Genomic DNA, 58,203 nt, shown 5'->3' with positions numbered 1-58,203 from the left:
TGCTAGGATTAAAGACAAAGGCTTGTGACACCACAACCCATTGGTGATTTTTTTTTTTTTTTTTTTTTTTGAGACAGGGATTCATTATGTAGTTTAGGCTGGCCTCAGACTATAGAGATCCACCCCTACTTCCTGATGGGTGTGTTACCACTTTACCTCAAGGTCATCCAACAACAGCTGTAGGTTACATAAAAAAACTGCCCCCAAAATGAAAATCTTTTTTCTCAAGATTTATTATTTTATGTATATGAGTACACTGTCACTGTCTTCAGACACACCAGAAGAGAGGGCATCAGATCCCATTATAGATAGTCGTGAGTCACCATGTGGTTGCTGGAAAATGAACTGGGGACCTCTGGAAGAACAGTCAGTTCTCTTGAGATCTGAGCCATCTCTCCAGCCCAAAATGAAAATCTTAAGGATAATATAGATTCAGAAAGCTTGTGACCACATCCTGACTTAAGTTCTGATAAACTGTCATCTTAAGTAAATGACTTCTTATGCCTCAGTTACTGCGTTCCCTTGGCTAAGTAACTTAACCTCTCTGTGACTTCCTTTTCTCATCTCTAAGATTTCATATAGATATATATGAATCTTTCTAACACTAGAAAAGGGCACAACCATTTCTGACAGAAATGGCAATTTAGAGCTGGGTATGGTGGTGTGTGCCTTAATTCCAGCATTCAGGAGACAGAGGCAGGTCATCCTGGTTTTTAGTGTGAGTTCTATGACAGCCAGGGATTTGCATAGAAACCCTGACTTGATCTTTCTGCACCTGCATCTGAGCGCTGGGGATAAAGACCCACTATGTCTAGTTATGAGTTACATTCTCATTCCTGTCTCAGGTACTACACAAAATACTACAACTAATGACTCAAGACATGAATAGCTTTTTGTTTAAAAATGTTTTTATTTTTAATTATATTTATTTAGGTTTTTACTTGAGACAGGATTTATGTAATCCTGGAACTTTTGATATAGACCAGGCTGGCCTCAAACTTGGGAGATCTATTGCCTTCGCCTACCGAGTGCTGCAATTAAAGGCAAGTGTCAGCATGCCCAGCTATTATGTGTATGCGTATTTTGTCTGTGTGTATGTGTATCACAAGCATGCCTGGTGCCTGAGGTCAGAAGAGGGCAATAGATATCCTGAGATTTAGAGTTACAGAGGGTGTGAGCCACCATATGGGTGCTGGGTATCTAACACGGGTACTCTGGAAAAACAGCCAGTGCTCTTAACCAGTGAGCCACCTCTCCGAGTGCAGTAGTTGTTTTTGAAACAAGGTCTCACTCTGTAACCTTAGCTGTCTTGGAATTCACATGTAGACCAGGCTGGCCTTGAATTTTACAGAGACTGGCTACCCTTGTTGGGATTACAGGACAATTCTGGGAGTGCCACCATGCCTAGCCTAGGAATAGGTTTGATGTCTATCCAAGCTATCTTGCTCCAAAGCACTGGCCTGGAGCTGACCACCTTAGAAGGGTTTCCATAGACAAGTTCAAGTAGGTGTCGAAGGTCACAGTGTGGGTTCCTGACCCAAGAGGCAGATACTCAAAGACACAAAGGCAGCAGAGTTACGGGAGTAGGGAGTAAGCTTTTTATTGACGCTTGTTCCCTTTCATTGGTCACTGCTCTTGACTCGAAGGACAACAGGCACAGAACTGCAAGGGATCATGCCCAACTCTGTGATCACCAGATCCACAAGCTCAGGGGGAGTCACGTCATAGACCAGATTCAACAACCGGAGTGATGGGTGGTTCTGCCAGTTAGCCAGGGCCACCTGGTCTCCCCGCTTACACTGGAGATCATCAGGGTCATCTGCAATGAGACGTGGGAGTCAACATCCTTTTAGAAAAGAAGACATGGTTAATCTCTCCTCCCTGCCTCAAGTTTCCTCAGGTCCCCAACGCCTCCGTCTGGTCTGCTTACCTAGCTCATTGGAGACAAAGGCATCAGTCTGCACACGTTCACAGAACTTGTATGTTTCACAGCAGACCAGTACTGGAACGTTATGAGCTCGAGCCACCAGGGCCAACTGTGCTGTCCCTACCCGTGACATCACAGATCCATTGGCCAGGAGTGCATGAGCTCCCAATAGCACCTTAGAAACCTGTTTGTTTTAGACAATTTGGAAATGGAAAAAAAAAAAAAAAAAAAGGTCATGTTATTCAATATATAATAAAGGTCCCCACTTTTGTCCAGAACAGCAACAGTAAGCGACAAACCACATTGGCTGCTCTTAGAAAATAGCATGCACACTTAGAAAATAGTGGTGGCACACGCCTTTAATCCCAGCACTTGGGAGGCAGAGGCAGGCGGATTTGAGTTCAAGGCCAGCCTGGTCTACAGAGTGAGTTCCAGGACAGCCAGGACTACACAGAGAAACCCTGTCTGGGGGTGGGGGGTGGGGGGAGAAAAGAAAATAGCATGCCATCTTTTATCATCCCAGAACAGTGAAACTGCCTATTCCTGTTAATGGCTGCTACTTTAATATAATCTTCTTGTAATAGCTAAACTGTACTACTGCATGTAGCAGTGCCTTTTCTTTTTCTCTGTTTTTAAACATTTTATTTATTATGAGTGCTCTGCTGCATGTACACCCAAATGCCAGAAGAGGGCATCAGATCACCTTATAGATGGTCATGAGCCACCATGTGGTTGCTGGGAATTGAACTCAGGACCTCTGGAAGAATAGCCAGTGCTCTTAACTACATGAGCCATCTCACCAACCATTTCTGTTGGTTTTTTAAGACAAGGCTTTTCTGGGTAGCCCTGGCTGCCTGGAACTCACTCTGTAGGCCAGGCTGTCCTTGAACTCAGAGATCCACCTGCCTCTGCCTCCTGAATGCCACACCCAGAAGTTAGTTGCTTTTTTCTATTAAGGATCAAAGTGTGGGGTGTGGTGGCACACAGCTTTGATCCTAGTACTTGGGAAACAAAGACAAGCAGATCTCTTGTGGGTTCCAGGACAGCTAGGACTACACTACCTTGACTCCCCTCTTCCCCTCCAAAAAAGGTTACACAGAGAACCCTATCTTCCCCAAACAAACAAACACATAAACAAATAAGAGATAAGGGTCATTAAGATGGCTCACTGGGTAAAGTCACTGTGCAGGCTGGCATTCTGAGTTTCTATCCTCAGGACATAAATGGTGGAAAGAAAGAACTGATTCAGTCCAGTATTGTGGCAGATGACCTCTGTGAGTTAGATAGACAGCCTGGTCTACAAATCAAGCTCCAGAACAGCCAGGACTATAGGACTTGTACACAGAGAAATCTTGTCTCAACAAAACAAAACAAAAAACAACAATAGCCCGGCAGTGGTGGTGCACACCTTTAATCCCAGCACTTGGGAGGCAGAGGCAGGTGGATTTCTGAGTTTGAGGCCAGCCTGGTCTACAGAGTAAGTTCCAGGACTGACTCTTCTCAATGGTCTCCGACTTCCACGTGGAACTGGGGCATACTGCCTTTGCCTACCCACCACTATTCTCTTATTCCCTGTCACAATAAATAAATATTTAAAAAAAAAAAGGTAAAACTATTATGCCAGTGTTACTATATCTTTCTCTTTTATCTCTGGAGTTCCTTTCCTGTGAGAACCCTCACCTCTGGGAGCACATAGGAGGCTGCAGGAATCAGCAGATAGGAGGTAGGGACCCCAGCACGGACAAGAGAGTGGAGCATGTGCCTTCCTTCCAGCCGAGGCCGGCTGTCCACCACCACCACCCGAAACCGCCTGCCCTCCACCCGGGCCTCTTGGAGAATTCTTGACACCAGAGATGAGCTGGATATGGATGGAGAAGAGATGTTATTAAAGCTGGTCACCAGCCTGTTCACAAAGGCAAAGGCAGCCTTTTCTTCTGACATTCCCCTCCCCAGTTTTCTCAGTCAGGTGTTGACCATACCATCCATATACCAGGATCACATCCCCGTCACTGATCTTCTTAGAAGCAAATCGTGAAATTGCCTGAGCTGCAAGCACAATCTTCTCTTGCACATACCGATCAATGGCTTCTCTAAGTTCTGACTTGGCCTAAATGTTGAGAGAACATAGATTCAGTTCACCCTCTGGTTGACATGCCACACGTGCCAAGCATGGTGGCAGATACCTTTGATCCCAGCACTCAGGAAGCAGGAGGGCCTCTGAATTTGAGACCAACCTGGCCTATCTATTGAGCTCTAGGTTAGCCAGGATTACACAGACTGTCTTAAAACAAAAATCCCCATGCCATTTGCTTGCATAAGTATCTATATACTTATAGGTCTGAGTGCAAGCGCCTAAGTGTTCCCCTAAGCTGTGACTAGGGCCCTGTGGCATGTCTATACACATCTTCTAGGAGTTCAGAACATGCTCTTTATCCTAACCACAGGTGCATGCCTTTCCCACTCCCAGAATCCTTCCTTCATCACCTCCTCTTCCCGCTTGGAGCTGCTCATCCCAGTGACTTCCTTGTTAAGGAATTTGATGGCATTGCACATACTTGCCGACATGGGGCGGCACTGGGTCAGGAAGCTGCAACAATAATACCTCAGGTTAGGACTTAAAGAGAGAGAAGAGCAAGATGAAAGTCAAGTCAGAAAGGACCGGGTAAGGTGCAAATGGACCCACACGGCTGTCCTTACCTGATGTAGGGTTTTAGTTTATTTACAAGATCCCTGGAGAGTTCCTCACTGGGAGGTGTTGTGTAATCCTGAATCACCTATAGAATAGAAAATACTCCTTAAGGAAGGTCTCTACCTCGTCTACTGAGTGAGTTCCAGGACAGCCAGGGCTACACAGAGAAACCCTGTCTCGAAAAACCAAAAAAAAAAAAAAAAAAAAAAAAAAAAAAAAAGGAAGGTCTCTAATATGGGACAGGAGCAAGCTTCACTCAGGAAGTGTTCACATTGTAAGAGTCATTGCTTCTTTGTCCCCGAGAGGACCATCATGCTGGGGCCATCTTAGGGAATGGGGGAGATGGGACAGGGTATAGAAGATAGAACTGGATCTACCTGCTGTAGAGCGTGAAGCAGCGCGATGCACCGGGCATTGGAGCCACTGATAAGGCCCTGTGAGTACTGCAGACCGAGTCGCACCATGGCTGGGTGGATCACAGAGGATGGGATGCTGATGGGACGGTGGTGTCACATACTTTTTAAAGGAACTTGAGTACCTCTTGGCCCCTGCCCCTCATGAGAAGGATCTGCCTTCACTAGCAGGGGCTCCCCCATTCCTGCAGTTTTGTCTTGAGTTTGTACCCCACCCACCCACACATCCCATCTCAAATTTCCAGTTACTTTAAACACTGAGTTCCTCAATCTCCTCAGACATAAAAGTTACAACACCAAGCACCAAAATCCTACCTCATGTACTGGGTCAAGGAGCTTTGTCTGCTGTACTGGGGTAGATGGGAGAAGAGACTGACTTTGGATCCGTAATCCTTTCGTGTAGGAACCTTGACGAAACAAAGGGATGTAATCAAATGAGGTGAACTGGGAAATAAAGTAGAAATAAAGTAAGCTATTTCTTTGACTCCAATACTCTGTCCAGGTGCCAAACCAACTTCCTACCTGTTGTCGGTCTGGCTTTCTAAGGAGCCTCCTCAGAAGTGTGGGGTCATCAGCCTGGATGTGCTCAGGGACACGCTTCACTCCTGGAAAGTGAAGGATATGCTTTCAAGACTCTAAACATCTTGAGACGGGTGACATGATCAGTGTGTGTGGGACAGCACAGCACACAGGGAGTTGGGAAGGCGGAGCTGGTGAGTTACAACGGGGGCAGGGATGGAGTTCACAGAAAAACTTTAAACTCTTGTCTCCCAAGGTAAGACCGGGAGCCCGTGTTGGAAGGAGAATTGGAGTAACTGAGTGTGAGCACAAGAGGAAATAGATACCTGAGGTGGCTTCTCCAGCTGTGCTGGGGCAGGCCTGAGGAGGGGGCCCTCCTTGTTCCCCTTTTCTTGCCTGTTTCAGGGCCCGCTCTGCCTCTTGCTTGGCTCTCCTTTCGGCTCGAAGTTCTGCCTTACTCCGCCCAGCTGGAAGTTTCTCCCCAGCAGTGCCTCCCAACTGACTACCAGGTCCTGGGAGTTCTCTGATTGGGTCTATTAAAGACAGAGAAGGTGCTCAAGTCCTAGGATGGTGATCTCTTTGCTCTTTGCTCCTACCAAAGTTTCTCTTTTACCTTATCTAATTTTTTTTTTCTTTTTTGACTGAGGCTGGAATTCACCAGAGATCCACCTGCCTCTGCCTCCTTAGTGCTGGGATTAAAGGTGTGCTCTGTGGACCACCAGCCACCACCACCTGGCTCTACCTTCCAAGCAACCTCTTTTGTACTTGCTCGGATCAACTTTGTTCTATCTCCCTTTGCAAATCCCTACCCCAGCCTACCAGCATCCTACCCCAGCCTTTTAAAGAAAGAGTTGCCGCACCTTGACGCTGAGCTGCAGATACAGCAGAGCCAATTTCTTGGTCTGCCCCCTTTTCCTCCTTCCGTTTCTTCTTCTGCTGTTTCTTTTCTTTCCGAAGCTGAAGCTTCTCTTCTTGAGTCAACTCCCGGCCCGCTGCCTGAGACACAGACACGGGAACTGCTCTACCTCACGCAATTCCAAAAGTTTACCAACAATACTGATGCTAACTAGATTCCCACAAGGTTAAGTCCCTAACACTCTCTGACTTCTGTTACAAGACTATATAAATAAGGAGAGAAACTTATTCAGAGTCATAGTCACACACCGTTAAGCTCTGTAAAATCTTCTAGTTCTACTAAGAAATGAACTGAAAAGGATGGGAGATGGGACCGAACGAAGGTGACACAGCTTTCTGTGTAGCTCTTGACAGGCGACTTGGGAGGTCTCTCCCTCACTTACCCCGGGCCGAGGAGAAAGTTCAGTCTTCATCTCGGATCTCGATTCTGCATCAGAAAACAGGGCACAGAGTGAGCCAGAGAGGCTCCGGGAGGACTTGGGGAGACTCGTCGGCGCAGCTGGCTGCTGGGTTGGCATGACCACAGCTCGGCTGCCGGGCGCGAGGCGCTCCGGGATCCGCGTGGGGACGCACTGCGCGGCAGGATCAAAGGACAGGCGGGGGAGGAAAAGGGTCAGTCACCCTTCTGGGAACAGCCCGCAAGCAGCACCCGGCTGCGCCCTATCTCTTGTAAACCAGAGTCCCGCGATGAGCAGGAAACCGGAGGCAAGGCCCAAACGCGCTCGGTACCCCGCATGAGAGAACCAGTGCTCATCTGTTCTTCTACCACTTGGTGCATCTAGCCCTTCACTCACCTTCGCGAACAGCCACCGCCACCGCAGCCATGACTGTCGGTCCTAGGCTCCTCCCGCCGAGGTCACTCACACTACAGCGCCACCTGGGCTGCAGGCTCCCCAGACGTCTCCCGCGGAGTCAGTCCCCAGCGGACTACAACTTCCGGCGTGCACTGGGTCCCGCCCCGGACTACGGGTCGCAGTGAAGACCAAGGGATGTTGGGTTCCCAATTAGGATAGTCTCCGGCCCTCGACTACAGCTCCCAGCATGCCGAGGTTGCAACTCGCAGAGCCGACGTCCAACAGCCTTCCCACCTCGGAGTTCAGGCCCCCCAAAATGGCGAGCTGGGCTGCGGAGACGCGCTGAGTGGCGGAGGCAAGCGAGCAGAGCCGCCGCGGCCCTGGTAGTTCGGAGCTCTGCCTTAGGGAACATGCACTTTTCCATTCCTGAAACCGAGTCCCGCAGCGGGGACAGCGGCGGCTCCGCCTATGTGGTGAGGAGCTGCTAGAGCTGGGCCGGGGCGGGGATAACGGGCCGGAGCTCTCGGATCGGCCTCCAGCCTTCGGACCTCACTGGAAGCCATCTCATGTCTCAGCTTCGTACTGAAGTCACCCCAAGCTCCAATAGGTTTTTTGGGCGATTGCTGCCCCGGCCAGGCCGCGACTGCTCTGGTGGTGGGCATTACTGTCATCTCCGGGAGGGAGACTGCCGCACAAGCGCCTGAATTGCCTCTGGACTGGGCCTTCTCTTTGGAACCCAACCCTGGGGGATAAAACAGGCTAAATCCCGGGAAGTCCCTGGAGTGTTACGCAGACGGATCTGCCAGGCAACTTCCGGCCAGGTTTCTGGGGGCAAGAGGTGGTTTGGACTTCGACCCTGAGATGTTTGCCTGCTTTTGTGTCCTCAGGCCTATAACATTCACGTGAATGGAGTCTTGCACTGTCGGGTGCGCTACAGCCAGCTCCTGGGGCTGCACGAACAGGTGGGACTAGCACCCGTCTAGATGCAGCTTCAAGCCCTTCCATACCCATGGACGTTAATGCCCTTTCATTACTCCCCTTATAATCACTGCTACAGTGGAAGGGGACTTTGTTAGTGTGACATTTCCGGAAACTCTCTGAGTGGCTTGTCTCTCAATTCCTGCTCTTCCCTATATTCACATCCTTCCTTCTCTGAGCTGTGCGCTCTTTCATCCTTTGCCCTGCATGGAAAACCTGAACCCTGTTAGTCAAAGCACATTCCTTCTGTCACCTAAGCTATAACTTGAAATTCATTCCCCTGCTTAATACAAACCATTCACTAATTTTCCTTGTGTGTTCTTGGTCCCTTTCAGTGGCCAGGAACTACTGGTGCAATGTTTCCCTTCCTCACAGATTGTGAGCACTGTATTTAAGTCTGTAGAGAGTCCCATTCCTACTAGCTGTCAGTCCTGAGCAAGTTACCTCATTTCTTCGGGCCTCAATTTCTCCAGATGAAAAATAGATTCTTTGATCAGCAAAGTCCCTTCAACACATTGAGCATACTATGACTTTATTATTTGTGTACATAAGTGTTCCCTATAAATATTCTCTACTGAATAGTCTTGCTAGGTAAATCAAGAGGCTCCTGGACCCCATGAAAACCTACCTTATAATATGAAGGTGCTCATACACATTAATACATACAAGAATTTATACCTAAGATCCTTGGGGTCCTGACTCTGCCAAAGTCATCTTTTAAGAGTTGTTACAGGAACCCAGGAGGACTTGGGTGAATCCTAGGTGTTACCTCTCAGTTCCTGTGTCAATGTGAAGAATTGTATCTCTTTCTCTACATAGCTTCGGAAGGAGTATGGGGCCAATGTGCTTCCTGCATTCCCCCCAAAGAAGCTTTTCTCTTTGACGCCTGCAGAGGTAGAACAGAGGAGAGAGCAGTTGGAGAAGTACATGCAAGCTGGTGAGTGCATAGATGAGCTCTAGGCAGTTTTGAGGACCAAGGAAAGAGGTTTCAATCAGGTGGCTCTGTCAGGTGCCCCATCTTAATGGTTATATTTAGGAAGTCTCTTGTCTAATGTTAATCAGCAAAGCGAATAGCCATCATGGATTTTAAACTTTCCATATTAGTAAAGCAACGTGGAAAGTGATCTCTGTGAGAAATACTAGTATAATACTGGAATTAAGAGGCATTTATGGGGAGAACTTTTTTTGTTTGTTTGTTTTTGTTTTGTTTTGTTTTTTGTTTTTCGAGACAGGGTTTCTCTGTGTAGCCCTGGCTGTCCTGGAACTCACTCTGTAGACCAGGCTGGCCTCAAACTCAGAAATCTGCCTGCCTCTGCCTCCCAAGTGCTGGGATTAAAGGCGTGCGCCACCACCGCCCGGCTGGGGAGAACTTTGTATCTGATATGCTTTAGATTAACATTATTTTCCTAGTTCTGTAGACTGGACTCAACTAGATGGCAGCCATGGGTGGGGCAGGTGAAGAATTTATGCAAACAGTATGTAAGGTGAGGCCAGCTGGGGGATGTGGCAGGCCACCATCAGCCCAGGAAATGGGGTTGGGGGACCTAGTAAGGACTCAGGGAAGCCAAGAATGAGTCTTCAGTTACTAGAATATTCTCTTGACCCCACAGTCCGACAGGACCCATTGCTTGGAAGCAGTGAGACCTTTAATAGCTTTCTACGTCGGGCCCAGCAGGTAAGGCTTTGGGGAGAACCCATATTTAAGAGAAAGACTGGATGGGGGACCATGTCATTTTAATTACATGGTTACTTCCTGGCACCTTTTCCTTTAAAAAAAAAAAAAAGAACAAAGTTTTTACTGTACCACTGAAGTCAAGAGAAGGCCAGCCTTTATTTAAGGATGATACCAGAGTGAGTTAGGAAAGTGGGGTACATCTGGGCTGGACCCTAGACCTACATTAACAAGGCAGTGCCCTCCAATCTTGTTTGTTCATGCAGGAGACACAACAGGTCCCCACAGAGGAGGTCTCCCTAGAAGTGCTGCTCAGCAGTGGACAGAAAGTTCTGGTCAATGTGCTGACTTCTGACCAGACCGAAGATGTCCTGGAGGTGAGGTATTTGTTGAAGATGGCCCAAGTGCCCAGGGCACACTAGGTTCTGCACTAAAATAGCTGGTTGGGTAAGTTGTACTTCCTGTTCCCAGGCTGTGGCTGCAAAGCTGGATCTTCCAGATGATTTGATCGGGTATTTTAGTCTCTTCCTTGTTCGAGAAAAAGAAGATGGAGCCTTTTCTTGTGAGTGTCGTTGGCCTTTACTGCTTGCACTTCAGGTAGTGAGTTCCTGATGTCTGAATGGGATGCTTCCTCCAAGCGTGCCCGTGGCTTTCCCTTCCTCTTTAGTCTGATCACACTTTCTTTTAATCTGTAGTTGTACGGAAGCTGCAGGAATTTGAGCTGCCTTACGTATCTGTCACCAGTCTTCGGAGTCAGGAGTATAAGATTGTGCTCAGAAAGAGGTCAGGGCTGAGCCTTAAAGCACTTAAAGCAGGAGTTGGGGTGGGTTGGATGGCTGGGACAACACTGAAGTAGCTTTATCTTGCCGAGGGAGGGAACAGCAGTGCAGGTTGCACCCGGACCTCCCACCTGTCTCCCACTGGGCCACCATTAATCACGCCATAGTTGCAACTGTTTGCTTGTTCATTTTCCATTCTGCCTTTACTTACCCCATTACCCATGTCCACCTCTTGGCCTCACAGTTACTGGGACTCTGCCTATGACGACGATGTCATGGAGAACCGGGTTGGCCTGAACCTACTTTATGCTCAGGTGAGTTTGGAGCTGCCTCAGAACCCTTGCCTTGAAGTGACTCTGGTATTCCACTGTCCCAAGAAATCTCCATGACTGGTTCCCAGGTCTTGGAGAAAGTTCCTAGAATATGGTCAAAGCTCCTGACACTGACTCTGTAAACAGATATGATCAAGGTCTCACTGCAAGTAGCTCTCAGCTCATTCTGACAGAGCTCACTTTGGTCACTTCACCGCAGGTACTAACTGGGAGCTCTAACTTTCCATTCATTGTCTCCACTGTCTGTAGACCGTGTCAGACATTGAGCATGGCTGGATCCTGGTCACCAAAGAGCAGCACCGGCAGCTCAAATCTCTGCAAGAGAAGGTCTCCAAAAAGGAGGTGAGCTGTTTTTGCCTTGTCTCCCTGCAAGGATTACTAGCTCTGAGCTACTTCCCTGCCTTGTAACTAACCAAACCTGGTGACTATTTTTCAGTTCTTGCGGCTGGCCCAAACTCTGCGGCATTATGGCTATCTGCGCTTTGATGCCTGTGTGGCTGACTTTCCAGAGAAGGATTGCCCTGTTGTGGTCAGTGCAGGCAACAGTGAGCTCAGTCTCCAGCTACGACTACCAGGCCAGCAGCTTCGTGAAGGCTCTTTCCGGGTTACTCGAATGCGATGCTGGCGGGTCACCTCCTCTGTGAGTTTGTTTCTTTTTTTCTTTTTTCTTTCTTTTTTTTTTTTTTTTGAGACAACTTCTAGTTATGTTCCTGTTACTGACCTGGAACTGTGTAGGCCAGCTATCCTTGAACTCATGACCCTCTCCTGCCTCAGCTTTCCAATGGCTGGGATTAGCACACCTGGCTTTCTTCTGTGAATGGGGATGGAAATGGGAGGCATTCTGAGATGGATCTGACAAGCCTTAAGCTTCCAGACTGCAGAGGTCTACAGCTTGACTGAGATGGATTCAGCCCAAGCCCTATCCCTCTTCTAGGTGCCACTCCCCAGTGGGGGCACGAGCAGTCCAAGCAGGGCTCGGGGTGAGGTGCGTCTAGAACTGGCTTTTGAATACCTCATGAGCAAGGACCGGCTACAATGGGTCACCATCACTAGCCCACAGGTATGAGCCCGCCCTCAGAGCTCTTATGGAACCCTCAGGTTCCCAAGTCTAGGCTTCTAGTGGGAGTCCCAGTTGTAGATGTGGGTGGGGATGACTTCTCTAGTCAGACTTAGCCTGCTTCTTACCCTCAGGCTATCATGATGAGCATCTGCCTGCAGTCCATGGTGGATGAGCTGATGGTGAAGAAATCTGGGGGCAGTATCAGGAAGGTAAGCAGCAGAGACTGAGCAGCTAAGTGGCTGTGCTCTTCTGGTTTGTCCTAGGAATAAGGTTTCCTTTTGGGAGGAAGGGGAAGTGGTTGGGCTCTGAAGTAGATTTTCCTGTCTGTATCAGCACTTTGGGTCTGTCCTCAGATGCTGCGTCGGCGGGTGGGGGGCACCCTGAGACGTTCAGACAGCCAGCAAGCAGTGAAGTCCCCACCATTGCTCGTAAGTTAATGTCAGCACCTCGGCTCCCAGCTCAGCCTTGCCTTCCCTGTGTTCCTATCTAACTGTTCTGCCTCCTTTCCCCCAGGAGTCACCAGATGCCAGCAGGGAATCCATGGTCAAACTCTCAGTGAGTTACAGGGTTGGTGAGGCTGACTGTAGGGGCCTCCCAGGCTGCCACCCTCTGACCTGCCTCCTACCTCTGTTACAGAGTAAACTGAGTGCTGTGAGCTTGCGGGGGATTGGCAGTCCCAGCACAGACGCCAGTGCCAGTGCCGTCCACGGCAATTTCGCCTTCGAGGGCATTGGAGATGAGGATCTGTAATCTCAGCTGGATGTCTGCCCTCTACCTGAGAGACTTAGACAAACTTGCCCTGTGCCTATGCTCCACGGGAGTCTTTTTCCTGCTCCCTCCTACTTCTCCTTTCCCCTCTTGGCCAGGGGCCTCCTAATGTTCCTTCCCTTTCCTGGGCTGGCTACACAAAAGATCACTGTCTCTTTTTCAGAGCTGGCCCTTGATGCCAAATTAGCATTTAGTATTTTGCACAAAGTCCAAGGGACGTGGCTACTTGCCCTGGTGAGGAACTATAGCTCTCCATGGGCAAAGGGTGGGCAGAGGTCTGGGAATGGTCTGAGCAGCTCCCCATCATTAAACTCAGCCTGATTGCCATCTATCTTTGGTTCCCTCTCACTGCCCCTGTCACAACAAGGGGAAAGGCCTAAATAGTTGCCATTGCCAATTCAGCATAGACATGGCTCTGTTAGTGTTTCCTTTATTATAAAGCACTGAAATAAGTTAAAACAGTAAAAGGCTGGGCAGTTCCCAACCAGTTCATCCGTGGCCCCTGGGAGCAGTGGCGGTGAATCCAAGGTCCTAATCACTCAGCTCATCAGATACATGAGCCAAGACAAGGCCCCCTGGTCTATATGGCCCCAACCATGGGATTCAGGTTGGCCCATATAGTGCCTAGGTTAGTCTGTGTGGAGCCCCTGACCAGCGGGGGGAAGGGAAAGGTGTTTCTAGTCCGTTTGTATAAAATGCAGGAGGCATAGGGCCCCGGGTAAGAGAACCTAGTTAAGGTGAGTCTGTATGAAGAGCCCTGCTACCAGTAGCACCCAGGGCTGCCGGACCCCGAGTGCTCAAAACAGAGGGTGGGCTATGCGGTGGGGCCCAACCCTCAGGGGTAGAGAGACCAGGCCCTCCTGCTCCACCATGGCCATGCACCTTCTGATGACGCTTGTAGTTGTCCCAGTGGCCTGTGGTATAGGCGCAGGTGGCACAGCGGAAGGGCTTCTCGCCCGTATGTCGCAGCATGTGACGTTTGAGGTTCATGCTCTGGTTGCAGCTGTAGTTACAAAGGCTACATCGGAAAGGTTTGTCACCAGAGTGGATGCGACCATGACGCTTGAGGTTGGCCAGGTTGCCACAGGCATACGGACAGAGGGGGCACTTGTAGGGCTTTTCTCCTGTGTGGACTCGCTGGTGCCGTTTCAGGTTATCCAGATGAGCAGAGGCATATGGGCAGCGGGCACAGCGGAAGGGTTTCTCACCACTGTGAGTCTTCATGTGCCGAGCCAGGTGGTTGGGGTAGTGAGTGGCAAAGGGGCATAGACTACAGGCAAAGCCTTTGTCACTAGGGCCCTGGGGTCCCCCACTGGCACCCCCTCCAGCCTCTCCTCGCATGCAACGCCCACACATGGCCGTTCCCAACCTGCTGCCCTCACCCTCCTCCAGTTCTTGTCCACAGCCCCGGCAGGTCCAAGGAAACAGTAGCTCTGGCAGTGGTTCTGATCCAGTTCCACACAAACCCTCCCCTTCACCCCGCAACTGCCCACAGTCTGGCAGGAAACTGGCACCACCTGGTGGCACATGGAGACTCAAGTCTGGAAGGATCAGAGCATCTGTGGGAACAATGAGATATGGGCCATTAATCCAAGCATCCCTAATGCTACCCAGTCATGTCCCAAGACCTCTGGTGTTTTTACCTTCTGATCGCCGGGGCATTGTCCCCTCCTGCTCTGTGGGACTGGGAGGCCGGGTTGGTCGTGGAGCACAGCATCGGAAGCCACAGGTTGGGCAGGGGGGAGTGGGAGGCCCTGTGTGGGTGCGTTGATGGCGCCTCAGGTTACCCAGGCTGCTGCAGGCAAAGGGGCAGTGGGGACAGCGGTAGGGCTTCTCGCCAGTATGGGTGCGGGTATGTCGTGTCAGGTTGACGAGCTGGGCTGAGGCGTAGGGGCAGCGGCCACAGCGGAATGGCTTCTCCCCGCTGTGTGTCTGCATATGCCGCTTCAGGTGGCTCGAGTAGTGGGACACGAAGGCGCAGAGCCGGCATGAGTACAGTAGCCGTGGGGGCAGCGGGGGCCCCCCACCCGGCCCTCCTGCCCCACAACACGGCCCCTCACCTGTCGGCCCCCCACACAGCTGACAGGCTGGGCCTGGCCTCTCACCCCTGGCCTCCCCTGGACCCCTGGCTGGCTCCTCAACTTCACTTTCCGCACTTAGTGCCCGGCCGCCCCCAGACTCGTCGTCACTCAGCCCATAGGGAAGTCCAGGTCTGGCCCCCTGAGAGTCTCCTGGTGAAACAGAAATAAGGAAAAAAAAAAAAAAAAAACCATCAGCCGGGCTGTGGTGGCGCATGTCTTTAATCCCAGCACTTGGGAGGCAGAGGCAGGCGGATTTCTGAGTTCGAGGCCAGCCTGGTCTACAGAGTGAGTTCCAGGACAGCCAGGGCTACACAGAGAAACCCTGTCTCCCCCCAAAAAAAGAAGAAGAAAAAAAAAAAAAAGAAAGAAAGAAAGAAAGAAAGAAAGAAAAAACCATCAACCATGGCTCAAGACCGAGTTCCAACTCTCACTTCTTACCTACGGCCCCACTTCTGCTTCACCCTTGATTTGGTTCTACCTCTCTGAGCCCAATTACTAACACTAGGGTTGACTTGTATCATCTCCAACAGATGGAAACTATCGAGGGCTTGAAGTGGGGGCGCAGGCTGACGTGCGGCAACATCAGTTCTTGAGATGAGTAAAAATATACCGACCCTGAGGTCTTTTTTGTAAGCCCTGGTTTAGTAAGGCTCCTTTTTTATGTAAGGCTGATTATGAAATGAAAGCCATCTCAAGTAGGCACAATTTGGAGAAAGTGGGAACATAGTAATGCAAATTACACAGAAAGGTAAGATTCTTTTATATGGTTTTCTCTGAATGTAAAAAATAAATGAGCAACTTAAGGGTAGAAACTGAAACCTCGGTACAAAAAGGACCTGTTGTTACCGGTCAAAGAGTTTTTAAGAGTAGCTTATTTACATAGTTCCCTTCCATGAACCTCTTGAGGTGCACATAACGAGAAATGGGGCTACACACTCTTGTATTCACACCACCTTTAGCCTGGACCCAGAACTTCACCTCAGCAAAATGATGCTGCTGAGGGACCTTTAGGAAGCCCTAGGTTGTAGAAAGAAGTGGTGTTTTTGGTCGCTGACACCGCCTTCTAAAGGGCTTGAGTTACCAATAGCCACGAATCCTTAACCACGACCCTTAAACGCACCTTCAGAGTCTCTCTCAAAGCCCATGAGCTGGTCGTTGTGGCCGTCACCTTCCTCCTCTTCCTCTTCCTCTTCGAACTCCAGATCTTGGCCTAGTAGCAAATCGCTCTCCAACACCAGGGCCCCGGGTCCTTCGTCGAAGGAATCTTCAGTATCCACTAAAGAGGGGAGGGTGCTTGTGGAATCTCCCTCCCAAGCCGTACCCATAATCCGAACCAGGGAGCCAGCTGTTGTGAATTGCACTTCCCGTACTCGATGACCCTCAGGTTCCTTTAATACTTTAGTAGGGAGCTAAGATCCCAGATCATCCGCCCCTAACCCTCAGGAGTCCCCCTCCACTCTGACCTGAGCCCACTCTACTGACCCCACCCCTGTTCCTCCCCGCTCAAGGCCCCTGACCCCTGACCTTTGACCCCCTCGCATTTCACGGGCTGTGGATGGCTTTGCTTCCTTCGGGGCATCGTGACCGGCTCCAGCCCGACGCGCCTCCGACCCGAGGCCGCCCGGCCCCGCCCCTCCCAGTTCGGCAGAGCCGTCGGTCCTTGCTCTTAGGATCCACGAGCCGCCCCCATACACCGGTGCGGGTCCTGGGCAGCCCCTGGCCCTGGCCCCGGAGCCAAGCTCAGGTCGCTCCCGCCGCCGCCGCCGCTTCCATTCATGGAGCCCCCTACCCCCCTCCGAAGACCAGCTGGTACCTCCGTACCCGCTTCCGCTTCCGCCACCGCAGAGCAACACGGGACGCGTAGTTCATGGGCTGTACAAGGGGAGCGCAGCCGCAGCATGACCAGGAAGTGATTGTGATGCGCTGCTACCCAACCAATCAGAGGCTGAATGAGTAAACCGACCAGCCAACCAGACAAAAGGTACCCTGCCCCCTCCTCCCCACCCCGTAAACGAACTAGGAAGTCATGCCTGAAGGCGAACAGCGCCAGGACGGCCTCCAGCGGGCTGCTTGCTCAAGAGTTAACTACTACTGCCAGCTCCTGCTCCATGCTTACTGCTCCCCTCCAGAGGCTCGGGACTCACACACAGGCATACACCAACAGCTCCCCCATATGGGGCCAGGGTAGGAGAGTAAAAAAGGACACTATGGGCACAATTAGCTTTTGTTTGGCCTTTAGTCTGAAAAAGTGTTGCTTGAAAGTGTACAACAGAGAGCGGGTGCAAGCGGCTAGGGGTCACAGAGCCGCCAATAAAAAAGAATGTCCTTAAATAAAGTGTTCACAGAGTAAAAATCAGAACTACCAGTCCTTCCCTCCAACACAACAGAGCACAGGCACAGAACCGATAGTCGATGAGCCCAAGGAGTAAGTAGGAGGCTGGGGAGGACAGCAGAGGCTCCCAGGCTGCCACGTCCAGAGGGAGGGCCCTCTTTGGAATGGGCTGAGGAAAGCCACCCAGCCCCCTGCACACCTCATACCCACTGCTAAGGCTAAAGGAAAAGGACAAAACTCAGTCTCGGGTCCAAGGGCTCAGAAAACAGTCCAGGTGGGCAGGGTCAGGTTGACTGCTAGTCCCGCTTGGCCTTCTTCTTGTCACTGTTGTCGTTCTCTTCAGCCCTCTCCGTGGAGAGTGCTTCCTCCAGTTTCCTCTTGCCACTCTCTGGCTGAAGCTCTACTGTGTTTCGGGGCTTGAAGCAAATGATGATGCACGTCATGTTGTCACACCCTGTGCCATCCCCAGAAGTGTCTGGTGCCAGGCACTGATCCAGCAGCTACAAAAAGGTTGAGGCAGTTTAGCCACGGGGGTTTGAACACCTTCCCTGCAACCAAAGTACTACAAGAAGGCTTGTCCTTGCTGATACATGGTGGTAGGAGAGAAGGAATGGGCATCGAAAAACAGAAACCTGTGAATTTCTGAGGCCTAAGGCTACATCAGGGAAATGAGGGAAGAGCCACCTTTTTAGTCAAGGTCTTCTAGTGTGTCTAGTGAATGAGCCTCTGGTCTCATCTTGAGAAGTGTCCGTGTAAACCAGGTACCCTACTCCAACTTCAGACTCACCTCTTCCACAATGGATGACAATAACCGAAGCTCCCCATTTTCATCACGTTGGCTGATTTTTGATTGAATAAAGTCTACAACTTCCTGGCTGCTCATCACATTCCTGGGTCAAAAAACGACAGTCAGAAACCTTAATCCTACCAAAGAGAGAGGCATGTAGGCAGCAGCACTGATGCAGGCCAGCGACAACGCCTGGGTAAGTGCTCCTCAGCTCTGCCTGAGGCTTAGTGGGTGTTTTCAAAACATTTTTAAAAATAATTATTTATTTTACGTGAGTACACTGTCGCTGTCTTCAGACACACCAGAAGAGGGCATCGGATCCCACTACAGATGGTTGTGAGCTACCATGTGGTTGCTGGGAACTGAACTCAGGACCTCTGGAAAAATAGTCAGTGTTCTTAATAGCTGAGCCATCTCTCCAACCCAGGCTTGGTGGTTTTAACTCACCAAGAAGCCAGCCTTGAGGCTACCCAACTGTAGCGCCAAGCCTTACAGAGGAAGGCTGCACAGGGATGTTTAAGGGCATTTCTTCCACTAGTGCTCACCAGATGCCGTCACAGGCAATGACCATGAATTCGTGGTCATCCGTGAGAGTCAGCACTTTGATGTCAGGAAGGGCAGAGATCATCTGTTCCTGGGGTGGCAGGTTTTTGTTTCTCTTGTAGAAGTGGTCTCCTGAAAGGTAAGAGCAGTGAGCAGTCTGAGTAATTCCCAGACTTGTATTAGACCTAGGTCAAATCTTTAAGTTCCATCTTTTCTAGTTTCTGATCTGCTCTCAGAACAAAGAACTCATCTTAACTCATCTGCCTTTTTTATCATCCAGAACACAGTATACATTTACCATTTCACAAAGGTGTTAAGAACAAAGAAGGTATGAGATTATTCTGAAGGGTACAGGGTTTAAACTTTGCTATTGGTAGTTTGGGACACAGGACAAGACCCCAAGACTGCCCTAGTTTCTTAGTCCTTACCAATGGCCCTGGAGAGGTTGAGGCCTCCATTGACTCGTCCGTCCATGGTGACCTTGCCTCCAGCATTCTTGATGCGTGCTAGCTCCACTTCATCCTCTGGTTTGTGGTCATAGGACATATCTAAAGCTTTGCCAGCCTCGGACACCACACAGCGAGAGTCTCCTGCATTGGCCACAATCAACTGCTTCCCTCGGATCAGAGCCACCACCGCTGTTGTGCCACTGTCAGAGCCAGGCTTAAAAGGAAGAAATGGAGCCTTGTGGGAGCTTCCAGGTAGGAGTGACTCCTCTGACACAACCATCTATATGAGAGCTTTAACAAACAGGAAGGAGGAGCTGTCCAGAGAGCAGCATGCTCCCTTGCCCTTTCCAAGGCATTTCTATCCAGACTACCCTTGAGTTTCTACTGCAGAATTAATCCTCCCGATCATGAATTAAAGACTAAAATAATTAAAATTAATTCATTTTAATTAATGAATTAATTAAAATACCAAAGGATATACTTCCTAAAATCAAATTCAGGATATTTATGCTTGTCTCTTGTCCTTTCCAAAGTCACTCATTCCCTCCCCCACACACCTCTTCTTTGCCTTCCATTCCAGGGACCATCATCTCTTCATCATCATCCTCTTCGGCCTCCTCCGTGTCATCCTCGTCCTCCTCGTTCTCTGCCTCCTCACTGCTGTAGCCGTCCTCGTCCTCACTACATTCCTACCAGGAAGCATCCAAGCTACTGAGACTGGGTATTGAGACTCCCAGTGCCCACCTTCCCCAACGTATACTTGAAAATATAACCCATCTCAATATCATGAAATAGGGGGGTGCAGGGGGCAGGCTAGGAAAAACATGACAAGCTAGCATTCTGAACTGGGCTCAGATGTCATCAGCAAAGTTATTTGGGAATTTTCCCCAGGGAAGATCAAACCAGTCAGTCAAAACACCTTCCAGAAAATAAATTGTTGGAAAAAGGAGAAACCCAAATAAATACCTAAAGTAATAAAATCACCTTCCTGTTTTCTAGGAGTCAGATCCTGAAAGGCCGGAACTAAATCACTCTGTTGTGCTAGAGAAACAGCTCAATTGGTAAAGTCTGGTGACCCATTCCTAGGGTTCAGTCCTCAGAACTCCCAGGGTAGAAGGAGGAGGCTATCCCTCTCAAGCTGTCCTCTAGCTTCCAGAAGCATGCCCTGGCACCCAGGTGCACACACAGACAACACAAAATTAAATAAATGTTTATTTTTAAATTTTAAGGAAAAGCGATTTTTCTGAATATAAAATCAACAAAAGAAAAAGTAAGAGGGTTAAAGGAACTTGTAATGGTGGAGACGATGCACTCAAAGGCTAAAACCTAGAATACATGAGTCTTGGAAAAATGATTTAAGGTATAATAAGGAAGAGGGGATGAGATGGCCAATTAGGCACTTGCTGTCAAGCCCAATAACCCAGGCCTCACATGAAAGAAGCAGACAACTGACTCATACTGACTCATGCAATTTATATATCCTCTGACCTCAACAAACAAACCATGGAACTATATTCCCCCGCGCACACACGAGCACACACACACACACGAGGAATATAATAAAAACTCTAAAGTACCAAACAGGTCCTCACAGCAACCTCAGTCCCGTCTGCCCTCATAGCCCTTACCTCACTGTCATCCTCTTCTTCCTCCACCTCATCTGATTCATCCTCACTGTCCTCAAAGAACTTGGACTTAGCAACTCGAGGCAGTTTGTCAGAGGCTGAAGAGCAGGAAGGTCCAGCCTCTCCAGTGGCGGTACCGGGCTCACCAATTTGGCCTGCCTCAGTCCCATGTTCCGAGTTGGAGGAAAGGCCTGTGTGGCCTTTGGCTGTGGGGCCATTTTCTTGGGAAGGAATTTCCCTAGATGGGTCCTCAGGTCCAGTCTCCCCATTGAGGCCCTGGGGCCCTGGTTCATCGCCTGTCCCAGTTCCAGATTTGGTGTGGGGAGGGCCCTTCTGACAGTTCTGCCCATATCGTGTCAGCAACTCTTCTATGGTCATGGTAGCCTCTTCATGCAGCAATGCAGCCTCCTCATTGTCCACTGCAGGGAAAGCTAAGTCAGAGCCCCACCCCCGAGGCTGAGCTTCCTCATGACTTCCACCTCTGAGGCTCCACTCACTATTCGATTCCCTCATTTTTTTCCTCAGTAGATTTCTTCTGATCTTTTACTCCTTTCTTAGTTGGAAGACCAACAGTTATACTTCCTCACTGTACCTCTCTTATGTATTAAGTTGAAACTTTTATTCTGACTGAGGCCCAGGAAGCCCATATAATAGCTAAGGAGAAGGGCTAAGTTGTAATATATGGCTATCAAGGCTAGTGATTGTCCCAATCTTGAAGAAAAAGTCAGCACATACCTAACAACAGGAACCAGGAAAACCTCCTCAGAGTAACAAAATAGAATACATGCAAAAATGTTTAGAGCTATGTACTGAACAAAGGTTACTTCTCCTTATCATGGCATAGAGTATAAGTGTAAGGGTTTTTTAAAAAAAATTTTTTTCAAGATAGGGTTTCTCTGTGTAGCCCTAACTGTCCTGGAACTCACCCTGACCAGGCTGGCCTTGAACTCACAGAGATCTGCCTGCCTCTGCTTCCCAAGTGCTGGGATTAAAGGCCTGCTACCACTGTCTAGCCCATATAGGATTCTTTTCTTATTTTTTACATCTCGACAGAAGTTTCCCCTCCCTCCTCCCCTCTCAGTGCCTCCACCTACATCCACTCCTCTGTTTCTCTTCAGAAAATTGCAGGCACCCCAAGGCTATCAAGCAAAGTTGGCATGTCTAGCTGCAATAAGACTAAGTACTTCCCCTCTTATTAAGGCTGGACACAGCAACCCAGTATGAGGAAAAGGGTACGGTCCCCAAAGCCAGCAAGAGTCAGAGACAGCCCCTGCTCCCATTCTTACAAGACCAAGCTATTCAACTGTAAAGTATATGCAGGGGGCCTAGGTCAGTCCCATGCAGGCTACCTGATTGTTGGTTCAGTCTCTGTGAGACCCCATAAGCCAGCTTAATTGATTCTTGTGGTGTCCTTTCATGGGAAAATTCCCCAGGTCCCTAGGAAGCCATCCTTTCTCGGAACTGATAGTCAACTGCTCATTTCTTTCTAACACAGACACCACACTCACCATCATCCTCATCTGCTACTTTTTCTTTATCATCCTCATCTTCAGTGGGTCTCCCTGCAATCTGTGCCAGCTCCTTAATGACTTCCTCTGTGGTCAGCTTGGCATCGATAGCCAAGAAGGCATCTTGTAAAGCCTGAATATAAGCAAAGTAGTGTAAGACAACTACAGTGGATACAAATTAACTGCCCAATACACACAGCTGTAGGCACACAATAGGGATGCACATTTGGGATGGGGATGTGTGTGTCAATCACCCAGTACACACAGTAGTAGGTATACCGTGGGGAGGCACAATCTCACCAAGGGGGTGTCAATCTCACCAAGGCACACAGATAGATAAAGTGGTTTAAAGACTTGAGAGGATAAGGTAAGTCTAAAAATACCCAAGTGGGAAGAAGCCTGTTTAGGGCATAGAACTCTTTAAGAAGAAGTGTAATAGCTAAGCAATAGCTAGAGTGCAAAGACAAGCCAAAGGTTGGAAAATAAAGGGAGAGCCCTCCAAGTGCAGAATTAACTGTGTAGAAAGACAGACCTTCTGAAGCTTGCCTTCCTTGTAGGCCTTCTGATCTTTGATAATATCAGGAAGATATTTGGCACAGTACAAGGCAACCTCTTCCCCTAAAAGAAAGGTTTTATTAACAGTGTGTCCCCACACAAGGACACAGGTGATGAACACCTTAGCACACCTGAGACCTAGCTATAGAAGAACAATGGCAAAATGTGACCCTGAAAACATTTCACTATCACTCCTTTGAGAACATTAATAAATTCCTTAACATTTTCTTATCCATTATACTTAGTTCAGTCAAGGAAAGTAGAACAAAGAATCCCTTTCTTGTCCATTAGTAAGCCTGAGATTGGGGTCTTAGACTGTTACCAATATGATCTGCTAAAGTTACCTCCATGTCCGTCGTAGACAGAAAACATGGCTGTCTCATTGTCCAGCTCAGGAATACAGTTGTGAGCATCCTAGAAGAAAGAACATAATCACAATGTCTCACCAAGTTCAAACACTAGTTCTGCATTTCAGGTCACCAAGTATTTTCATATCTTCATAGTATAACCCTTCTCTGGCTGGCCAAACATGGACTAGAAATGACAAAGGAAGGTAGGGGATATAAGAATATAGGAGAGGAAGGCAAAGCAGGGCACAAGAAAGGAGTAAGAAGAGCGGGATCAGACCACTACCTCTGTGCTATGGCATCCTCCTCCCTAGGTCATCTTGGTCCAGAGTAGAGTATTTGGCTTTTAGCTGCTTAGTAAACCTAGACCCGACCCTTTGGAGATATAGGAAGACTCAGAATGCAGGCTCTTTTGTTTGTTTTGTTTGCTTTTTAAAGACAGGGTTTCTCTGTGTAGCCTAGTTGTCCTGGAACTTACTCTGTAGACCAGGCTGGCCTTGAATGTACAAAGATCCGCCTGCCTCTGCCTCCTGAGTGCTAAGATCAATACCCCCCCACCCCCACGCGCACCTAGAATTAAGGCTCTTTAAAGTTACTTCTGAGCCCATGTGATGGCTCAGAGTTAGGTGCTTGCTGACAAAGCCTATCTACTTAAGTTTGATCTCCAGTAGAAGGAAAGGACAAATTCCCACACGTTGTCCTCTGACCACACACGTTATTATAGCACATGAATGCCCTCCCTCCAAAGTAAATAAGTAAAGATATTTGATAAAAGATAAAGCTATTTCTAGACCCATTTTCTGAATAAATAGTGAAATTCAAAGAAGAAACTGTTAAAGAGTATAGTAAGACAACCTCCTTATGACCTCACAAACCTGAAAAATAAAAGACTCTTACAGAAGACTTTAACAGTACCAGACATATTGCACTAAACATACTTTTTCAAAAAGCACTGCAGCATTTTAACAAATTCTTCCTAAAGCATAACTCAAGAAACTATCCTCAGCTTAGAAAAGTTAGATTTACAAAGGAATTCTCTTTACAACAAATTCAATTCCAATGGTACTGCACATCTGAAAGGAAGCTGGAAAAAAGCTCTGGTCACATTAACATTTTTTTTTTCATTAAAAAAAGTTTGACTGTATTCGTCTAAGAAATTTCTAATGCCTCAAACTGATATTGCAAAGTAGGACAAAGTTCAAGCAAGCCCGTCAAGTCTTTTTGGTAAGGTGGGTTGCAGCTTATTCTACCATACCCTGGAGACAATCCAAACTCCCTTCAGATACCCACTTCAGACAGAGAGTTAAACGCTAATCAACACTGTACTTTGGTTACTTACCTTGCATGGGTTAATTTCTATCATTTTCCTTTCTCTTTCAGGTATCAGCATTTAAATTTTTATATCAATATTGAGAAAATCTGAATATAGTAATTCTTCTATATTGGAGCTGAACTAAGACTATGGCATAGTTCTTGGATAAGAAAATAAATCATAAGGCAGAGAAGAAAGACAGCAAAAAAGGAATTTTTTCCCCTTTTCAGGTCACCAATACAAAGTGTCCCAGAAACAAATTGAGTACTTTTTTGTCTCATTTCCAGGACCTAGGTAAGTACTACAAACCAAAGGTCACATTCTCCCTCCCTCTTCCAACTCCTCCACTATGAGCCATGCTAGCTAGCCTCCCTTCCATCTACGCTAGTGTCTATCTTCCTAGACCTTCCTACTCTCTGCTTGTTTGTTTGGTTGGTTTGGCTTTTCCAGACAGAGTTTCTCTGTAGCCCTGGTTGTCCTGAACACCACTCTGTAGACCAGGCTGTCCTTATATTCAGAGAGCCACCTTGGGATTAAAATTGTGCACCGCCATGCCCTGCCAGCTTTGTTCTGGTTTTGAGACAGGATGCCAATATGTGGCTATCCTCAAACTCAATGATTCTCCTGTCTCATCCCTGAAAGTGCTGGGATAACAGGATAAGTCACTACACTCAGCCTTTTCCAAATATTTTGATATGCAGTTGATAGAATTAGCTGATACAGAAGAAAGGTTATACTGTACTACGTGATCTTATGGAAACTACCTTGTAGTGTATGTGTGTCAATTTTATCATCTTTTATAATATGGAATAACAATAGTTTAACCACTTTATCACAGGGTGGTCACTAGGGTAACACAAAACAGGTAAATGTCCACTGTATACTGCTATGTAGATATTTGCTATGTAGATATTCTGCCCTGAAAGTTGGCACATAGCTCACATTTTTCTCATCTATTCTTTTTACTGAGGAAAAATGCCCACAATAGATTTCTCTCACACCCAGATCTCAGTTGAAGAATGATCCTTCATTACTTTCACATTTCAGTATGATTATCGATACACGTTACTATTTGGAATTGTCCCACCTTCTCTAAGAACTTTAATTTCACTTACATCTTTACTCAGACTCTTTTACTCTTGGCTTTTTTGTCCTTTTCTGAGCCACAAACAAGTATTTTGACACTAACTCATCCAACGTTGTACAACTGCCAACTTCTTTCCTTAGCCCTGTACCAGAAACATTGAATATGGTTGGTCACAAAATATATGAGCATGGGCTGAAGAGATGGCTCAGAGATTAAGAGCACTGACTGCTCTTCCAGAGGTCCTGAGTTCAATTCCCAGCAACCACATGGTGGCTCACAACCATCTGTAATGAGATCTGATGCCTTCTTCTGGTGTGTCTGAAGACAGTGACAGTGTACTCACATGCATAAAATAAATCTAAAAAAAAAATTTTTAAAATTACAAAAAGAAAAGCAAAAAATAAAAACAAAAATAAATTAAAAATGAGCATGTTGACTGTGGCCACTGCTGTCACTCAGCGTGTGCATGCCTGTCCATGCTCTAGCCACAGCCAGCCTCAAGGCTTTCCCACACCGTTCAAGTTCTCAGTGCTATCCTCTCACTCTTAGCTGACACATTCCCTTACCAGAAATACTCACCTTCAATCTTCTACCTCCAAGGTTCTCTCTACCTTTACCTTAACTTTCCTTTACCTCCAGTTCTTCTCATTCTAGATTAACATTTCCTCTTCAAGTCCTGATCTCAAACACTTCTGTCAAGATCTTATTTAGAGCAGAAGTATGTAAGAGCAGTCCAAATGGTATTCTCATTCCCATTCTCTCTCTCTCTCTCTCTCTCTCTCTCTCTCTCTCTCTCTCTCTCTCTCTCTCTCTCTAGTACTTTGAAGGACTAAATAGTACAAACTATGTCACAGTTTTATATTCAAGTTTTCTTGAATTTAGTAAAGAACAATACTTCTATAATTTTAACTGATTGTTCCTATAGGCTGTCACTTCTGCCTTAATACTCCCATAAATAGGGACACAAAAGACACCATTAAAAAATAATAATTGAGCGTCCCACTTTACATCTTCTTTTAACATCATTAGGTTTACTCATTTTACTTTTTGTGTGTTTTGTCTGTATGTTTGTATGTATACCATATGTATGCTTAATGATCAGAGATCAGGAGGCATTAGATCCCCTGGAATGAGGGTTACAGATGAACCATCATGTGGGTATTGGAAAATCTAACCCAAATTCTCTGCAAGAGCAACCTTTTAACCTCTTAACCTCTTAAATCATCTCTTTAGCCCTGGCCTTATTTCTTCCTGTGGAATTTTAACTGCCCCAGCCAATACCTAATAGCAGTCCATCCTCGCCTTCCTAGCTGCCATTCATCTATTAGAGGGTTACTGGATTATCCGTGGCAGCTTTCATCACATTGTTTCTGTCTTACTTTGCTTTAAGGCACTCAGTCACCCTTACACATGAGTATAACCCAATCTCCTAATTCTAAAGCTATTTTCCAACTACTCCACTTTAACACATACACTCCTTCTACTACCTAGCAAAGAATGCATGCACTCAGTCTTTTCTCCTATCCTCTTCCTAACAACCTCCTGTACTCACTCCTGTCTGTCATACTCTACATCTCATGACTCTAAGAGGCCTTTCCCAACCACACCAGTGCTATAAACCTGCAGTATTTCTTGCCTTTACCAATGATTGGACACTGAACAGATACTACCTCATATTGTCATACAGTATTCCATGAGAAAGAGGAATCCTATGTCCAAAGCCAGATTTTAAACTAGCATGCGAAAGCAAAGACTGTCTTAAATTTCCTATTGCTCTGGAGTCTAATGCTACAATAAAGCAAATCCTCCATGTCTGCTTAGAATGGTGTTATGGTTTAGATACGATTTGCTGTCCAGAGGCATATGTATATGCTTTATAGAGGCCAGGCCCCAGTGTGACAGTGTTGAAGTCACAGAACCTTAATGTAATACCTAGTAAAAAGGGATTTAGGTAGAGGCTCCAACCACATGAACAGAGTAATGTTGGCTTTCAGGAATGGGTCTGGGAGGGTGTTTTACTCCAAGACTGCTTATCACGAAGACAGAGAGAGAGAGAGAGAGAGAGAGAGAGAGAGAGAGAGAGAGAGAGACAGACAGAGAGAGCGCGCGCAAGCGAGCGAGCGAGCGCACACCTGAGTCATCTCTGGTCTCTTGCTTCCTATGTCTTAACAACAAATGATTTCTTTAGATGTACTCCTAACATTTGCCACATGGTTCTCAACAAAGTGGAGCAAATCATACTTGAATCTCTAAATTGTGATCTGAAACTTTTCTTTATAACGTACACGCCTTCAGGTATTTTGTCAGAGCAATGCAAAACAGATTAACAAAGATGAAATGTTCCCAAATGTCTTGGGACACCTATCTTAAAGATATCTTCTTCACTTACTGCATGACACCCAGAAATATAATAATTATTGTGATGTCTAGAAGAGATGACTCAGAATACACACAACATGAGTCACCTGAGTAAGGCTATTATGCCTTGGTCTTACTAAGTCATATATCCCACAGTCTTTTTGACATTCTAAACAACAGGTTCATCCACATTAATAAAGGGTTGGTTAATTCTCTAATGCCAATCTTCTGACAGCTGTCCTGTCTTCAAATCAACCACTTAGATTTTTTTTTTTTTGTTTTTCGAGACAGGGTTTCTCTGTGTAGCTCTGGCTGTCCTGGACCTCACTCTGTAGACCAGGCTAGCCTCGAACTCAGAAATCCGCCTGCCTCTGCCTCCCGAGTGCTGGGATTAAAGGCGTGCACCACCACCGCCCGGCAACCACTTAGATTTATGATATATACATTTACTGTGTATAGTCAAGATAAAAGATTCAATGGCAGTTAGAAAGGGAATTGATTCTCTTTATAATTTAAAAAAGCCAGTTGTAGTGGCATAGGCCTATAATTCCAGAATATGGGAGGTAAAATTGGAGAATCAACAATTAAAAGATTAGTTGGGCACTGGCAGCACACGCCTTTAATTCCAGCACTTTGGAGGCAGAGCCAGGCATATCACTATATGAGGACAGCCCGGTCTACAGAGTGAGTTCCAGGACAGCCAGAGCCACACAGTTCTAGAAATCCTGTCTGGAAAAAACAAAAACCAACCCCCACCCACCAATTAAATATCCTCAACTATACAGTGAGTTTGAAGCAGCCTGGATATCATCAGACCCTGCCTCAAATAACCAAACAAAAGGACCAGTGATAGGGTTCAGCAGGTAAAGATGCCTGCCATCAAACCTGATGTTCAGTCCATGGGTTCCACACAGTAGGGAAGGAGAGAACTGACACCCACAAGTTATCCTCTGACCTTCACATGTGCACTATGGCATTCGAATGGCTCTTCCCCTAACACACACATAAGAAATAAATGTAGTAATGATAAACAATCCAAATAACCCTAAAAGTAATATCATATAACTTTTAAAATTAGGTGCATTCAGGCTGGAGAGATGGCTCAGTTGGTAAAATGCCTACCATGCAATTGAGTACTGATCCCCAGCACCCAAATAAAAGCCAGATAGCACAGGGCTACATGAGACCCTATCTCAGCAAAAACAAAGCGGCTGGGCAGCAGCATACACCTGCAATCCTATCCCTGGGTGTGTGAGAATGGGGGACAGATAAGTAGACCTCTAGAGTTCATCACTGACATCTCAAAAAATAAGATGACAGATTCAAGAAGACACAGGAAACCACCAGTTGCTAATTTCTGGTTGCTAACTCAAGCACATACATCCATGCACACAGCCATACAAAGAGGTACGACACACAACACATACATTATATGCATGTACTTGCTGAAGAATAAAAACTAAGTCAGGCATGATTAGTAACCTCAGCAACTGGGAGGCAGAAACACAAAGAGAGCCCAATACAAGTAGATAATTCTAGGACATTTAGGGCTACATAATGAGATCCTGCCTCAATTGCTCTACCATCAAAAGAAGGAAGAAGGAAGAATAGGAGGAAGAGGAGAAAAAAAGTAGCAGCAGGAGCTGCTGTCGTTAATACAGACCATAGAATAGTGGTTATCAGGGGCTGAGGAACTGTCCTGTGAGTAGAGTTCTAGCTTTCCAAAATGAAGAGTGCTGATATTAGTTACACAATGTGAATATACCAAATACTACAAAACTGAATTTTCATTTTTATTTTGAAATAGGGTTTTGTGTCGCTTAGGAAATCCTTGAACTCCCTCCTGCCCCTACCTCCCAAAATTCTGGAATTACAGGCGTACTATCACATTCAACTTTAAATTGTACACAAGAGGTTAATGTGGTTAAATTTTATGTGTACCATTTAAAACCGTAGCCAGGAGTGGTAGCATACACTACTGCAATCCCAGTACCTGGAAGGCATGTGAAGCATGTACTGCTGTTAGAGGCCAACTTGGGCCAACCAGTAAGGGCTGTCTCAAAAAGACCTGAAAATGATTTAAAAAAAAAAAAAAAAAAAAAAAAAAAAAAAAAAAAAAAAAGCTGGGCGGTGGTGGTGCACGCCTTTAATCCCAGCACTTGGGAGGCAGAGGCAGGCAGATTTCTGAGTTTGAGGCTAGCCTGGTCTACAGAGTGAGTTTCAGGACAGCCAGGCTTACACAGAGAAACCCTGTCTCGAAAAACAAAAACAAAAAACAAAAAACAAAAAAAAAAAGAAAGAAAGAAACCTTTCCACACCAAAAGTCCAAGCTAAGATGGTCTCATTGGTGAATTCTACCAATAAAAACATTAATAAAATTGATCCTATTAGGTAACATAAATAATCTAGGAACAATTTAAATAGCATGGAAGGGTTTAAGTGAATTATATATAAATACAACATTATTATTATTATTATTAATAATTTGGTTTTTGAGACAGGGTCTTACTATAGAGCCTTGGCTAGCCTGGAACTCACTATAAAAATCAGGCTGGCCTGAAATACGACTGCCTCTACTTCCAGAATGCTGGTATTAAAAGCATGCAACATCACACCTTCCTCATTTCATATAAGGGACTTGATAATCTTATCAACAGGGTGACTTGAATACCAGGATCTTTGTGGATTCCAAGAGACACTTGTACCAATTCTTCACAAACACAGATTAAGAGGCAATATTTCTAACTCATTCTATGAGGCCCTATTATCCATATACTAAAACAAAACAAACTTGTCACTTGGTGGTGGTACATGCTGTTAATCTTGGCACTCAGCAGGTGGATCTCTGAGTTCAAAGCTGGCCTGATCTGCAAATTGAGTTCTAAGACTGCCAGGGCTCTGTAGAAAAACCCTGTCTCAAAAACCAAAAACCAAAACAAAACAAAAAAACAAACAAAAAAACCCTCAACAAAAATAGTAGCCAACCAAATCTAGCAAAATACTTCAAAAGGGTTATTTATACTTAATGACCAAAAAAATTCATATGCTGAATATAGCTAAGCTTAGCATTCAAAATTAATGCAACACACCAAAGCCACATGGTTAACTTAATAGATTTTAAAAACATAAATAAAAGCATTTGACAGAGGTGAAGAGATTGCTCAACCATTAAGATCACTTACTATTCTGTCAGGACCAGAGTTCAAATCCTAGCACCCGCACACATTAGGCAGCTTACAGATACCTGAAATTCTGCCTCCAAGTGAGTCTATGATCCCTCCTGGACTCTGTGGGCAACTGCACATACACATAAACAGACATACAATAAGATCCTTACATAAAAAAAAGACAGCACTTAACAAAGCCTGGGACTTAACCAAACTAAGGGAAAAGGACCTCCTTAGGCTGGTAAGAGCTTATCTGTAAGGGATAGAGACATAGCTCAGTGGTAGTATTCTCTAAATACCAAAACTTCAGTGGTCACAGGTTTTTCCTTATACAGCAGGCAGTGGACAGGAAGTTCCTGAAACTCCTCCCCTATGTTCAATTAGTTTGCTAGTGCAAACCAATGAATTCAGGACAGTATTTAGTGAATCCAGGGTTGGGTATCACTGAACTTTCTCAACAGACTGAAGCTCAGCTTTCATGCCCTCTGGTGGTCACATTTTTTCAAGAATCTCCATACATTCAGCTACTGTAAGCCCCCTGAACTCTTTTGGTGTTACACAGGCACTGATTAATCAAATTATTGGCCAGCCCCTCTACTGTCCCTGGAGGTTAAGGATGTGCACTGGAAAACACTAACCATCTACTGCACATCACTTTTTTTTTGTGACAAGCCCTCATTCTAGAGATAACATAGGAGCTACCAGCTATCACTCAGTTCATTAGCATACAAAAAGATACTACTTTGATGAATTCAAGGATTTTAATATGACAGAAAATATGGGAAAAGGTAGAATACACATTTCCTAATATCATTCATAGCAATTCCATTCTTAGGTATATACCCAAGATATATTTCCACACAAAACATTTTATACATATGGAGACAAATGTGCAAATCTCAACATCTATCAGCAATGAAACAAAATTAAAAGAAACATTATTCAGCTATTAAAAAAATGATGGAAGCTGGACAGTGGTGCTGCACGCCTTTAATCCCAGCACTTGGGAGGCAGAGAGGCAGGCAGATTTCTGGGTTTGAGGCCAGCCTAGTTGGTCTACAGAGTGAGTTCCAGGACAGCAAGGGCTATTCAGAGAAACCCTGTCTCAGAAAAAAAAAAAAAAAAAAAGGGGGGGGGTGCTGATAGAATGAGTCAGAATACATCAATGATACTTTAAAATATCATATATAGGAGGCTGGAGGAAATAGCTCACTGGTTAAAAGCACTGGTTATTCTTGCTGAACCAAAACCCAGATTTGGTTCCCAGCCCCAACATGGTGACTCAACTGTAACTCCAGTTTCAGAGGATCCAACACCCTCTTCTGACTTCTATGGGCACAAGACAGTCCTGTGAGGAGTTCAAGGTCATCTTCAGTAAGTTTGAGGTTATATCAGACCATTTTAAACAAAACAAATAAATCATGTAACGCATCTTGAGAGTTTTCTGTTCAATATGATATTCAAGATGTTCTTTAAAAAATTTAAGATGTATTTTTATTTTATGTGCATGGGCATTTTGCCTGAATTATCTGTGCATCACATATGTACTTGGTACCCAAGGAGGCCTGGAGGAGGCCTGGAGAAGATTTAAGATCCCCTAGAACTGGAGTTACAGAAGCCTCCATACCAGGGCCCTTGGGAAGAGCATCAAGTTGCTCTTATCTGCTGAGGTATCATCTATTTATTCAGCCCTTCAATAATCTTTTATGATTGCCACTCAAAATTAAACTCAACACATAGCAATACCAAATAGGATATGGTGATCCAAACCTGTAATCCTAGCACAGGAGGCAGAGACAGGAGGATACCTGCAAGTTCCAAAATAGGCAGAGCAACATAGTAAATCCCTGACTCCTTCCCTGAGCATCTCAAAAAGGCTGCAGAAATAACAGTAGGTAAAAGCACTTGCCACCAAGACTGGGCAACCTGAGCTCCATCCCTAGGACCTCCATGGTAGAAACAGAAATGAAATTTCCACAAGCTGTCCTTTGAACTCCACGGGTGCTATAACACATGCACACTTACACACAAACAATGCTAAAAAAAAAAAAAAAAAAAAAAAAAAATTAAGACAGAGTTTTTAAAAGGGGAAAAGTAGTGGGCTGGAGAGATGGCTCAGCAGTCAAGAGCACTTCCAGAGGTCCTGAGTTGAATTCCCAGCAACTACATGGAGGCTCACAACCATCTATAAAGGGATCTGATGCCCTCTTCTGGCATTCAGGTGTACATGCAGAGAGCACTCATTAAACAAACAAAAAACATAAATAAAAAAAATTAAAGGGGAGTGTTTACTGAATTTTGTAAAATTCTAACTTTTCACAAAACAGTTTTGCTTCTGTCAGCAGAACCTCAACATTCCTTTTCCTTTTAATAGTATGTTGCATTAAAACTGGACTTCTCATCAGTAACCAAAACCTCACAATTTCTTTGTTTCTCAGCACCTCCTCCTCTTAACTCCACAGGATAGCTCAACAAGTTGGAGGATCCCTCCAAACCAGAAAGAAGGGGAGCATCACTACAGCATTTTGACAGCCCCCCCCCACCCCAAATTCTAGTTCCTCAGCAAGAGGGTTGGAAAGAGGCACAAGGTATAAAGGGTTAGCTTTTGATGACCACCATCTACCCTTGGTTAAAGAGAAGGAGTAAAACAGGTCTAAAGCCCTGTCAGAATTTTAGTAACTTCTGTAAGGTACACTAATATAACCTTATCTGAACCCAGTCTTTAGAACCAAGTCAACAATGTAAATGGGCTTCATTAATTAGTGGAATCAAGCCTGTTCCTTAGGGAAAGAGAAACCAAGCCATAGCATAACCCTTCCCCACCTTTTTGGCCTCTTGAGCTATATACACTCTTAGGTCAAGATCTTATTTTCTGAAAGATTCTTTTAAGAGACTAGAAACTTTAGTAACTTTCTTATAATAGCAAAGATACTATGTAATACTTTGAGGGAGGAAACAAACCTAGAAAGAAAGTATCTATGAAGCAGAAAAGGATCTGAAATAGTACTTCAAGATTAGGCATATTTACTCAATAGCACAGCAGGAAGGCTTTAGTGCTCAAATAGACTGCCTTTTAGAATGACGACTATGGTCTCAAGAGCAGTTGAGCAAAATTCTCCATACAAAACAGCCCTAAACTCAAAATGAAGGAGATCGTTAATCACTAATGGAGGAATTAAAAACCAAAGGGAAATGCTTAATTAGCAGAGAAATAAAATCACAGAATTCCTAGACCTGAAAACACCCAAGCAACTCAATCCATAAAGATAACTAGAAAGAGTTCCCCCAAAAGTGGAAAAACCATTTCATTCCACATAAATGGAAATTAAGAAACAAGAAACTTGAAAAGTCTATGAGGTGAGAGTAAAAGAACACCACAGCCTAACCCAAACACCAGCCAGACTAACATTATGGCTTTCCTCCCTCCCCTCCACCCACCCCCCCTTTGAGAGAATGAGGTATGGCCAGAGGCCAGAAGAGGGCACTGGATTCGGTGGAGCTGGAATCACAGGTGGTTGTGACCTCCTTGACATGGGCACTGAGCACCACACTCTGGTCCCCTGTAGGAACAGCAAGTGCTCTTAGCCACTGAGCCATCCCCAAGGCTTTCCTTCTGAAGCTATATTCAGGTATCTCTAACTTTACCCAGTCAGTTCTACAACATGCCACTGAGAAGAACAGTGTGCTTTAGTTTGACACCTATAAAAACAGCACCTACAGCCCCGAACAACTTAATACAATTCTTTGTATCAAGGTACAAGTACCCTAATCTTTCTAGGCCTCAAATTCCAAGCTGTCAAATGTAGGCACTGAGCCAGATGACTAGGACTCTCTCCTTGCTGGAATTGTTTGTCCAGATGCTAGATCTAGCTAGATCGTGGCTAGATCTAGCCATTATCAAAAGAATAAATTTTGAGTCTGAGGACAAACCATTTAGGTTGACACTGTCATTCCAGAGCTAACCACAGGGAGGAGTGAGGGAATTTGAGAACAATCCCCAAGGGAAAGTATTTGGCTGTTTGTCACCTGCAGCCCACCTGCTAAGTGGATAAACCCCTCATTCCAGACATAACTAGAACATTTCACTAGTCCCTCTATTCGTCACACAAATTTTCTCAAAGACACTTATTGTCCGTCTCTTCCATTTCCATCCTAACACCCGCTTTCCCCGTTCATTGTAGTTTCACATCCACTTGCTCAACACTCTTAATCCAAATGGTTGCTTTCCCTTTCATCCAAAGTAGATTTTTCTTTCTTTTTTTTTTTTTTAAAGTTATTCGTAGACGGTGACAAAAAAAATTGATGAAAAGACTGAAAATCGAGTAAACTAAATTATATGCACAGGAAAATGACAACTCAGTAAGTTTTAAAGAAATCGAGTAAGAAAAAATTACAAGCATATTTAAAAAAATAAAATAAAATAAAAGAAAGCCTAGTGACCGACATAATTCCTTTCCTAAAGGTCGGAAATGGTTTCGAAAAGAATACGAACGAGTGACAATTCTCGAAGGTCAAGCAGGGCTTCTGAATTTAAAACGAGGTGTCTAAGGCCAAAAGCAATTGAGGGTTAAGAATGGGAAGCACATTATTACCCGGGCTCCTTTTCGCCATCAAGTTTATAGCCCCGAGAGGCCTGCCACATCACATATTTGAAGAATAAAAACGAGCCAGTCATTCACATCTATTCGACCAATAAGCGAACAAATGAGTCTTCCCTCTTCACTCTGACAACTACACCCCCATGCCGTCTGTAAACCTGGAGGGCTGGGCTGGCACCAGAGGATGGCGCGAAGGTAGAGAGACGGCGGCCAGTGGGCGGAAGGTGCCTCTTCTCACATGGCAGGGCTCCCGCAGCTACTAGCCATCAGGCCGCGGTCCCCAAGCTCCAGCCGCTCCCTCTCCGCCCAGATCCCGCGCTCGCCGCCGCCTCCCGCACCGTGGCTGCAGGCTCTCGTCAGGGACCCTGGCTTGAGGAGAATCCCATCCCCCTCGCTCCCTCTCTCTGTCAGGTTCCTGCCATGCAGCGGCCAGCCTCTGGGGCCCTGTCTCACCTCCATGGAGACGCGCCAGCCTTGCATGGCGGAGAAGCCGTAGGGTAGCGGGAGCCGCGGGGCGCCAACGCCGTCCCCGGAGCACTTCACCGTGTTGGGCTGAGAGAGGTAGGCACCCATGGCGGCGGATGGCTGGCTGCCTGTGGGGCAGGTGAGCGGGACGCGACCCTTGCCGGCGCCGGAGCCGGGGCCCCTGGGGGCGCGCGTGGCAAGGAGCGGGCCCGCTGCGCAGCCGACGCAAGGTGCCGGCGAAAGGCGCGAGGCCGGCTAGGAGGCGGTAACGGGACGGGAGCAGGGAGAGGGCGGAAGCGGAAACCGCGCTGCTCCAGGTCCCGCCCTACTGGCGCGATGAGCCGCTGCGGGCGGTCATTTCCTTAGCAACTCGCCCCGCCCTCGGGGACAACGGCCCGCCCAACCGCCGCTCCCGCGAGACTGATTGCCACGCCCACCAACGGTTGGAGCCGGAGGGAGCGGCGGTAATGTGCGGCCATCTCTTCGCTGGCTGTGCTCTACTCCGGGGCTCTGGTCTCAGCACTTTTTGTCTGAAGTCTCTTTTGAGTGGGACCTGGGGCTTCTAGTTGCGTCCTGCGGTTTTGTCAGTCCTGTCCCTCACTCTCTCCCTCCACACACCCTCAGATTCCTACAAACCCCGCCGGATTCGATTCAATTAAAGTTGACGAGCGTTTGTTCTGCGGTATTTGGCCGGGCTCTGTGAGGCCTGTACTGACAAAGGAAAACAGACTTAGGTCTCAGAAAATTGGAATTCATTCAGGGAAGAAACTGCTTGGTGCAGTGCTGGGTGAGAGGAAAGCAAAGAGGCGAGAACGAGCAGCTTCTCGCCAATGGTAGATTTAAGACCCTGGGAGAAGGTGCCCGAGGGTGGCGTTAAGCCGCGGTAGAAGGGAATACAATACAGTTCAAGGCTGGAGGACTGAGGAAAGTATAAACTACTTTGAGGGGGCTTATTGAGGTAGCTGACTGGCCTTTTTGTGGAGAAAGATTCTAAGTAGGAATAGACCTAGCGATGACCTATCAAGATGGGTAATGTGGACGTCATCTGCGTTGGTTAGTCTGATTATGTGTGCACTGTACAGCAGAGGAAAAGTCTGTTGGGTACTGTAACTGGTTAGACTGCTCTTAATCTGAACGTGATGAACTAAAAACTGGGGTGCTGGCCTCTGGGTAGTAGGGATGGAGGGACGATCCAGCAGATTCTTTTCGTTATATAGATTGTATATAACGGAAAGGAGTAATTCCCCGAACGTAAAGAAAATCAACTCATTGGGAACAGAACTGGGGACCAGAGAACTGGCTCAGAGGTTTAGAGCACTGGCTGCTCTTTCCACATTAGCCGGGTTCAATTCCAGCATCCACATGGCTGTCTTTAACTCTGATTCCAGGGAACCAGACGCCCTCTTCTGGCACCAGGCATACAAGTGTTGCACAGTCATACGTGCAGGCAAAACACACGTAAATTTTAAATAAAAAACGAAACGAACTAAGCCCAAGATTATAGCTCATGCCAATAATTCCAGCACTTAAGATGCCGAGGCAGAAAGATCACACATTCCAGGTTTCAAGGCAACCTGGGCTATAGAATCAGACTCTCATAAGCAAATCCCAGAATTAGTTATGGTTCTTCAGTCCAAATTTTTTAATTGTCAGAAATCACTGAAGTTGGTTCTCTCCACAGGCCTCTCCTGTGGGTTCAAGAACTCTCCTGCAGCCGGGTGGTGGTTGCGCACGCCTTTAATCCCAGCACTTGGGAGGCAGAGGCAGGTGGATTTCTGAGTTCGAGGCCAGCCTGGTCTACAAGAGTGAGTTCCAGGACAGCCAGGACGACACAGAGAAACCCTGTCTCAAAAAAACAAAACAAACAAACAAAACAACTCTCCTGCATTTCCCTAATAACTCATAGTTCAGCATTTAGTCTTCTGGTGCCCTCAAAGCCATGTTTTCACCCAAAAATACAACTCTCGACCTACCTCACTTGGCTGGAACTTCTCCAGGTTCTCTCTATCCTTGCAGTCTTAAGTGTTTGTTGAATTCATAAACAGCACCAAGGATTTGGATGGCAAAATTAGATGGGTGCATACACACACACACACACACACACACAAAAAAAAAAAAGAAAGAAAGAAAGAAAGAAAGAAAGAAAGAAAGAAAGAAGCCATTTGGAATGTGCACCAGTTGGAGAGAAACTGTCCTATTTAAGGTGAGAGCTCCCTATAAAAGATAGTGAAGATTCTGGGTTGGAGTTAGGCCATGAGGGTAGATTTGAATGGAGCTTGCAAGTTGTCGTGAACCCCAATGAGATCTCTGAAAGTGGTACTGGGGGAGCATGAGATTTCTCTGCTGCTACTGTTGCTGTTTATTCTTTGGTTTTGTTCTCTAAAACAAGACACTGGAGAGAGAGCGGTATAATGTATAATGCTGGCACTTGGAAGGCACAGATAGGATCAGGAGCTTAAGGTCATCCTTGGCTACATAGCAAGTTCTAATCTTGTCTGGCCTGCATTAGATACTGTATGAAAATAAACACAAGACAAAAAGGCTTTGCAAGAGGAGCATGAATTTTGCCGTGCATTATCTATATGTATTATCTATGGTTTTTTTCTTGCTTACAAGTTATTCAGGTTGATTTTTTCATCTGTAAGAAATAAGAATTTAATCTTCAAGATTATTATTTTTTGTGTGTGTGGTTTCTTGAGACAGGGTTTCTCTGTGTAGCTCTGGCTGTCCTGGAACTCACTCTGTAGACCAGGCTGGCCTCGAACTCAGAAATCTGCCTGCCTCTGCCTCCCAAGTGCTGGGATTAAAGGTATGCGCCACTACTGCCCAGCTCAAGATTATTTTTAAGACAGAATTTCTCTGTATAGCCTTGACTGTCCTGGAACTCAGTTCCACCTCCCTCAGCCTCCTGGTAGTAAAGGTGTGTGCCACCACTGCCCAGCTCAAGATTGATTTTAAAATAAGAAAACCTAAATATATCCCAAGTACTCCAGAGATGGAGGTAGAAGGGTTGCAAGGCCAGCCTGGCTTACTTACCTAGGACTTACAGAGTTCCAGACCAGGCCTGAGCTACACAGAAAGTCTACAAAACAAAACAAAATCCTAAAAATACCAGCTTCTCTGCACAAATATTAAGACAAAGACTCCTGCATCTATTACCATATAAATGCTAAGTATGGAATAAAATCCCATTGAATTATTGGATGGCCTGAAACAAAACAAGAGAAAGACAAAAGTGGCTGATAAGGATGGGAGGCACCAGGAAAGAAGTCATGAAGATGAAAGAGACACTAAAAGGGCACATGTAAACTGAGGACAATAAGGATATTATCAGATCCTTTAATATATAGCCTATCCTATTAATTCCCATTCTTTCCTAACCATAATAAACATACATTTCTGTTGACTCTCTGGTTTTTGATTTTTGTTTTTGAGAGTCTCATGTATCCTGGGCACGCCTTGAATATTCTTGTGTAACAGGGACTTTGAATTCCTGTTCCTTCTCTCTATCTCTATATCTCCCAAGTTCTGGCTTCACTGGCTTGTATCATCAAGCCTGACTTTCACTTTTTTTTTTTTTTTTTAATGTCTATGCTTGCTCTGTCTTCATACACACCAGAAGAGGGGATCAGATCCCATTACAGATGATTGTGAGCCACCAAACGATTGCTGGGAATTGAACTCCAGACCTCTGGAAGAACAGTCAGTGTTCTTAACCTCCGAGTCATCTCTCCAGCCCCTGGACTTTCACTCTTTTTAAAAGTATAAACTGCAAGAACTTGGCTTATCATAGTGATAAAACCAGTGCACTTGAGGGGCTAGCCTGAATGATACGTCTCAACAGTACTCAGCATATTTGTTTAAAAGCAAAGGATAAGAAGCAGAAACAGAGCCGGGCAGTGGTGGCGCACACCTTTAATCCCAGCACTTGGGAGGCAGAGACAAGTGGATTTCTGAGTTTGAGGCCAGAGAAACCCTGTCTTGAAAAACAGAAGAAGAAGAAGAAGAAGAAGGAGGAGGAGGAGGAGGAGGAGGAGGAGGAGGAGGAGGAGGAGGAGGAGGAAGAGGAGGAGGAGGAGGAGGAGGAGGAGGAAGAGGAGGAAGAGGAGGAGGAAGAGGAAGAGGAGGAAGAAAAAGAGGAAGAGGAGGAAGAAGAAGAGGAAGAGGAAGAAGAAGAAGGAGGAGGAGGAGGAGGAAGAGGAGGAGGAAGAAGAAGAGGAAGAGGAGGAAGAAGAAGAGGAAGAGGAGGAAGAAGAAGAGGAAGAGGAAGAAGAAGAAGGAGGAGGAGGAGGAGGAAGAGGAGGAGGAAGAAGAAGAGGAAGAGGAGGAAGAAGAAGAGGAAGAGGAGGAAGAAGAAGAGGAAGAGGAGGAAGAAAAAGAGGAAGAGGAGGAAGAAGAAGAGGAAGAGGAAGAAGAAGAAGAAGAAGAAGAAGAAGAAGAAGAAGAAGAAGAAGAAGAAGAAACGGCTAGAGAGATGGCTTGGGTTAAGAGCACTGAGGGCTCTTCCAGAGGTCCTGAGTTCAATTCCCAGCAACCACATGGTGACTCACAGCCATCTGTAATGGGATCCAATGCCCTCTTCTGGTGTGTCTGAAGACAACTACAGTATACTCATACATGTGAAATAAATCTTAAAAAAAAAAAAGGGGAAGCAGAAACAGCACAGAATAAAGACATGGGATGTGGTGGTTGTGAATGGTGCTTGTACTTGACAGCTCCTACAACAATGTAGCCAAGGATCGCTAGGTTGCTTAAGATTTTCTTGTGGCCATTTATTTCAGATTGGTTGAATACTAAAGAAAGCTGCCAAGTGTCATTTTAAAAATAGTTTATTTCCATTTGGTTCTCCTAAGAGAAGAAAGTGCTTGAAAAGACAAAGGTGCTTTAGGCCATGGTTTTTCAAACACAAGAAACAGGGGCTGAAAGTGCAGCTAAGAGGGAGAGTGTTTACCTGAGGAACGTGAGGGCCAGGTTCAGTGCTCGGCTCTGACAGAAAGAAAAAAGGAAGCATGTGGGAGGGGGGATTGTGAACTCCTTACAAACACTTGCAGATCTTTGAAATTCAAGGGACCTCAGTGCAGACAATATTGCTTCAAAATCCAAATGCTCTTTTTTTTGAGACCAGTTTGGTCGTAAACACTGGACTACTCAAAAAATATTAGTCCATATGATGCAAAATATGCTGTGTTTGTATTTTATATATACATTATTTTTTTAAAAAAATAAATTTTCTAAAGGTGCCTTGGAAACACAAGATCATCAAAAGGTAACACACTGCCGATTGAGGAAACAATTTGAACAGGAAAAACGCTAAGGGAGCGTGCTGTGGCAGAGGGTGGACAGCATCAAGCAGGCCTTGTAAGCCTTTCATCTTTCAGGCTGTTTTGGGGGCTCTGAAATCCAGCTCTGACCCTTTTTTGTATATTCACACTGAAGACACCATTACTCATAAAAATGTTAGTATGGAAACCTAGCAGCATTGTTTCCAGTGTTGGGGACTGAACTGATGGCTATACATGCAGAACACTCAATCTGTTAGGTGTTAAAACATGATTGGTTAAAAAATTAATACTTGCTTCTCGAGGGAATAGCAGTTTTAGTATGTTCCCTCCTGGAGTGAGTAAAGGCAAAAGAGTGATTCAGGAAGGAACACCTCAGTGACAGGATACTGGTAGAGTTCTTCCCTAAGAGCCTTGGCAAATAAACCTGGGCATGCTGGGCACTAGGAAGGGGAAGCAGGATGGTCAGAAGTTCAAGTCCCTGGCTACCTACAAGTCTAGTCTGACACGCATACAGTCATCTGAGAAAGGGATTTGGGCCTGTGGAGTGAAGTTCCTGCCCCACAACCTAAGCACAAATACACAGAATCTACATAAATAAAAAGCCAGACACAGTGGTGGGAGTGTCTAATGCCAGCCATGTGGGATGGGAGGTGGAGACAAACAATCCGTGGAGGTTGGCTGGCTGACTACCTATCCTGGTCTACTTGGTTACTTACACACGCGCGCGCACACACACACACACACACACACACACACACAGAGAGAGAGACAGAGACAGAGACAGAGACAGAGAGATGGACATTGAAAGCCAAAGACCAGAGATAGATTATAGATTTAGACCTAAGAAGGAATACAGAATTTTGAAGTTACTAGAAGAACTAGAGAAGAGTCTGTGTCTGAGTCTCTGGGCTAGATCTATCTTCTTTGTACTCAAAGTGTGTGTGTGTGTGTGTGTGTGTGTGTGTGTGTGTGTGTTTCAAATCTCTGTGTGTTATAATGTTTCAGCAGCTTCAAAGACTTTCTGTTAAGATAGACAGCCCCACCTAGGACCTAGCAAGTTCTTACAGATAGCAAAAGAACTCAGGCATCAATCAGCATACCCTTTAATATACAAACTGACCAACCTGGAGCTAAACCTCTGTCAGTTCCTACCAAGGTGGTAGGCAATATTCCCCTTCCCTTGTCATCCTAGGCACCAGGGGACCACTGTAAGAGTCCATCCATCCTACAAGCTCTGGCATGCCTTGTCTTTCTTTTGGAACCACTAAAGCTTTGGGTTCATACTTTGTATTGCTACTGTTCTCTCACTTGACCTAAATGGGTGCTTCCTTGTCCCATGAGACTGCAAGGCATATAGGACTGCCTTTCTGAGCCTGAGTACAATGGTCTGTTTTTCTTTTTTGTTTGTTTGCAGGTCTCATCTAGCTTTAGTATGACTTATGACATATTTGAGACTGACCTTAAAAGCCTGATCCTCCTTCCTCCCAAGTTCTGGGATTACAAGTGTGCACCACCACATTTAGTATAGACTTTGTTTTCTCATGCCTTATCTTGGTCTTTTCTTATGGCTGCACCTGGCTACCAACCTAAAAACACAAGACAGATACCCCAAAGTGAAGTGTGTGTGTGTGTGTGTGTGTGTGTGTGTGTGTGTGTGTGTGTGTGTGTGTGTGTGTCAAGCTTTCTCTGTGTAGCCCCGGCTGTCCTAGAATTCATTCTGTAGACCAGGTTAGCCTCAAACTCAGAGATACATCTGCTTCTATTTTCTGAGTGCTACCACATCTGGCCTGTTTTGGTTTTTGGGACATCATCTTGCCATGTAGCCCATACTAGCTTCAAACTCTCAGTCCTCTTGACTCAGCCTCCCAGGTATAAGAATTACAAGCATGTCCCACCAAACTCAGCTTCCCAATATGGACCTTTAAAGCCAGAGAGGTATCATATTTACAGTTGTATTTTTGTTTCTAGAAGGTGAAACACCAATCTTGATATGGTCTGGTTTTACTCAATGCACTCACTAGTAGAATGGGTCCCCTATACATTCATGCTGGAAATTCATTTGTCTTAAATAAAATCAAGAAATGACCATTTATCAAAATTCAAATATGTTACCTTGAGATGCTTGGGCTTTTCTGTTTATTAGTAATATAAAAGATACCTGTAGCAAGATTGTACCCTTGAAGGGAGAAAAGATAATTTTCTCCCTGCCAAATTAGAATATGCACGGAAGTATGTTGTCAAGTCCTTAATTGTTCCTAGGTGCTCTATTTATGTTTTTTCAAGCCTTTGCTGACAGGAGATCACAAAATGGGGGCCACACAGAGAAGATATGAACCTTATCCTCATGCTTCATTCAAGAAGACAGGCCTGAACCACCGGTGTCTCACAGGTTGTACCACTGAAAGGCAGATTATACAAATTCTGGATATCACTGGAGACTCCTAATATTGTCATTTGGAAGAGGTGAGTGTTTCTCTCCCTAAAGGAAAAAACATTCTAGAGCAAAAAAAGAAAGAAAGCCGGGCAGTGGTGGCCCACGCCTTTAATCCCAGCACTTGGGAGGCAGAGGCAGGTGGATTTCTGAGTTCGAGGCCAGCCTGGTCTACAGAGTGAGTTCCAGGACAGCCAGGACTACACAGAGAAACCCTGTCTCAAAAAAAAAAAAAAAAAAAAAAGAAGATGGGGGCTCAGTGGTAGAGTGAGTGTGATTAGCATATGTGAAACCCCAATTCAATCTCTTGTATCCCACTCCCAAAAGAAATAAATTTATGTTCATTGGGATGAGGCATGTGAAGAACTTGGAAGAAGGGATGGCTAGAGTCCAGGACAGCAGTGGTCTAGAGCAAAAACAGAGGCAAAAATGAAAGTAACATCCAGGGGAGATGCAGTTAACCACTTTTTAGGAGAGTCCATGAAAATCCTTGAATAAGAGGACTCCTTCACTGTGCTCACTACTGGGAACAGAGGACTCTTTTATTGAGTCTGCCACCTTGTTGAGAGAGAATGTTGACCTTCCAAGCAATCCTCCTGTCTCTACTTTCCATTTCACCACGGGAGTGCTGAGGTTGCACCTGGCTTTTTAACATGGGTTCCAGGAGATGAATTCAGACCATCAGGCTTTTGCTGATGGAATCCTGTACCATCTGCAGGATGCTTTCTTATTGCTGCTGCTGCTGCTGTGGGTGCCTGTCTCCTGGCTGTCTTGCCACTGCTTGGATTTTTTTAAACTTAACTGGATCATATCTTCATTATTACTATGGTTTTGTTTGTTTGTTTTGAGGCAGGGTGTTGCAATGTAGCCCATACTGGTTGTCAGCTCATGATCCTCTGGCTTTAGCTTTCCAAGTGCTAGAACTACAGGTGTGTGCCACCAGTTTGCATTATATTTTAAAGTCATTTTATTCAATGTGCAGCTAGACTTTTAAAAAATCCAAGATGAGTTTTCTTTCTGTTACTGAGACTGGAGCTTTATGTCTGTGCTGATTACTGGAACACTCAAATCCATTCCTACTGTCTTACTGCTTACTCTCTCATTTTTAACTTTTGCTTTTGTCCCCTTATCATTTCTTGCATTTCATTGGATTGGATTGACAATGCTTCCTAAATTCTCCCTTTGTTTTCTTTTGCCATTGGAAACTTTGTGTTTTGAAATGGTAGCCGTTGTCATTAATGTTTTAACATTTAAACTTACTGTAAATATTTATTATAAAAATCTAAAACTGGGCATGGTAAATCATACCTGTAATCCCAGCATGAAGGAGGCTGAGGCAGAAAGATCATCATAAGTTTGAGGCCAACCTGAGCTACATAGTGAATTATAGACTAACATGAGCTACACAGTGGGATTCTCTCTCTCTCTCTCTCTCTTTATTTTTTTATTTATTTATTTTATTTTTTTTTTTATTATTTTTTTATTATATTATTTTATTTTATTTTTTTTATTATTTTTTATTATATTTTTATTATTTTATTATTTTATTATTTTATTATTATATTTTATTATATTATATATTTTTATTTTATTATTTTTTTATTATATTTTTTTATTTTATTTATTTTTATTTATTTTTGATTCTTTCTCAAACAAACAAAAGGGCTGGGGATTGGTAGAGTGCTTGCCTAGCATGCTCAAAGCACTTGGTTTGAACTTCAGCACTGGTGGTTAGTATACACTTATAATCCTAGTGCTCTGGGGGTGGAAGCAAGAGAATTGGGATTTCAAGTTTATCCATAGCCACAGATCTGAGTTTCAAGCCAGTGTGGGACATATGAGTCTCAAAACAGAAAAGACACTGGGGAGATGGCTCTGTGAGAAGGACTTGAGCTCAGATTTCAGGCATCTAAAAAGCATTCATCTAAAAAGCCACATGGGTCACATGGACCTGGGGCACTGGGGCAGAGTAGAGACAGAGTAGAGACAGAAGGATCACTAGGACTTGTTGGCTGCTAGCATAGCTGCAAACTAGTGAGCTCCAGGTTCAGTGGAGACCATGTATCAGGGAGTAAGTCAGAGAACAATAGAAGAGGACACCTGTCATCTTTTTTGACTTCTCTAGACATATGTGTGGATGCTTGCACATGCGTGCATGCACACACACACATACACACACACACACACACACACACACACAATAATAAAATCTAGAGGTACTTAGCATTTCTATCCTCCTTTAAAAAAGACATAAGCAAATTTTAAATACCTAGTGAGTACTTTCAATTGTATGATTATTTAAAGTTGTAGTTTTAACTTATTCTTTTAAAGTTTTAAAATTACATTTGTGTTTGTGTGTGTGTGTGTGTGTGTGTGTTATCACAAGTATGGATTTCAAAGGTGTCCAGTGTAAGAGAGTCAGTTCTTTCCCTTTATTAAACATCCGGGTTGGAACTCAGGTCATCAGTCTTGATGGCAAAACCTGCTAATCCATCCTACAGGCTCCTCAATTTACCTTTTTTTTTTTTTTTTTTTTTTTTTTTTTTTAAATATTGTGGTAAAATACACATAGCAAAATGTTGTTATCTTAGTCATTTTGAGCACACAGTTCAGAAACAATCAATATACCTAGAAATATAACGCAGCCATCATTGCCTTCCATTTTAAGATTTTATCATCTCAAGCTCAATTCTCTATTTGTAACTTTGTTTTTTCAACTTTCAAAACACTACTACCCTTGTGGTTTCTATGTTATTTTTTTCTTCCCGTTTCTGTTTTGTGCAGTGCTAGGGACTGAGCCCAGGATATTTCCTAATGCATGCTAGGCAAATACCCTACCATTAAATTATTTCCCCGATTCAGTTGTATTTCAGTCTCTGTGAGTTTGATAATTCTGGGTTCCTTGTATAACTGGAATTATAGAGTTTATCCTTCTGTGTCTGCCTAATTTTTCTTAGCATATACCTTCAGAATTCCATTTCTTTTTAAGGCTGAATAGCATTCTAGTGTGAAGCCAGGTAGTGGTGATGCATGCTTTTAATCCCAGCACTTAGGTGGCAGAAGCAGGTGGATCTCTGTGTGGTCAAGGCCAGCCTGGCTTACAGAGTGAGTTCCAGGACAGCCAGGGCATCACAAAGAGAAATTCTGCCTCCAAAAGCAAACAAACAAACAATCCTAGTGTGAGCGCTCTCCCTACCTCCCTCATCATCTGTACACATATCTACTTACTCATATTCTATTTATCTTTTTTGTTTTGTTCTGAGTCTTTTTTAAAAAAATAACTTCTTTTTTTGTAAGATTTATTTATTTATATGAGCACACTGTAGCTATCTTCAGACACACCAGAAGAGGGTATCAGATCCCACTACAGATGGTTGTAAGCCACTATGTGGTTGCTGGGAATTGAACTCAGGAAGAGCAGCCAGTGCTCTTAACCACTGAGCCATCTCTCCAGACCTTGTTCTGAGTCTTTTGACGTGGCCTGGGATGGCCTTCAGTTCACTATGTAGTCTCTTCTAATGATATTTCTGCCTCAGCTTCCAAAGTGTTACGATTACAGCTATGGACCATCATACTTGGCTCTGCTTATCTGTTATTATCACAATTTGTCCAGTCATTTAAAAAGAATTTACACACATATAGTATGCATGCATGTGTGTTTGCATGTGTATGGGTACACTTGTATGTGTACATGCATGTGCATGTACATGTGAAGGCCAGAAGTTGATACAGAATATCTTCCTCAATTACTCTCGACGTTATATGCTGTGGCAGGCTCTCTCACTTGAGCCTAGAGCTTACCTATTTGGCTAATCTAGCTAGCCAGCTTACCTGTCTCTACCTCCAGAGCTCTGGAATTGCAGGTGGGCCAGTGCAGCTGCCAGCATTTAAACAGATTTTGGGGATCTCAACTGTGATCCTCATATGTGTGCAAAAGTTCTTTACCCACTGGGCCATCTCCCCAGCCCTACATCTCTCAACGGTCATATGGGATAGTTCCACTTTGGGCCATTATGAATAATGCTACTGGTATACACTTTGAATCTCTGTTTTCAAGTTGTTTGAGGTACATACTAGAGGATAAATGCCTAGTTCATATGTCATTACTATGTTTAACTGTTGTAAGAACTTGGTTTCAAGCTAGGTACAGTGGTACATACCTTTAATCGCAGCGCTCAAGAGGCTGGGCAGGCAGATCTCTGTGAGTTCAAGGACAGCCAGGGCTACGTAATGTCTCAAATCAAAAAAGAATTTGTTTACTCATGTTTATGATCTATATTTGTTAACATAGTTTATCAGTCTTCATACTCTTAATTTAAAAAGAAAAGTCACTATTTTTAAATTTATTATTTTAAATTACATGTATGCATGACACTGTGTCTGTGTGGGAGATATGTGTACAAGAATGTAGAGGCATCTGATCCCTCTGGAGCCAAAGTTGTTTGTTTTGTTTGTTTGTTTGTTGTTGTTGGTTTTTTTTTTTTTTTTTTTCGAGACAGGGTTTCTCTGTGTAGCCCAGGCTGTCCTGGAACTCACTCTGTAGACCAGGCTGGCCTCGAACTCAGAAATCCACCTGCCTCTGCCTCCCAAGTGCTGGGATTAAAGGCCTGCGCCACCACTGCCTGGCTTGGAGCCAAAGTTACAGGTAGTTATGAGTCGTCTGTTGTAGCAAGAGCAATACTATACTCTCAACTGCCAAGCCAACTCTCCAGCCCCACCTCACAGTTACTTTAAATTTTACATCTTCATTTACACCTTCTAATAGATTTCTTTCGTTGGCATGGGTGTAGAAAGTTGGTATTTTGAGCCAGTGGCTCCTGTATTCCAAGCTAGCCTAGAACTTGCTATGTAGTCAAGGATGACTTGAGCTTCTAATCCTTCTGCGTTCATTTCTCACGTGCTGAGATTACATGACAGCACCCTCATGCTCGATTTATGTGGTGCTAGTGTTTGATCCTTGAGTTTTATGTATGTTGGGAAAGCATTCTGTTGAGTTACATCCCCAGCCTCCTCTAGTCACCTCTTTTTTTAAATTTTTTATTGGATATTATATTTACATTTCAGATTTTATCCCCTTACCACCACCCAAGAACCTCCTATCCCATCCCCCCTCCTCATGCTTATATGAGGATGTGCCCCCACCTCCCCCACCTCCCACCTCCCACCTCCTACCTCCCACCTCCCCACCCTCGAATTCCCCCCCACACTCGGTGTTCAGCCTTCATGGGACCAAGGATCTCCTCTCCCACCTATGCCCAACAAGGCCATCCTCCCCTACATATACAGATGGAGTCATGGGTCCCTCCCTATGTGCTCCCAGGCTGGTGATTTAGACCCTGGGGAGCTCTGGTTGGTTGGTATTGTTGCTCTCCTCATGGTGCCACAAACCCTTTCTGCTCCTTCAGTCTTCTCTCTAACTTCTCCATTGGGAAACCCTTGATCAGATCAGTGGTTAGCTGTGAGCATCTGCCTCTGAATGTGTCAGCTCTAGTCACCTCTTAAAGGTCCCCTCTTGATCCCACTTCTTTTTCATTACATTTTATTTATTTATTTATTTATTTATTTATTTATTTTATTTATTTATTGTCTCTCTCTGTGTGTACCCACACATATACTCACATACATGCCACTGTAAGTTTGTGGAAGTCAGGGGACAACTTGTAGGCTGTGGTTTCTCTGCTATTTGGAGCCTGGAGATTATCAGGCTTGGTGGAAAGCGCTTTACCCACTGAGCTTTCTTGCTGTTCTGAAAATTCACTTAACATACCAAGCATGGAAGCTGAGCAACATGGTATGTGGTAGAGTACCAGCTGCCTGTTCTGTCTCAGGGAGAGATGGCTCACTAGTGCCACTTAGCGTCCCGAGCATCATGCAACGTATTTCTTACCTTGGAAATATCACAGTTCAAAACTTAAATGTCATAGCTTGAATATAAAGTCTTTCCCACAGGCTCATGTTTTGATCACTTAATCTCCAGCTTGTGGCACCACTATTTTCCTGTGTACTGCATACTTCTCTCTCTCTCTCTCTCTCTCTCTCTCTCTCTGTCTCTGTCTCTGTCTCTCTCTCCCTCCCTTCCTCCCTCCCTACCTCCCTCCCTCCTCTGGTGTGTGTGTGTGTGTGTGTGTGTAAAATGGAGGTTAGGAGCTATCCACTTTATTTTTTTGAGACAGGATCTCTCACTGGGACCCACAGCTCACCGATTATGTTAATCTCTGCCTCCTTAGCACTGTGCCATCACACCTGGCATTTGTTTGTTTGTTTGTTTTACATGGGTTCTGGAGACCAAACTTGGGTCCTCAGAGAAAAGAATAAATGTTGAAGAAGAAGAGGATGAGGAGGAGGAGGAGGAAGTAGCAGTAGCCAAGAGAAGGGAGGGGAAGAGGAGGAGAGGAAGAACCAATAGAAGTAGATTCATTATCCCCAATCCCAGCAGGCAGTCCAATCACTAGGAACACACCAGCCTAGCAGAACACAGAAATAGCCCTCAACTCCAGCAGACATCAGCTAACCACAAGCCATGCCTGCCATAAAACCAGGTAGGCTGCCTGCAGACTTTCTCTTCTCTCTTTGTTCCCCAAGATCCAATCCCTCAGTCTCATTCCCAGGTCTGCAACAGAACGCTCTTGGCAATATGCTCTGTCTCTCTGACCCCATCTCCTGTGGATCCCTTCTAACCTCCCTCCCTGTGAGTGGCTGCCCTTTCCCAACCCTCACCTCCCACAGGCGCCTTCTCTTCTCTGGTCCTCAGGCCGCCTGCCTGTCTCATCCCCAGCTCTACTGAAGAACACACCTGGCATCCCTCCATTTCTTGTGGATCTCACAGATCTTCTCCCTTCCAATCTTTCTCTTCCCACTTGTTGCTTCCTCCCAGACCCTAACCTCAGCAGGCACCCCCTGCTAATCCAAGGGCTGCTCCTCTCAGGACACCAAGTAGGCTGAAGGCAAACCAACACCACTGCTCTTGCTCCTGAGATCTAGGCCCCCAGTCTCATCTCAAACTCCGTAGCAGGGAATTTGCCAGGGTTTCCCATTCCTTTCTGACACTATCCCCAAGGGTTCACAAAGACCTTCTCCAACCTAAGATCTGTCAACTCATCCCAGCCTTGAATACCAGCAGGCATTCCCTGTGAACACACCAGCTGTGTTGCCAGAAAAACAGGCAACATACAGATATCAGACCCCGGAAGTCCAGGGAGGAACCAGAAACCAAGGAACAAAACACCCACCTTCAAAGACAAAAAAAAAATCAGCTCCTCGACCTATAATCCCAAACCCAGGTGCGTAGATGCCAGCATAAAAACACCACCACTGCCCAGCAAGAAAAATTTTCTAACCTAAAGAAGGAGATGCAAATAAAGGTACAAGAAGCTTACAGAACACCAAATAGATTTGATCAGAAAAGAAAGTCCCCCAGCACATAATAATCAAACCCTCAACATATAGAACAAGAAAAATTATTAAAAGTTTCAAGAGAGCCGGGCAGTGGTGGCACATGCCTTTAATCCTAGCAGTTGGGAGGCAGAGGCAGGCGGATTTCTGAGTTCGAGGCCAGCCTGGTCTACAGAGTGAGTGCCAGGACAGCCCGGGCTACACAGAGAAACCCTGTCTCGAAAAACCAAAACAAAAAAAAACAAAACAACAACAAAAAAAAAGTTTCAAGAGAAAAAGACCAAGTAATATAAAAAGGCAGACCTATTAGAATTACACATGACCTCTCAATGGAGACTCTAAAAGCCAGAAGGGTCTGAACAGATGTGCTGCAGAGTCTAAGAAAAACCACAGATGCCACCCCAGACTACTATACCCAGCAAATCTTTCAATCACCATAAATAGAGAAAATAAGATAGTCCATGATAAAATCAAATTTAAACAGTATTTATCTACAAACCCACCCTAACAGAAGGTGCTAGAAGGAAAATTCCAATCTAATAAGGTTAACTATACCCATGAAAACAAAAGAAATTAATAATCTTACATCAGCAAAATTAAAAGAAGGTGAGGACACATACACACAGGCCACCACCAACGAAACAACAGGAATCAATAAGCACCATTAATTGATATCTCAACATCAATGGTCTCAGTGCCCCAATAAAAAGACACATACTAACAGAATGAAAAAAAAAAAAAAAAAAGGATCCATCCTTCTTCCAAATCCAAGAAAAACACCTCAACATCAAGGATAAACATTAATTCAGAGTAAAGGGTTGGAAAAGATATTCCAAGCAAATGGAGCTAATAAGCAAGCTGGATTATAGTCATTTTAATATCTAACAAAATAAACTTCAAGCCAAAGCTAATCAAAAAAGACAGGGAAGGGCACTACCTACTCATCAAAGGCAAAATCCACCAAGATGACACTTCAGTTCTTCACATCTATGACCCAAACACAAGGGCACCAACGCTATTACACATTGTTGCACACACACTGATAGTAAGAGACTTCAGTACCCCAATCTCCCAAATGAACAGGTCATACCAGACAAAAACTAAACAGAGAAATCCTGGCGCTACCAGATGTCATAAACCAAACTAACTAAAAGACAGAGAAGAAATATCCAAATTAAGAAAACCAGAATGAAAAAGAGGACATAGCAACAGACATCAAGAAAACTCAGAGAATCATAAGGACATACTGTTCCTTCCTTCCTTTCTTCCTTCCTTCCTTCCTTCCTTCCTTCCTTCCTTTCTTTTCTTCTTCTTTTTTTGGGGGGTTGGGTTGTTTTTTTTTGTTGTTGGTTTTTGTTTGTTTATTTGTTTGTTTTGTTTTTTGTTTTTTGTTTTTTGGTTTTTTTGAGACAGGGTTTCTCTGTATAGCTTTGGCTGTCCCGGAAAGGACATACTTTTAAAACCTGTATTCCACACCAAATTGGAAAATCTAAAAGAAATGGATAATTTTCTCAGTAGGTACCACTTACCAAAGTTAAATCAAGATCAGATAAACAATTTAAATAGACATATAGACCCCAAGTGAAATAGAAGTAGTCATTAAAAGACTCCCAATAACAACAAAAAGCCCCAGGTCTAGATAGTTTAGTGAAGAACCCAAACAGACTTTCCAAGAAGAGTCAACACCAATACTCCTCAAATTATTCCACAAAATAGAAACAGAAGGAACATTGCCCAGTTCGTTTTATGAGGTTATAGTTACCCTGATACTCAAACCACATAAAGATTCAACAAAGAAAGAGAATTATAAACCAATTTCCCTTATGAACATAGATGCAAAAATACTCAATAAAATACTTGCAAACCAAATCTAAGGACACTTCAAAAAGATCATCCACCATGATCAAGCAGGCTTCATCCTAGAGATGCAGGGAAGGTTCAATATATGAACATCAGTAAAAGTAATACACTGCATGAACAAACTGAAAGATAAAAAACCACATGGCCATCTCATCAGACGCAGAAAAGGCCTTTGACAAGATCTAGCATGCTTTCACAATAGAAGTTCTGCAGACATAGGATTATCAGGGACCTACCTCATCACAATAAAAGCAATTTACAGCAAGCCTACAGACAACATCAAATTAAATGGAGAGCAGCTCAAAGCAATTCCACTAAAAGCAGGAACAAGACAAGGCTGCCCACTCCATATCTATTCAATATCATGCAATTTTAACTAGAGCAATAAGGCAACTGAAGGAGATCAAGGGGATACAAACTGGAAAGGAGGAAGTCAAAGTATTGTTATTTGCACATGATTATATATATATATATATATATATATATATATAAACACACACACACACACACACACACACACACACACACACACACATACATATATAAGTAAAACCCTAAAAATTCCACCAGGGAACTCCTACAGCTGATAAACACTTTCAGCAAAGTAGCTGGATACAAGACTAACTTAAAAAAAATCATTAGCCCTTTTATATAGTAATGACAAATGGACTAAGAATGAGATTAGGGAAACACCACCTTTCACAATAGCCTCAAATAATATAGAATATTTGGGGGTTACTCACACCAAGTAAGTCAAAGACTTGTATGACAAAAACTTCAAATCTTTGAAGAAAGAAATTGAAGATAGATTTTTTTCTATCTTTCTTCAGAAGATAGAAAGATCTCCTATGATTCTGCATCAGTAGCATCAACATAGTAAAGATGGCCATCCTGAGGTGTAGGAATGGGTTACTGGTTAAGAGTACTGGATGCTCTTCCAGAGGTACTGAGTGTAATTTCCAGCAACAATATGCTGGTTTACAACCATCTGTAATGAAATATGATGCTCTCTTCTGGGTCTATTTGAAGACAAATTACTCATATACATAAAAATACATTTTTTTAAAAAAGCTGGTAATCCTACCAAAGCACTCCACAGATTCAGTGCATCTTTTGAATCCCCATCAAAATTCCAATACAATTCTTTACAGACCTTGAAAGGATAATTCTTAACTTCGTATGGAAAAGCAAAAAAAAAAAAAAAAAAAAAAAAAAAAAAAAAAAAAAAAAATCCAGGATAGCTAAAACAATCTTGAACAATAAAAGATCTCACCATTCCTATTTTCAAGTTGTACTACAGAGTTATAGTATTAAAAAAAAACCCTCATGGTATTGGCATAAAAACAAATACATTGATTAATGGAATGAAATGGAAGACCCAGACATAAATTCACATACATATGGACATCTGATTTTTGATGAAGAAGCTAATATACACAATGGGAATAAAGCATCTTTAACAAACAGTGCTAGTCAAACTAGATATCTGAATATTGAAGAATGCGAATAAATCCATATGTATCACTCTGCACAAAACTCAAGTCCAAGACCTCAACATAAAACCAGACCCAGTCAACCTAGTGGGAAAGAAAGTGGGGAGTAGTCTTGGATACATTGGCACAGGAGACAACTTTCTGAACAGAAAGAACCCTGATAATGCTGGCACTGAGATCATCAATTAATTAATACATGGGAAGTCATGGAACTAAAAAGCTCAGTAAGGCAAAGGACATGGCAATCAGACAAAAAGGCAGCCTTCAGAATGGGAAAAGATTTTTTTTTTTTTTTTACCAACTTCATGTCCTAGAGGACTGATATCCAAAATATATAAAGAACTCAAGAAACTAGATATCAAAAAAACCCAATAATCCAATTTAAAAATGAAATACAGATCTAAACAGAGAATTCTCAACAGAGAAAACTCAATTGCCTAAGGAACATTTGATGTTCAATATCTTTGGCCATCAGGGAAATGCAAATCAAAACTACTTTGAGAATCCATCTTACACCTGTCATAATGGCTAATAAGTGACAGCTCATGCTGACCAGGATGTGGAGCAAGGGGAACATTCTTTCATTGCTGGTGGAAGTGCAAACTTGTACTATCACTATGAAAATCAATATGGAGGTTCCTCAGAAAGTTGGGAATTCATCTACCTTAGAATCCAGTTATATCTCTCTTTGGCATATACCCAAAGGACACGCCATCCTACCACAAGGAAACATGCTTAACCATTTTCACTGCGGCTTTATTCATAATAGCCAGAAACTGGAAACAATCTAGATGTCCCTCAACAGAAGGACGGATAAATTAAATGTGGTACATCTACACAATGGAGTATTACTCAGCTGTTAAAAAATGACATCATGATACTTGCAGGCATCTGATTATATGGAACTAGAAAGAAAAATCTTGAGTGAGGTATCCAGACCCAGAAAGATAAATATGTCATGTAAATATTATCCGTTACATAAAAGATAACCAAGCTGTTATCTTGGTCTACAGACAAACAATCTGTAGACCCAGAGAAGTTAGGTAAAGTGGACAGACTAGGGGGAACACTTGGATCTCCCTGAGAGGGAGAAATAGAATAGATTTTATGGGCAGGCTTAGAGTGGGTGGGGATTGGACTGGGAAGGACACAAGGATCAGGTTGAAGGGAGTGAGTGCAGGCAAAGAAGGTTGGAATTGGCAGGCTGTTGGGGTGGGGTGAAAACCTAGTGCATGGGAAACTGCCTGGAGTCTATGAAAGTGATCCCAGTGAGGACTCCTAGTAATGGGGAAATGGATTCTCAACTGGTCATCTCTTGTTGCCGAGAAGGGCTTACACTGGAAGGACTGATTTGCATTCAGCTGAGTCACTGGCCAAGGAGGTCCCATGAAAATACTCAAACAACCCAGGCTGTTGGTTAAAAAAAAAAAAAAAAAGGGATCCCATTGAACTCATTGAACACAGAGAAGTACCTACTATGAAGCCATAGTGAAATGTCTTTGCTATACATCAGAAGTACTGCAGAAGGTACTCTGCAGGCTACTGTAAGACATATGTAGACACCAACCCAACTGCAAAACTTTTACCTACGATCTGTCCTGCCTGCAAACCATGCTAGGGCAATGGTGGCACAGAAGTTGTGTGAGTAGCCAACCAATGTTTGATTCGACCTAAGTCCCCCTCCACAAGAAGGAATCCACACTCAACACTGCTTGGGTAATCAAGAACCAGAGACTTGCCAGGCATAGTGGTGCAGGCCTTTAATCCCCACACTCAGGAGGCAGAGGCAGGAGGATCTCTGGGAGTTTGAGGCCAGCCTGTCAACACAGCAAGTTCCAGGATAGCCAGGGCTGTTAAACAGAGAAATACTGTTTCAAAATTTTTTTTTTACATTACTCCTAATGAAATTCTGCTATGCTCATAGATTAGTGCCTTGTCAAGTCATTGTCAGAGAGGCTTTCTCCAGTAGTAACACATGGAAACAGAGGCAGAGAACCACAGCAGAGAGAGTCTAAATTATGAGAGGTCTCCATGAAATCTCCCTTTAGAGATTACATGAGCCAGAGGGGATGGAGGACACCAGGAGAGTAAGTTCTTCCAAATCAACTAGGCCAGGCACATCTGAGCTCACAGAGATGGAAGCAGCAAGCATAGGGCCTACATAGTTCTGCACCAGGTCCTGCGTGTGTATTATAGCTATTATGTTAGAATTTCTGTAGGACTCCTGACTGTAGGAACCAGTGGTCTCTGACCCTTGTGTTTGCTCTTGGGACCCTTTTTTCTGCTGGGTTGCTGTGTCCAACTTCAATATGATAGTTTTTGCTTCATTTATTATATTTATTTTATCACATTTGGTTAAATGTTTTTATATATTTTGATCATATTCTTTTTCTTCCACCAACTCCTCCTAGATCATCTCCCCCTCCCTACCCACCTAATAAGAGTAGATTTTAAGTGGTCCTACACACACACACACACACACACACACACACACACACACACACAGACACACACACACACACACACACACACACACACACACACACACACACAAAGGAACTATGTAAGGCGATGGATGATCCAAATAGCATGATTGTGGTGATTAATAAACACATGTAGCAGAGCATCCAGCTGAAGCTGGAATGGGCTATGATACCAGCACCTGGGAGGCTGGGGTATGAAAATTGGAAGTGCAAGCCCAGTCTTGGCATGGTGACATACACCTTTCACTCTAGCTCTCAGGAGGAATAGGCAGGTGGATCTCTGTGTGTTCCAAGTCAGTCTGGTCTACATGTGGTTCCAAGTCAGTCTGTCAAACAAAAGCAAATGTGTTGTACATATTAAGTTTTTATTTGTGCTGGGAATTGAACCCAGGGTGTTGAGCATGCTAGGCAAAACACTTGTATCTGATCTGCTACGCAACCTCTAATCATTCAGTAAAGGGCTCCTTTGTTAACTAGTTCCTTTCTCCCCACCAATGTTTTTCTTCCACATTTTCTTTCTACCCTCCTTCCTTCCTTCCCTCCTTCCTTTCTTCCCTCCCTCCTTTTTCTTTCTTTCTTTTTTTTTTTTGAGACAGGGTTTCTCTGTGTAGTCCTGGCTGTCCTGGAACTCACTCTGTAGACCAGGCTGGTCTCGAACTCAGAAATCCACCTGCCTCTGCCTCCCAAGTGCTGGGATTATAGGCGTGTGCCACCACTGCCTGGCTCCTCCTTTTTTATTATAGAGATCAAACACACAGTCTTACACATGTTAAGGCAAGTGTTTTACTAGTGAGCCTGTCCTATTCCATTTCATAAATACAAATATATAAATAGCATAAGGTTCAAACAGGCATAAGTGGATATTTAGTACACGTTCTTTCACTTTATCACCCAGCCATCTAGTTTCCATGCCCAGCCAGCAGAACCTCAAGTCCTAATAAAGCTTCTCTATAAAATCTAACACATCAATGCAATACCTGTATTTATTTCTTCAATTAATCATTCTACAAACAGGCAAGATAGAACAGAATACTATTAACTAATATTATAATAGTGAATATTGGAATTCATTCCATTTTCCAATGGTAGCTATCAATTAAATATGGATACATTTGGGAAATGTAATACTTTATTGATAAGGTAAAATAAAAGTTTTATAGGAAGTATGGTATAGGGATTGAAGAGATGATTTAGTGATCAAG

General features: G+C 44.6%; 4 protein-coding genes across 5 annotated transcripts; 1 reads left to right on the top strand and 3 right to left on the bottom strand.

The window, feature by feature from the left end:
- Window positions 1-1,575: 1,575 nt before the first annotated feature.
- Window positions 1,576-7,402, bottom strand: Eif2b4 (eukaryotic translation initiation factor 2B subunit delta). Of its 2 annotated transcripts, none has more exons than XM_034514502.2 (13): window positions 7,258-7,402; window positions 6,847-6,890; window positions 6,409-6,544; window positions 5,875-6,081; window positions 5,552-5,634; window positions 5,345-5,436; window positions 4,994-5,108; window positions 4,625-4,701; window positions 4,412-4,514; window positions 3,907-4,034; window positions 3,608-3,785; window positions 1,931-2,111; window positions 1,576-1,819 (listed from the first exon to the last, which is right to left on the bottom strand). In XM_034514502.2, the coding sequence occupies exons 1-13, from the start codon at window positions 7,286-7,288 to the stop codon at window positions 1,620-1,622; spliced, it is 1,575 nt and encodes a 524-aa protein (XP_034370393.1). In that variant the 5' UTR covers window positions 7,289-7,402; the 3' UTR covers window positions 1,576-1,619. The 2 variants fall into 2 exon arrangements, with proteins under 2 accessions (XP_034370393.1, XP_034370392.1); XM_034514501.2 differs by having other exon boundaries at window positions 6,847-7,035; window positions 7,258-7,398.
- An 88-nt stretch (window positions 7,403-7,490) lies between these two features.
- On the top strand, window positions 7,491-13,177 carry Snx17 (sorting nexin 17). Its single transcript, XM_034513997.2, has 15 exons — window positions 7,491-7,730; window positions 8,145-8,219; window positions 9,055-9,172; window positions 9,846-9,910; window positions 10,174-10,284; window positions 10,379-10,469; window positions 10,603-10,690; window positions 10,931-11,000; window positions 11,268-11,360; window positions 11,455-11,658; window positions 11,953-12,078; window positions 12,210-12,287; window positions 12,432-12,506; window positions 12,592-12,633; window positions 12,715-13,177. The coding sequence occupies exons 1-15, from the start codon at window positions 7,668-7,670 to the stop codon at window positions 12,826-12,828; spliced, it is 1,413 nt and encodes a 470-aa protein (XP_034369888.1). The 5' UTR covers window positions 7,491-7,667; the 3' UTR covers window positions 12,829-13,177.
- An 83-nt stretch (window positions 13,178-13,260) lies between these two features.
- On the bottom strand, window positions 13,261-16,788 carry Znf513 (zinc finger protein 513). The gene is made up of 4 exons (XM_034513996.2): window positions 16,452-16,788; window positions 16,048-16,203; window positions 14,490-15,077; window positions 13,261-14,405 (listed from the first exon to the last, which is right to left on the bottom strand). The coding sequence occupies exons 1-4, from the start codon at window positions 16,504-16,506 to the stop codon at window positions 13,579-13,581; spliced, it is 1,626 nt and encodes a 541-aa protein (XP_034369887.1). The 5' UTR covers window positions 16,507-16,788; the 3' UTR covers window positions 13,261-13,578.
- A 356-nt stretch (window positions 16,789-17,144) lies between these two features.
- Ppm1g (protein phosphatase, Mg2+/Mn2+ dependent 1G) lies at window positions 17,145-36,708 on the bottom strand. The gene is made up of 10 exons (XM_034514398.1): window positions 36,049-36,708; window positions 23,071-23,140; window positions 22,704-22,789; window positions 22,172-22,304; window positions 20,667-21,082; window positions 19,596-19,727; window positions 19,018-19,252; window positions 18,592-18,721; window positions 18,047-18,149; window positions 17,145-17,759 (listed from the first exon to the last, which is right to left on the bottom strand). Exons 1-10 carry the CDS (start codon window positions 36,166-36,168, stop codon window positions 17,556-17,558), a joined length of 1,629 nt encoding a protein of 542 aa, XP_034370289.1. The 5' UTR covers window positions 36,169-36,708; the 3' UTR covers window positions 17,145-17,555.
- Between the last annotated feature and the right edge of the window lie 21,495 nt (window positions 36,709-58,203).

The sequence above is a fragment of the Arvicanthis niloticus genome, chromosome 11 (genome assembly GCF_011762505.2).
Source record: "Arvicanthis niloticus isolate mArvNil1 chromosome 11, mArvNil1.pat.X, whole genome shotgun sequence".
Classification (NCBI taxonomy): Eukaryota; Metazoa; Chordata; class Mammalia; order Rodentia; family Muridae; genus Arvicanthis; species Arvicanthis niloticus.
The sequence above is the reverse complement of the archived record's forward strand: the minus strand, read 5'-3'. Positions and strand labels throughout refer to the sequence as shown.

Coding starts and splice junctions, on each gene's coding strand:
- Eif2b4 (XM_034514501.2), bottom strand. CDS start 6,981: ATGCCAACCCAGCAGCCAGCTGCGCCGACGAGTCTCCCCAAGTCCTCC. Junction 6,082..6,408: donor ATCTGCAGCTCAGCGTCAAG/GTGCGGCAACTC, acceptor TGTCTTTAATAG/ACCCAATCAGAGAACTCCCA. Junction 5,437..5,551: donor GAAAGCCAGACCGACAACAG/GTAGGAAGTTGG, acceptor TGTTTCGTCAAG/GTTCCTACACGAAAGGATTA.
- Snx17 (XM_034513997.2), top strand. CDS start 7,668: ATGCACTTTTCCATTCCTGAAACCGAGTCCCGCAGCGGGGACAGCGGC. Junction 10,285..10,378: donor AGACCGAAGATGTCCTGGAG/GTGAGGTATTTG, acceptor TCCTGTTCCCAG/GCTGTGGCTGCAAAGCTGGA. Junction 11,659..11,952: donor GCTGGCGGGTCACCTCCTCT/GTGAGTTTGTTT, acceptor TCCCTCTTCTAG/GTGCCACTCCCCAGTGGGGG.
- Znf513 (XM_034513996.2), bottom strand. CDS start 16,506: ATGCCCCGAAGGAAGCAAAGCCATCCACAGCCCGTGAAATGCGAGGGG. Junction 16,204..16,451: donor GAAATGCGAGGGGGTCAAAG/GTCAGGGGTCAG, acceptor TCCCCTCTTTAG/TGGATACTGAAGATTCCTTC. Junction 14,406..14,489: donor AATGCCCCGGCGATCAGAAG/GTAAAAACACCA, acceptor TTGTTCCCACAG/ATGCTCTGATCCTTCCAGAC.
- Ppm1g (XM_034514398.1), bottom strand. CDS start 36,168: ATGGGTGCCTACCTCTCTCAGCCCAACACGGTGAAGTGCTCCGGGGAC. Junction 23,141..36,048: donor GCTGGCGCGTCTCCATGGAG/GTGAGACAGGGC, acceptor TCTTTCTTCTAG/GATGCTCACAACTGTATTCC. Junction 18,722..19,017: donor CAACCTCTCCAGGGCCATTG/GTAAGGACTAAG, acceptor CTTACCTTTCAG/GAGACCACTTCTACAAGAGA.